The 72,089-nt window shown below is 41.2% G+C and overlaps 1 long non-coding RNA gene across 1 annotated transcript; it reads left to right on the top strand.

The window, feature by feature from the left end:
- Positions 1 to 36,557: 36,557 nt before the first annotated feature.
- LOC140120438 (uncharacterized) lies at positions 36,558 to 60,595 on the top strand. Its single transcript, XR_011853790.1, has 4 exons — positions 36,558 to 36,709; positions 54,445 to 54,473; positions 58,265 to 58,342; positions 60,252 to 60,595. It is a non-coding gene; the product is annotated as an uncharacterized lncRNA (long non-coding RNA).
- The last annotated feature ends 11,494 nt before the right edge of the window (positions 60,596 to 72,089 follow it).

Below are 72,089 nucleotides of genomic sequence, written 5' to 3'. Positions count from 1 at the left end.
CTGCTTACTTAATGTGTGGCTATACTTGTCAGTTTGCAGATCTAATAGGATGCTGTGTGTATGTCTGTGTCATTGAGACAAATATACCTGTCAGATCTGCAGTGTGTTACAAGGAGCAATGGAAAATGTGTGTCGGAGAGAGGCAGCGAGAGAAATATTCGTCCCCTTTGTTAGTGTGTAATATTTTTTTACGGGATTGTCTCTTTTCCTGCAAATGTACAAGTTTATATCATATCTTTTATCGTGTTAAATTTTAGGAAAAATACAAAGGGTAATTAAAATGAGAAAAAAAATGTTTATGGATAAATACAAGAGGTAATTAGAATCAGAAAAATGATAGATGACTTGAATGGTGTTTATTGTAGATATTTTAAAGGGAACCTGTCACTATGAATATTCTATTTGATTGCTACATTGGGGGGGGGGGGGTTTATCGAAGCTTACAATTCCTGACATACAGCCGGGAATTTTAAGTACTTCCTGCCAAGTTGTCATGGAGGGGCGTAAAGGGGTGCTCAATGGGGAGGAATTTATCAGGGCTTCTGCGCCTAGACACTGGATGAAGCCCAGAAATAATCACAAATGCTAGCTTATTGTTTGCACTTACAATTATTTTCCATTTTATGCCCCCTCCACACCAGGGGGGAGAGTGTAGGGGCACAAACTGTGAACGCGGCTGGGGGGCACTCATAAATGAAAAGTAGCCTGCTGCTCTTATTTCTATGCCAAGTTGTCATGGAGGGGCGTAAAGGGGGCTGTGTCTGGTCATGCAGTTGGTTGGTTCCAGGGTGTTCCTGGAGCATGTTATAGTACAATTCTGTCCTAGGCAGGAAGTGGTGTAATATTGTGCCATCGATCGCTGGCCCCTGGATATTTCAAGATGCCAGAGCCACTCAATAGGGAAGAATTTATCAGGCGCTTCTGCGCCTAGACACTGGCATAGAAGCCCAGAAATAATCACAAATGCTAGCTTATTGTTTGCACTTACAATTATTTTCCATTTTATGCCCCCTCCACGCCAGGGGGGAGAGTGTAGGGGCACAAAGTGGGAATGCGGCTGGGGGGGGGGGCACTCATAAATGAAAAGAAGCCTGCTGCTCTTATTTCTGAATAAAAATAAATGCTTTGCAGACCCCCACTGGATAAATCAAGTGGCCGCAGCCTTTTAATGTCTGTGGCTGTGCTTGGAGGGGCGCACACTCGCCTTTGTATGATAAATATTCCCCAATATGTAAAAGTTCATGGGAGGTGGCAGAGTTTACATCATAAATCTTCCCCATTGGGTGTTCAAGTATAAATTTAGGAGATTTCGGTATAGATGTGTTGCTAAAAGTTTTGTATTACTTTAAAATTTTAGATCTTTTAATACATTCAAATCCAGTAAAGAGGTTGACAAAAAACAAAACAAAAATATAAAATGTGCTTATTGTCCTCCAGTAACTGGACATAAATTTACCTAATTTCCCTACAGGTGATCCAGAGCAGTTCCTTCTAACATGCCAGCCCTGATCACCAAGTGGGGATTAAGACTGCCAAGGGTCTTGTGCTGTATGTATATGCTTTATACTATGTTTGTTTACTAAGTTGGCAATAAGGGGGTGGGGCACAGTTGAAGATAAAGGGTGGGCTTCTGATGTAACATAAGTCTGTTTTAAAATATGGACAAATTTTTTGTTGGTAACTTACCTACTAATTGTTGGTATAAACACAGGCTACAATAGAGATTACATTGTCAAATCTCCCCCCCCCCCCCATAAGAATAGACCCATGACAGTAGACAAAAGCTTTCCAGAGACTGAATTTCTAAAAGAAAGTGAAATAATATAATTATATATTTGGGCTCATCTCCCCAATAAAGGGGTCACCCACGAAAGAAAATTCTACATTTTCAATCCTTTGAAGTTTACACAATAAAGATCATTTTTTACCCCTTACTATACAATTTTACTCAGTGTCATTGTTGTTTTAGTTCCTATGATTCCGAGGTGTGGGCGGGGACACCCTAAGCAGACACGTTATGATCCATCTAGCTCTGTGAGCTGAAAATGTGCCTAGATCATCAGGGTACAGGTTTATATACACTTTAAATTAGCTTTTGAGCATTGTATTTGTATCTGACACATAGGAAGAGAGAGGAGACAGATCAGACATGATAAGATCCATGAGATGCATACAACACATGACTTTCTCCCATCTTTCTAACACAGCTATTACACGCTGTCAACTCTGCTATATACCTCCCTCTGCCCAGGATAAAGAACCCATTTTTATGCTTGTAGCTTTCCTCTCCTCATGCGGTGCACATGCTCGCAGGAAGTCAGTGTCTGTGTCAGTGTGTTAGAGGTTGTCCGGAATGCAGGGGGAGGGGACCCAGCAGGGAGCAGAGATAGAGACAATCTCCGTGAAACCTCTGGCAAAATTGCTGCTGACCCTAAAGTCAGAAGTTGCAGGGTCGTGTTCAGAGGCAACTGAAATTAATAGAGACAGGTTGGAATTATATCTGTGAAATGCTGTGTTTTTGTCATTAACAGTGAATTAGAGAATGTGTTATTTTGTTATCCTGAGTACATTTAAGAAACTTGTCTTTGTGGAAATAGCCCTTTAAGTTTATTAACTGGGTTTCTTTAAACTTCTATCATTGATAGAAATTTTAAAGATGTTGCAGCATTTTTATCCCCAAATCATACATTTTTTCAAGAAAACAGATTTATCATCAAGATTTATATTTCCGTAAAATGTATTCTTCCCTTTATAGAAAATTAAATTCAGGCAAAAAAAATCACACCATGCAGATGTTATGATGCCAATTAAATTATATACTTTTAACCTTGACAGAGATTACAAAAAATGATCTATGTTTTATCAGAAAAGCTACAAATTTTACTCTAATTACTATATTTCGGGAATCAATCCATCAGCTCTGAAAATTTCCCACCACAAATCCTCGAGATTTTACAGCTATTCAATTTTATTCCATTAAGGTTTTATTTTAATAGTATAACCTTTAGGCTGCCAAATGTGTTATTTGTAATAATTTCATACTTGCTTATGAGCCAAAGACGGGGATTAGACAGTGAAATCACATTACTATGGGCGATCAGCTCGGCCATTTGATTTAGTGACACGCAAAAACTTTCATGTGCTCGGAGCAATTTCTTGTTCACTTTAACCAGCAGATAATTGGTTTTGACTTGGTACTGAGTCATGCCTAAAACAAAATACACCCTGTGTATTTGTTTGTTGCACTTTATCATATTGCAAGGTATAGGGCAAAATCCAGTAGCAGACAGCATGTAAGGCAACCCTACAAATATTTGTAGAGTTTTCCAATCAAGTACTGTACATGCAACATTGCCTTTTCCCATCTCCTCCTGGTGGTAGTTTCCGATAGGTCATTGTTCTAGTCTTCCTGTCCACCGGTGTCCTGCTGACATTTGTTCTCATGGCAGGTAGTCCTCGGACACCATAACGGTTCTTGCAGATTAGTCCAGCATACCCATAACTAATGTGTCCCTGGCACCTAGTGCTACAGCAAGGCACCTAAACATTGTGATCCCAAGTATGCGAGATCTTCAATTCTGTTATTTCTGTTATTTAGTTCCCTGTATCCTAGCTTTTCTTTTGTTATATTACTCTCTCTCTGCCTAATGATTCTGTCATTCTAATTATTGGTGACAACTTGGTTTGATTTGACTATGAACCATAACTGCCCATCCTGACCTTTGATTTTCAACCTATACCCTTGCACTGTGGCTCCTTCTGAGAGAGCCAACTTTTGGCAAATCAAAAAAGTAGGTTTTCCTTACTTGTCCTTAATTTTTGTGGGCTGTCTGATTTGAATGGCTGGGGGGCTTTTTTTCCAAGTAGATGGTGGGTTAGAATACATCACATGTTTGTGAGAATTTTTAAGGCACTGGTGTCTTAGATGGATGTCTTTGATTTGAATGGCAACTCAAGGGATGAGCAGACCCAATTTTCCCGTTGAAGTTCAGGGTTAAGATTCGTCTTGCATGACCCAGACATATTCCTGGATGTGGCAAATTGACGCCCCTAGCGTTGTGATTGGGCCGGTAAAGGATTTCTGATTCACAATTCTCTAACTGAAAACCTTCCAGGAAAATCTGAAAGCTAATCTAGAATGCATCAGTAATGTAGTCTGCATTAGGCTGCAGGGTCTGGGGTGAGAAACTCAAAATTGCATTTTTTATTTAATCATTAAATTAAAATACAATTATTCTGCAAAACAGTAACTATGCTAGTGAATAAGAAAAGAATTTCTAAAAAATTAAGTCTAATATTGCCTGGTGACTGTATAACCTCCATATCGAAGGCCATATAAAGTGCAAACTATGAAACTCACCTGCAATAAATCAATCCGTTTATAGGCTGGTAATATTTACAATCTAATTAAAAAATCATAAAACTTCTGGCTTTCAGTTACTGAAAAGAAAGCTGAGGACTGCTACTGAATTGCTGTGTTAATAATTAACTCTTAATGATCTGCTTTCCAGTCCAAAAGGTTAAACAGTGCTGTATCCACCAACAGTCTGATAGATTAGAGGTGTTAGCAGTGATATAGCACAGCTAGAATCCCTGTGTCATTACTAGCTACGTAAATACATCCATACTAGCTTCCTGTTGCATTATGGGTTCAACTGGGTTTCAAAACATTGAAAAGTTAAGAGTTTAACAGTTTCACTGCTCTTCCAGTAAAAAGTCCTATTTATGGTGATGGTAAAACCACTTCTCCTGTAGGTGTAGAGCAGTGATGGCGAACCTATGGCACTGGTGCCAGAGGTGGCACTCAGAGCCCTTTCTGTGGGCACTCAGGCCATCACCAGAGATGACTCCAGGTATCTTCCTGCAGTCCCAGACAGCCCAGGACTTGCTGTGCACAGAGGTATTTTAAAGTGACAGCTCTACCTGGGACTATTTTCTGCTTTATTGGTGTCCTCAGGGGCTGGTATCAATGAAAACTGTGACAGAGAAGGGAGTATAAATCACAAATAGAATTTCTGTGTTGGCACTTTGCGATAAATAAGCGGGTCTTTGTTGTAGTTTGGGCACCCGGTCTCTAAAAGGTTCGCCATCACTGGTGTAGAGGATTCCCCCTGTCTATGGTGATGGTAGAACCACCTCTCCTTTAAGTGTAGAGGATTCCTCCTGTATACGGCGATGGTAGAACTGCCTCTCCTCTAGGTGTAAAAGATGCCTCCTGTATATGGTGATGGTAGAACCACCTCTCTTCTAGGTGTAGAGGATGCCCCCTGTCTATGGTGATGGTAGAACCATCTCTCCTCTAGGTGTAGAGAATGCCCCTTGTCTATGGGATGGTAGAACCGCCTCTCCTCTGGTGTAGAAGATGCCCCCTCTCTATGGTGATGGTAGAACTGCCTCTCCTCTAGGTGTAGAGAATGCCCCTTGTCTATGGGATGGTAGAACCGCCTCTCCTCTGGTGTAGAGGATGCCCCCTGTCTATGGTGATGGTAGAACCATCTCTCCTCTAGGTGTAGAGAATGCCCCTTGTCTATGGGATGGTAGAACCGCCTCTCCTCTGGTGTAGAGGATGCTCCCTGTCTATGGTGATGGTAGAACTGCCTCTCCTCTAGGTGTAGAGGATGCCCCCTGTCTATGGTGATGGTAGAACCATCTCTCCTCTCGGTGTAGAGGATGTCCCCTGTCTATGGTGATGGTAGAACCATCTCTCCTCTAGGTGTAGAGGATGCCACCTGTCTATGGTGATGATAGAACTGACTCTCCTATAGTTGTAAAGAATGCCCCTTGTCTATGGTGATGGTAAAACCACAACTCCTCTAAGTGTAGAGGATGTCCCAATAGAACCGACTCTCCTCTAGGGATGGAGGATGCCCCCTGTTGCCCACTGCCACCATGGACTCACATTGTGGCAGATATGCAGGGTTGGCTCCAGGTTTCAGCAGTCCCCTGGGCAACAGAGCCTCAGTAGGCCCCTTTGCAGTGAACTCACATGGTGGCATTAAATATTCTGAAACTACTGTTCCCTGAAATATTCCCTAGTTAATCATACCAATGAGCCCCTTCATGGTTATTTTATATAGTGCTGCTATTTTATATCCCATGGATTCCTTATGTACAGCCTTATTTGGGCCCCCGGCATTTGCCCTGGTATTCCCAGTGATGGCGTTGACCCTGTAGATATGCTAAGAGGAATACAAGACATGATAAATGCTCCCTGATGTGTTTACAATGGAAAATATAATCAACTATATTAGACTATATTCCCAACAGGCAAAAATTTTTGTGGCACAGAAATTAATTTATAAATGCATCAGCCATATTTTTTCTATTTTTTATATGTTCCATATGGAAAGTGTCCATAGTCATAATGAGATATTTTGGGAGGCCTCTCCTCTATAAGAAAGTTTCCCACCCCACCAACCCCAAGTTTAGGGAGAACCCATTGGTATTTGCATAGGCTTCCATTTACACATCCATCAGATGTAATACCTTCATTTTGTTGCCTGACAAGGGAGATAATATATATGGTGAGGAACCTGGTAGCTACATTCTTTATAGATCCTCCTTATAGATACAGGAATATGGCTGTTGTGTTAAACAAAATTCCTTATGATAAAAAAATGAGGATACAGGTACACACACAACAAATAGGGATAGTCCGCTGAGTTCTAGACTCAAACTCTCACCACCACCAGCCATTTAATTGCCATCAGTGTGTGCATGCCACCATTTTCCCAAGGATCGTCACTAGAGATGAGCGAACATGCTCGTCCGAGCTTGATGCTCGGTCGAGCATTAGGGTACTCGAAACTGCTCGTTGCTCGGACGAATACTTCGCCCGCTCGAGAAAATGGCAGCTCCCGCCGTTTTGCTTTTTGGCGGCCAGAAACAGAGCCAATCACAAGCCAGGAGACTCTGCACTCCACCCAGCATGACGTGGTACCCTTACACGTCGATAGCAGTGGTTGGCTGGCCAGATCAGGTGACCCTGGGATAGACTAGCCGCTGCCCGCGCTGCTCGGATCATTCTGTGTCTGGATGCCGCTAGGGAGAGAGCTGCTGCTGGTCAGGGAAAGCGTTAGGGTGTTCTATTAGCTTACTGTTAGGCAGGAGTGATTCTCAAAGAACCCAACAGCCCTTCTTAGGGCTACAATAACGTTCTACTTTTTTTATTTTAATTTGCATCTAGTACCATTTTGTGAGGAATTAGCAGGGGGACTTGCTACCGTTGTGTTTAGCTCTTAGTGGCACACATATCCATAGCAAAGACCGAAGTGGGAAAATTTAGTAGGGGTTGGATTTCAATTAGGCACTAACTCAGTGTCATCTCATCTGGCATAGTAGTGTGCTTTGATACTTGGCTAGAAAATAGCCATAGGAGAATACAAAGAGCTTACTTACGCATACAGTAGCGTTCTATATATTTGATTTCTGGTTGATCTGCTGGTGGCTGTACTTTCTGCAGTGCATGTACTAGCCAATTCTGAGCAATTTGTAGTGAGACTTGCGACCGCTGTGTTCTGCGCTTAGTGACGCACATATCCATAGCAAAGACCGAAGTGGGAAAATTTAGTAGGGGTTGGATTTCAATTAGGCACTAACTCAGTGTCATCTCATCTGGCATAGTAGTGTGCTTTGATACTTGGCTAGAAAATAGCCATAGCAATAGGATAGCATTGTTTGGTTTTAAAAACTCAAAAAAAAACAAAAAACACAAAAAAAAAAAAAAACACAAAAAAAAACAAAAAAAAGTAAAAAAAAAAATAAAGTTATAACTCTCATTTTAAAAATGTTTAACCCGAGGGCTAGGGGTAGAGGACGAGGGCGGGGACGTGGGCGTCCAACTACTGCAGGGGTCAGAGGCCGTGGTCCTGGGCGGGGTGAGACACCACCTGCTGATGAGGGAGCAGGGGAACGCCGCAGAGCTACACTCCCTAGGTTCATGTCTGAAGTTACTGGGACTCGTGGTAGAGCACTGTTGAGGCCAGAACAGTGCGAACAGGTGATGTCGTGGATTGCTGACAATGCTTCGAGCAATTTGTCCACCACCAGTCAGTCTTCCACGCAGTCCACCCATGTCACCGAAATCGCCACTCCTCCAGCTCCTGCACCTCAGCCTCCTCCCCCCCAGTCTGCCCCCTCCCAGGAAAATTTGGCATTTGAACCGGCATACTCTGAGGAACTGTTTTCTGGACCCTTCCCACAGTCACAAACCACTTGTCCGGTTGCTGCTGAGCAATTTTCCGATGCCCAGGTTTTCCAACAGTCACAGTCTGTGGGTGATGATGACCTTCTTGACGTAGTGGAAGTGTGTAAAGAGGTGTCCGACGATGAGGAGACACGGTTGTCAGACAGTGGGGAAGTTGTTGTCAGGGCAGGAAGTCCGAGGGGGGAGCAGACTGAGGGATCGGAGGATGATGAGGTGACAGACCCAAGCTGGGTTGAGAGGCCGGGTGAACACAGTGCTTCTGAGACGGAGGAGAGTCCTCGACCAGAACAGGTTGGAAGAGGCAGTGGTGGGGCCAGAAGGAGAGGCAGGGCCAGAGCTGGTGCATCAGCGCCAAATGTGTCAACTAGTGAAGCTCCCGTGGCGAGGGCTCCTGCGGCGAGGGCTAGATCTTCAGAAGTCTGGAGGTTCTTTAAGGAAACACCGGATGACCGACGGACTGTGGTGTGCAACATTTGCCAAACCAGGCTCAGCAGGGGTTCCACCACTACTAGCTTAACTACCACCAGTATGCGCAGGCATATGAATGCTAAACACCCCACTCAGTGGCAACAAGCCCGTTCACCTCCGGCCGTGCACACCACTGCTCCTTCCCCTGTGTCAGCTGCTAGTCAGCCCCCTGCCCAGGACCCTGCCACAAAAACCCCATCGTCGCCTCCACGATCCTCCACAGCATCCACCAGCGTTCAGCTCTCCATACCCCAGACGCTGGAGCGGAAACGCAAATATAGTGCAACCCACCCGCACGCCCAAGCCCTTAATGTGCACATCTCCAGATTGCTTAGCCTGGAGATGCTGCCCTATAGGCTAGTAGAGACCGAGGCCTTTCGCAACCTCATGGCGGCGGCCGCCCCTCGGTATTCGGTCCCCAGCCGCCACTACTTTTCCCGATGTGCCGTCCCAGCCCTGCACCAGCACGTGTCAGACAACATCATCCGTGCCCTGACCAACGCCGTTTCTGACAAGGTCCACCTGACCACGGACACGTGGACGAGTGCTGCCGGGCAGGGCCACTATATATCGCTGACGGCACATTGGGTTAACTTGGTGGAGGCTGGGACCGAGTCTGACACTGGGGCTGCTCATATACTGCCGACACCGAGGATTGCGGGGCCTACCTCGGTCCAGGTGTTTCAGGCCTACTATGCCTCCTCCTCCTCCCACCCCTCCTCCACCTCCTCCTCCGAACTACCATCCGTGGGCACGGCGCCATCAGTCGGTAGCTCTAGGCACAGCAGCAGTGCCGTCGCTAAGCGACAGCAGGCGGTGCTGAAACTGCTGAGCCTAGGCGACAAAAGGCACACCGCCCAAGAGCTATTACAGGGCATTCCACATCAAAGTTGTTAACTTTGTCGCCACCCTGCTGTGTAATCCACAAAATATACTTGCAAACTTTTACCATTTAGGGATATTATTTCAGCGCTTCTTGCGCATCTGTTTACATTCCCCTCACCCGCCATATCCTAAACTTATAAGAACGCTACTACACTTGATCTTATACAAAAGGTTCTTAGAAGTGCTGTTTGGGGAGTAGCCTAGAGACAGGGGCTTGGATTGGCAAAAGCTCGCCTGGCAGCGGAGCGCCAGCTCCATGCCAAGATCCAACTAACATAGTTGCAGCACCTTTAATCTACTACTAGTTCACTGCCTCCATAATAATAATAATAATAATCTTTATTTATATAGCGTCATCATATTCTGTAGCGCTTTACAAATCATAGGAAACAAATACAAATGTAATGTAACAGAGCACAACATTTGTATGGAACAACAGGAGTGAGGTCCCTGCTCGCCAGAGCTTACGGTTTATGAAGATGATGGGGTAACACGAGGTAAAAGAATATTTAATGGTCAAGCCATTCTTCTTAGGGAATAGAAAAAAATATAATAAATGGAATTGCTGTCGCTTGAACCACTCAGCCGTCATCTTATATACCAGGTCCAGGGTGAATGGGACTGCAGAGAAGTCTGGTGCCTGTTGGTTGCTGGATAACAGATGGGAGGACGACACAGGACGGGTTAGTAGAAGAGTTAAAACTTCATGCAGTTAATGAGTGTTATAGGCTTGCCTAAAGAAATGGGTTTTAAGAGCACGTTTGAAACTTTGGAGGTTAGGTATTAGTCTGATAGTCCAGGGCAGAGCATTCCATAGAATTGGTGCAGCTCTAGAGAAGTCTTGGAGACGCGAGTGGGAGGTCCGCACTAGGGTAGAGGTTAATCTAAGATCACTGGCGGATCTAAGAGCACGGGTTGGGCGATAGACTGAGATAAGAGAGGAGAGGTAGGGGGGTGCAGCATTATACAGAGCTTTATGGATGAGGGTTATTATTATTTTAAACTGTATTCGAAAGGAGACTGGCAGCCAGTGCAGCGACTGGCATGAACTGTAAGCATACATGGTCCCCTTATCAAACGAGCTGTGTCAGGCAGAATTTTGGGTTGTTTTCATGGCTTCCATGTTAACTTTGTCGCCACCCTGCTGTGTAATCCACAAAATATACTGGCAAACTTTTATCATGTACCAATATTATTTGAGCGCTTCTTGCTCACCTCCGTTGGTTCCTCTCTGACACCCATTGGTTTGAAGCCTGAGTCCAATTAGGGTATGTCGCCATGCCACTCTCTAGCCTGCTGCCGCTGCCTCTGCCTCTGCATGCCGTCCCCTATAGTGTCAGGGTCAATTATTGGATGTTTTACATGCTATCTAGCTTCATTCTGTCACTCTGTCATGGCCATGCTGTTGCCCATAATTTCGGCATAATGGTGCGATTAAGCAGCCTCAGAGGCATCCATGCATGCTGCCCCTGCTGTTTCCTGTCCATTTCCGTGGTGTTTCCATCCTTTTCTGAGGTTCCCAGGTGTTTGGCCAAGCTTCCCTGTGCAGAGCCTTGGTCCCCTTGAAAAATGCTCGAGTCTCCCATTGACTTCAATGGGGTTCGTTATTCGAGACGAGCACTCGAGCATCGGGAAAAGTTTGTCTCGAATAACGAGTACCCGAGCATTTTAGTGTTCGCTCATCTCTAATCGTCACTCATTGTGACATCAAAGGTACTGGTGAAGTTAATAGAGTTAACACTCGAGTGTAGTAACAAAACATCCCATGCTTTCCAAAATATATAATTAAACAATTCTACATATTTAAATGAGCCAGAGAGTCAGGGCAATTGAAGATGAAAAAGATCAGAGTGCATTGAATCGGTGGTTCCCACCACCAGTGATTTCAGGCACCACCACTTCTTCTAATCTAGTGTTCTCACAATGGCCTTCCAATCCCAAAAAGACAGAGATTACACTTTATTTCAACCAAGTGCTGCTAAAAAAGTACACAAAAATGTAGTTCATCTCTCTTCCAAAAGGACAAAGACTACAGTGAACCTTTACTGGAGCATTTAGACCAGGGGGTACTGCACAGATCGGGGATCAATGACCTGTCTAGCCCCTGACTCTTTCCTGGGTTGCCACCACAACATCCACTAGACATGACATCCACGAGTCATATAAATATGAAAAGTGAACACAAAAGGGAACTAAAAATAAAAAGAATTTAGGAGTCCACCAGCCATCAGAATTTGTTAAAACATTTCCGATTTAGAAAGACATATTTTCTTCTTCTAGAGGAGAGTCAATTTGCCTACATAAGCAAGATAAGAGTATTTGTCAATAATAATTACTTCAAACTTTGTATCACATCTTATCAGAATGTAACAAGAGCCACGGAGATGTATGTTGGAATAATAGACGCTTCGTTGCGTTCAACATCCCATCATTTACAATGGGTTTAACACCTAAGAACATGTCATCGGATTGTTTGCATAATCACTGGTGAGACTGATGAGAACTTTATTTGTCAGCTGGATTGTGATGTTATCACTGCTTTAAAGGTGTTATCGTCGCGTAGTTAATTCTAGGAAGTGTAACACGGAAAACACTTAGCACCTTGTAAAAGTCTTATCTGACCAACTGATATTACATGACACACCCACAGTCTAAGGATCACAAGGATCACCTGTCTGGGACAAACCTTAAGACGCAGTGTGTACCTCTACCTCCAATGTCCTCTCTAATATTCTACTACAACCAGACTTAGTGTACTTATTATAGTGCGGACAGAGATCTGATACTTCATTAACACCTTGTTTATGTTCCGTTCACATATAGAATTCACTAGTTTGCTGAATCTGGGATGTTACCTATGTATCAATAATCATAGTAAAACATATGATCATCTTAGTCATATCCGCATTAACCCACTGATTTAGTCAGAAAAGACCTCCAGGGATCCATTGGACAAACATATTGAGACTAGGGATGAGCAGACCTTATTAAATTGGGGTCAGGCAAAGCCTATACAGTAATAGCAGGACTTAAATTATTTTGAGGCTTTGGCCGTTTTGGCCATTTTGGTGAGGATCATCACTCTTCATGACATTATAAGTAGTGCTGATCCTCTCTCAATATGGCGCTGCAGGTTGACGTGCACGCCCGACATTAATTTAAATGCCACTGTGGTGGTCAGCTGGTTCCAGAAACCAACTGACTGAAGTTTATGTCCATGTTCAGGGCCTGAATTAGCAAAGTTCATTATGGACCCGTACTTTGAGGGCACGGGTGCACCAGCCATGAAGTGAGGTGAGCCTCTTGCCTCAGGCAGCACCACCTGCAGTAAGATGCGGAACAGCATCAGAGGACCAGTATCCTGCTACAAAGGAGGACCCTACACTTAAAAGTAATGTCTCTACTCATCTGATGTCTCTCACTGAAAGAGACTGCCGGTGACAGACAGTCACTGAAAGAGATTATTTTCTATCTATATAGTATATTATAGTATCTATAGTATCTATTATAGTATATGTTATAGTTTGGAAAATCTAAAGATACAAGAATATCTAGACGTTATCTTACTGCATGGCTCAAATTCTTCAAGCAAGAAAATCCCTGCAGATGTTTTATTCCAAACAACAAAGGAGACAAAAGTTTGAGCCGAACTTTATAAAAGTGAGACAACTCCGGCTGTAATGAAATTCCTTTCCATTTCTGTAGGTATGACTCCCTCTGGGCACAAAGGGCATATTTTCTCCATCAGTTAGGACAGCCTATGACAAATAATGATGAGGAATCAATAGACAGAAGGGAAATATTGGGTGAGAAGCTGAATGAATCTCCGAGATAAATTATTGACCACAGGCATTGGACTTCTTTCCATCCTCCTCTATGTTTGTATTCCATCTCACTAACAACCTGAAAGAAAATCAAATATTTTGTTTGGGGGCTTCACTAATATCAGCAACTTTTACTATCTTAATGGCATTTTCATTGATTTGTGCCTTAATGGGAGCTGTATATATTTGATGTTGGTCATTTAAAGTAGATGTGAGTAATAGACTTTCCCACCGAGGATCATAAAGAAGCTTCGGTCTGGCAAGCACAGAAAGCAAACAGAACACAACGTTTAATCTACTATTCCGGAGCAGTTATCTGGGGCTAGAAAAAAAAATGAAAATGTAAAGGTTAGCTTTTTTTTTCATGCTGACTTGCAGGGTTTGTGGTCATCAGAAAACTCGAAAGAAAAAAAGGCCATCGGCAAAATGACCTTGGTTAAGGCGTCACGTGCTCGAGAAAAAAATGAAGCCATTATACTAAAGCAGGAGTGTAGGTACTAAATCAAGACATTTCCAATAAGCTGCCATAATGGTTATCCATCATAGCCGGCTACAGCAGACCGCCGAGACATTGGTGCAGCTAAAGCCGAGACATAAACAATAATAAACCGGGCTCCAGGCTTCACACCTTCAGGAAATTTAAGAACACTTGATTTTCTTTTGTTTCTCGGATATAATATTTAAAGGAAGAAAAAAATTGAGGTGACAAGAGAGCGAACGCTCCACATCACCAAATGAGAGGACCATAGTATTTCATATGTAATGATACAAGTCTAGTTCAGGGTAGATAGAGAGACAAGGTAGATAGGGTAACCATGAAGACATGACTATGACATCTAAGGGTATTACATGCTACAAGATGGATTGATAGGAGGATAGAAAATGAAATAAATCATAATTAGTGATGAGCGACTTATTGAAATTCAAGTTTGGCTGAACCCAAATTTTACTAAATCTGTTCAGGCACCAATTTTGGTTGTTAATTTTATATATGATGGTGACAAAATAGCCAGTGGCGTTTAAATTACAGTGACTTCGCACGCCAACATTTTGGATAAGCCAATTATATGATGCAATCATAGAGCGACGATCTGCCCTACACTGCTGACAATGCTAGGTAGGGGGAAGGTTGATCAGAACCAAGTCCGGACCGTAATTTCTTGCGCATGGCCAGTCATTTTCTAAAATAGCCACCGAATGCTAAAAAATCTATTTGGAAACCAATCGTGGGTGTTAACTCTTTAAATGCTAAAAGTCATCAGCGGCATTTAAATCATTGGACCATGAGCGTCGCCAAAATGGTGCTACCCTGCACTGTCAGCATGCTAGAGTTGGGTTGAGCCGAACCCACACACGGACGCCAACTTCTAATAAAGTTCAGGAATGGGTCCAGGGGGACTGGAACCTGCAAAGTTCGCTTTCTTACCAATCGGCTACCGTTCAAGTGCACTCAATGATAATTTATTAGGTGGCTAAATTGATTAATAGGATAGATAGATAGATAGATAGATAGATAGATAGATAGATAGATAGCTGTTTTTATTGCAGTTATACTCCAGGCTGGACCTGGCATAGAATTGCTGCATGTTGGCCACCAGATATGTCAGTAGGTCGGAGCCTACGTGCATGATATATACAGTATGAAATAACATGTAAAACTCTCACTAGCTGAAGTAACTAAATCAGTAGGTAACAGGTCATTAAAGGGGTTGTTCAGCAAATATTTGATATTGTTTGTATAAGGAAAAACTATTCAATTTTTCAACCTAATTTCTGTATCAATTCCTTATGATTTTCTAGATCTCCACTTGCTGTCCTGCTATAAGAACTTCTAAAATACACCTTAATTGTATCGCTTTCAATTCTTGCAGTGCTACCTTTTGTATTGGTCAGAAGTCTCTGATTTCACTTTTCATGGACTTAACTTATATTCTTTAGTTACTGATCTATATTTGCAGGTTATTTTCCAACTATGTCTTTGGCTGCCTGTATATCAAGTTTGGTGGCTTACAGAATCACCAGCCTGATTTGATCTGAAATATGTGATTTTTTTCTTTAATATGACACCATGACAGAGGCGTCTGAAGTGACTTTACCACTGCAGCCTCTAAGCTTGACTCATCTCAGGCAAATATGACTCTTCTCTGCTCATTTGCAAAAAGCCGAGAGAAGGATTTCTAGAGAGGACATTTCATATCCTTCCTGGGGATGCCTTTAAGTATCGGCACTTGATTTCTAACTATACAAAAAAAATGCATTTATGTTCCAGGATTGTAGCTTACACTGCTGCATTCTTTATTCTCTCCTTTAAACTGATTTCTGGCCGACTCTGTATTATCTAACCAGAAGCCTGCTACATGATAATATTCATTAGTCTTTCATTTACTACATATGTGGTCTCTTGATCACCAGATGTCCCTGTGGTTGGACTTCCAGTGACCAGCAACTTATACCATATCTTATAAGGGATAACTTGTTTAATAGATTTACTATTAGAACACTGTGCAATGTAAGTAATCTAAAGCACCGCATGTATAGCTGCTACTTGCTACAACTGTATATCATTTTATAATAATTATTATTATATTATTAAATGAACTTACCATATATACTCGAGTATAAGCCTAGTTTTTCAGCACAAAAATTGTGCTGAAAACCCAAACTCGGCTTATACTCGAGTAAAAAATATATCAGTTTTACCAGGTTTTTGTGGTAAAATTAGGGGCCTCGGCTTATACTTGGGTCGGCTTATACTCGAGTATATACGGTAGTTTAACACGTTTAATCGTTGACTCTAACATTCATATTAAGTGTCAGTCTATTACACAGTTTATTTGCAGGACATAAAGGGCCAGATTATATGAAAAGTGATGATCTCTGCGTTTGTACCAGATAATTTAATAGTGGCACAAGCCGGTCAATTATCTAGCTCAATTTGCTCTGTAAAATATGGACACAGTTGCACTTATTATTTTGGTGCATTTTCAATAATAACTGTGCGCCAGAATTGTGGCACATGTCAGTAATATATGTAGCGAAAACACCGATCACGCCCCTTTTAGGTGCACAGTGTTCTAAAGTGTTGGTCAATGTGCAACCACGACACAGAAGTGGCACAAACACATCATAAATACACATTCTGTTTAGTGCTAAATTAGACAAAAATACTATCTAAATATACAAATGAAACACTCTCCCTATCCCTTTTCTAGTGATATGAATTTCAACACCCTAGCTTAAAGGAAACCTACCACTTGAAGTGGCAGGTTCCGATGGCAATACCGAGCACCAGCTCAGGGTGAGCTGGTGCCGGCGCTTATTTTTGTTATCGCGGTTTAAAACACTTTTTAAACTTCATAGCCGGCGCAGGGAGGTACGCGCTCGGCGCTTACCATGCGCGCGGCTCTCCTTCACTTCCTATGTAGCCGCGCGCACAGTAAGCGCCGAGCGCGTACCTCCCTGCGCCGGCTATAAAAACACTAACAAAAATAAGCACCGGCACCAGCTCACCCTGAGCTGGTGCTCGGTATTGCCATCGGAAACCTGCCACTTCAAGTGTAACATACCGAAATTGGGAATTGTCTCCACGGCGGTCCAGGGTATTCATGGTCCAATGCCCCTTGAAGAACATCTACCATCAATTTACCAATGGTAAAAGTGTCCTAATAAGAAGTTCCTAAAGAACATCTCGCCTCAGGACTACTTTTTTTATGACTCTATGGGGCACAGTTACTTACCTGCCCACATCGCAATCCCTGATCCGGAATGTCCGACGATCATGGATTGTGCCACGATTCACTAAGATTGTGCGCCCGATATCCTGCATGTGTCGCTCCCGGCTCAGGTCCACCAGAGTTCCCCATCCTCTTCCTGGTTGCAAGTGCTTAGGCTTGCAACACAAATTTAAATGTTAAATCCCTCACTTAGTCCGAATCAGTCGGATCGTCAAACGGCCCGCCCCCAGTTTGTGTCGCATGAAAGCCGGCGCTGGTGCTCCAAAATCCAACTGCATTGCCAAAAAACCCCTTCTAAATGCGGCGCAAATCAGAAATCGGCGGAATATCCGACGGTAGTGTGGTCCGCGGACCCTTAGTAAATGAGCCCCTATATGCCGCAGTTGAGGAAATATAGAGTTATAAAAGTTATGCTAATTACCCTGAGGTGCTCAGGCTTCATCCCCCAGGGTGCCTCAGGGAGCCTTGTATTTTAATTTATGCACTCCCCCCATATTACTGGTGGTCCCGCCCCCCAACAGTGCATAGATAGGTGAACAGCTAGTGCATACATTAAAGGGAACCTACCACCACGAATCTACCTATAAAGGTAGATCGGGTGGTAGGTAGATGGATGGATGGGTAGGTAGATGTATGCGCAGTAACTCCGGCCTCGTTCCCGAGATTGCGCATCTTGACCGGAGTTACTGCGCATGCGCAGAACTCCGGCTTCTCGGACGAGGGCGCGCAGCTGCCAGGAGCTGCGCGCCGAAGATCACAGGGTAGGCGGGGGAAAGCAGCTACTGGGGCGTGGAGTAGCCGCGCCGTGTAGCCTCGTGTCCGGCTACTCCACGCCCCAGTAGCCGCTTAATTAAATTAACATATTAGGGCAATAAAGTTTATGCTACGCTAGCGGGGACGTGAGGATTAGCTCTAAAAAGGGCTATCCTCACGTCCCATACATCCACCTACCACCCGATCTACCTTTATAGGTAGATTCGTGGTGGTAGGTGCCCTTTAAAATATGAGGCTCCCTTTAGTGCTCAGGTGATGTAACCTCAGCGCCCCAGGACAGGATAATTAGCATAAGTTTTACCGTGCTATATTTCCACAATCGTGGCGTACAGAGTTATACTAAAAGAAGTCAGAAACTTCTTAGTAGGAGACATCTACCATTGGTAAACTGATAGTAGATGTCCTTTAAAAAAAATCATACAGGGTGATTTGGGACAATAAACTGATGATCCATTAGGACCTGTGAGGGGTTACCATAGCTCCTCTGTGATCTGGTTTTACAGGTTGTTACACGTTTCAACCAGCCCCTCCCCTGGGTTGCACAGTGAGCAGGGAGTTAAGCAAGAATTGGTCATTGCACATGTGCTGAGGGAGCAGGAAAAGGGTGAGACAGTGTAACAGCCAGTAAAGCCAAATCACAGAAGGTCTCGTGAGCCCCTCAGGCTTATTAGCATAATTTTAACAGTCGATTTTAGAAGGAAGGAGGCCATGGATAGAAAATTTAAGAAGATTATCACAGTCACGGTGCCTGGATCTATGAGTAAGTGTCCCTGGTTTATCATACTTGATTTTGATGTTAAATTTCCTTTAAAAGTGTAACAAAGTTTTCAGACTCTCAACAGATTGTCTGTACAGCAATAAAGATTCTGTTCACAGGTTACTCACGTATTAGGGTATTAGCTTTTCCGACTCCTTTAATGAGGCAGATTTCCAAAGATATTTAGGCAGGAAGTTAATGATAGAAAGATTCACCTAAGAAATTCTGGTGGAACAATTAATAATACTGCATTGGTGTGAACACGAACATGAAGTCGTACAAACATATGTTTCATGCCAGACATTCAGTATGACCAGCGAAGGAACAATGTAAACATAAAATCGTACATTTAAGAATCTCCTGTGCCAGATAATGTTACAATAATTAGATTTCCAAAGTAGGATGTGATGACATGATGTATTATATGGTATGAACCTTGGCCAAGAATGAAATGCTATTTAGCAGGCTGGATTTAAACACATAGTTAAAAATATTAATTTCTGTAGGACATCTGATACATACAAATATAAAGAATATGGATTTTGGCAATACAATTCCTTTCCTACAAAAAATGTATTTCATGTTTAACAAATCATCAATGTTTTTTGCCCGGCTGCTTAAAACCCAATGGGGCACATTTACTTACCCGGCCCATTCGCGATCCAGCGGCGCGTTCTCTGCACAGGATTCGGGTCCGGCTGGGATTTAAGATGGTAGTTCCTCCGCCGTCCACCAGGTGGCGCTGCAGCGCCGAAAATAATCTTAACGCCCCGGAATGCACCATCCCATAGAAGGTGAAGGTGAGCGCTCCCCAAGCGACACATTTTCGGTTTTTAAATGCGGCGGTTTTTCCGAATACGTCGGGTTTTCGTTCGGCCACGCCCCCCCCCGATTTCTGTCGCGCGCATGCCGGCCCGGATGCGCCACAATCCGATCGCGTGCGCCAAAAACCCGGGGCAATTCATGTACAAGCGGCGCAAATCGGAAATATTCGGGTAACACGTCGGGAAAACGCGAATCGGGCCCTTAGTAAATGACCCCCAATGAGTTTGTTTGTCATATGAGTGCAAAATAGCAGAAGTGACCTAATGACCATTAAAGGGAACCTGTCATCAGAAATTGTCCTAATAAACCACTGCCAGAATATTGTAAAGCACCATAACACCATCTACTATCTGTTTCTTTCATGGTCCAGTGTGGTGGCATCATCCAAAAAATTAACGTTGAAGTGAGCTGTAAATTGGTTGTATAAAGTCAAGGAGGAGGAGAGTTCAACACTGAAGTCAAGGTGGAGCGGTCTAAATGCCTCCTCCCCTGTCATAAAAATCATAGAGATCTGGTAAGTGATGTCTCTGGATGCAGGACCATCAATTGTAGTAAAGGGGGAATTCTGAGGAAGAGAGAGCTTGACTTCAGTGTTAAAATATCCGCCTCCTCGACTTTATACAAAGTAGATTTTCTGGATGATGCCACACTAAGTCATTAAAGAAATATGATCTGGAAGGTATTCAGGTTCTTGACAACATACTGTTAGTGGTTTATTAGGTCAATTTCTGCTGACAGGTTCCCTTTAAAGAGAACCTATCAGGGGGATTTGCGGCACTAGACCACCCACAGGTCCTTATGGAATTGTGGTTTAGTGCTCCAAATCACTTTTTGTATGAGGTTCCTATGTGGGTGCAATTAAAAAAAACTTTTATACTTACCTTTCCTTCCAAGCTCCATGCCCGCCGCTCTGCTGTTAGTAAAGCTGGGGTAGAACATCCGGGCTTCACTGGACTTCTGAGGCTTCATATGATGAGGAGTGCAGTAGACACAGCTGCAGATGTGAGTCCTATGTGCCTCATCGAGATCACATCTAGGTAAGTATAAATGTTTTTTTTTACATTGGGCCCATGAAGAGACCTGATACAGGCCAATATGGGACCCCAAACCACAGGTCCATATAAACCTGTAGTTGGTCTAGGGTCCCAAATTGGCATGACAGATCCTCTTTACATAGCCTAGGATCTATACTTACAGTATACAAGAAGCAAGACTAGCACCACTTTACAATCTGAAATATTATACTTTTGGCAGACACATCAAAAATATCTATAAAGTTTCAAAAAAGAGCTGGGCCAATTAGCAGAGATGCAAAATGAAATACAGGCAGTCCTCGGGTTATGTACATGATAGGGTCCATAGGTTTGCTCTAAAGTTGAATTTGTGAAACTGTATATTTTACAACTGTAGATCCAGGCAAATTGTTTTTTTTGCCCCAGTGACAAACGGAGTTTCAAAATTTTTTTGCTACCAAGAATTTGGGACCAAGAATTATCAATAAAGCTTCATTACAGACACCTTACAGCTGATCATTACAGTCTGGGGCTATAGTAAAGCATCCAGAGAGCTTCACCAGAGGTCACAGTGTGCAGAGGGGTCCGTCTTTAGCTAGGGGTCGTCTGTAAGTCAGGTGTTCTTACGTAGTGGACCGCCTTTAATGTTAATGGTAAATCATGCAAAAAACCCTAAACAAACATTTAAACACAAAAGATACAACAACACATTATAGAGAAGGGGGAAATAAAAGGGGAAATAAAATAAATGAACCCCCCCCCCCATGTTTCTAGAGGTAGTAGCATCGAAGATAGGAGAGTCTGAAGTGACATTTCCCCTGCAGCTTCTAAATCGGACTTATCTCCGGCAAAATATGACTCTTCAATGCTTATTTTCACATGTAAGAGATTATTTATAGGTAAACTGGTGAGATTATGCATAAAATGAGGAATTCTAGAACTTTTCATAGCCTACCTGCAGGAAATCTGGTCTTCGGGTCTTGGTATCTACCTGTGTCGGAGGATGGAGGGTGTCCTAGGACTCAGGAAGATACCAAGATCTGTGACCCTGTACAGCATTTTATTACTTTTAAAAGAAGACATCGTCTGTACCCGAGATTCTTACCACATAAACGTAAACTAGAGTTGTGTCTTAAGCTGCACACAACCGCTCTAGGTGAGCATATAATGAAATAATCTTATATAATGATATCTCAACTGTGCAATGGAACCCTATGAGCGCTTTTTTGTTTTGTTCTACCTATTTCTACCAATTTCCTTTTTTCTGAAGGGCACTGGGCGGATGCGGGCAGGGACGGAATAGCCTGGCTTCCCGTATTTACTATGGTCTTCCCTGAAAAATGGGCAGGTACTATAATTGAAATCTCCACCCCTTTAGACCTGGTCTACCTGACAGAGATCACTTTCGGATATACAAGGAGAACGGTAAATTCAATATACTTTAGGAAACCTAGCCTCAAAATCCATCAGGATAAACCAGGGGGACTAACTTGTAGATCCAGGCACAGTAACTGTGGTAATCTTCTTATATTTGTTATCCATGGCCTCTTTTCTTTTAAAATCAACTTTTAAAATTATGCCGATGAGCCAGAAGGGCTCTGGGGGCTTTACCAGAGCTCCTCCATCAAGTAAAATCATAGGCTGTTTGTAACAATGTACAAAGAGCACTTCCTCCCTTGCGCTGGGTGAAATTTCTTAGCTGCTGGGAGATTACATCAGGAAGAGGGAGCTGGATGTACTGAGTGAGCAAGGAAGGGGGGGGGGGGAAGTGAGACAGCCAGTGAGGTTAGAGCTTTGAGGGGCCCATAGCACTCCCATAGCATTTCAGGCTCATTAGCATCATTTTAAAAGTTGATTTTAGACACAAGGAGGCCATTGATAACTTGTATAAGAAGATTACCACAGTCACGGTGCCTGGATCAATGAGTAAGTGTCTCTGATTTATCATGATGGATTTTGACGGTAGATTTCTTTTAACAATATCCTCCCAAAATTATTTGGTAAATTTTAATTTGAAAAAAAAATTTTTTTTAATTAAAATATTCCTTTCTCATCAACTAGTACAGAAGAAGCCGGGATCACTGTACCCCACCCCACCATGTGTGTACCAGGTGCTTTGAATATATTCTAAGAATTGTTCACGGGTGATTTACATACAGTTTTTTGATGTATATAGATAATTATTTAGACACAAAGCTAAAAAAAAATATCAGAACACTAAAACCTGGCAATTTTTTGTCATGCTGCTAGTATAGTGCCCTAAACCCCAGTGACAGGTTTCCATTAAGTATATTTATTTCTCGTTGGATGCATCACCGGTGTATATAACTTCTGCATAAATAAAACATAGCATAGCCATAAATCTGTGCCCTTCATAAAGCTTCTACTGCTAAAAAATATATAAAAGTAAACAGTTATTTTAAGAAATAACCAAACCTATCTGTAGAGTAATACCTTCTATATACTTACACATGCATTATATTCAGGTTTTTATTCTTTTTTATATTAGGCATTTCATTTTTATATTTTTCTGGCAAGCAGATTGATTTTCTAAGATGAGGAATTTTCCATCTTATCTCAGGCAAGAAAACCCCAGATTTTTTCAATGACAATAAGAGTGTTTGATTTATACATCTAGACTATCCTTTCTCTGTTGTTGCTCAGTTGCGGTTGGAAGAAACAGATGGTAAGATTTTCTTGGGAGCTTAAAACAGAAGCCAAGCTAATCAACGACTCAGTTATCAGACGGGTTAAATCCGCTCTCCAATGCTCCGTCCAAATCTCAAATCATCAGAGGTAAAGCTTTTCTTTCAAAAGGTACAAGTGTTTTTTTTTTTTTAAAGGGGTCACGTAGTCTGTTGAGCATTTCCTTTTGTTCTTATGTACAGTTAGTGTCTATAATGTCGTTTAGTTGGAGCTTAATATGCTAATTGTTTAATCGGTTAAAATGATTCTTCAGTAATAATCTATTAAGGATATAATATTATTTCGATAATTTTAAAACTGACCCCTAAAAAGGGTTGTCCAAGAGTTCATAGAATTAGGAGTCAGGCTGGGGTAGGATTTTTAATAATAATAATAACTCCTTTGTTTATATAGCGCACACAGATTACGCAGTACTTCACAGACCTTGACTTGAACTAAGGAACCCAGCGCTTCAAGACTGTAGTGCTCTCCACTGAGCCACCTTGCTTCTTTTTTTTAAAAAAAAAAAGTGTACTCACCTCCTCGTAGTTCATGATGTCTGGCGTTGTGGTCCGTCTGATCCGTGCCCCTGATACGTCCCTATTCTAAGCACTGTTTCAGGCTCTGGGATATGGTGACGAGAGGCCATGGCGTTACACCTCGGGAAGACCAGAAGCTCCTTGAGCAGGGTGCAGGCCTAAATCACACCCACAACCCCTGTCATCTACCTTTTGGTTAGGAACTTCTGGTTGAGAATACTTTCACCGACTGAATGCACAGGAAAGATGACCAAATACAACAGGACATATGAGCAAGCAGAAATAGCCATAAATTCTCTTGCTTTTCTCTTGATTTTCATGAATTGTTTGGGATGCGTGGACATTGTTATTATTACTTTACATTGGTAGTGCCTATCCCTTTTGCTGTTTTCAACAGAAATAGGGAAAGGAGACAAGTAAAACCATCTACAGTAGATCTAGAGGGACTGGGCAGATAAAGGAATTCCTGTGCACTGCCCCCAGCCGCTGAATCGACCGGCTGGTATCATGTTAACCGATGCTGGGCTGAGCTGCAGAAGAACTGGATGTGGTTCAATCGGACCCAATACAGCAGCAAACTAAGCCACAGTTCACACACACTAAACACAGAAGAAATCCAACACCTTCTAAGCCACATTCTGTGGACAGATAACTATTTTGGCATGGACATGAAACTGTAGTTCAGTGATTCTATATTATCAGGTATCCGGTAATTTATATTATATAAATTGCTCCTCCAAAATCTCAATAAAGAAAAAAAATATCTGAATTTATCCTAATACATTATTTTCATAATAAACTATGGGGAATATTATAATATTTTGATGCATTTTGAATAAATAATTCAATATTAATTTTAATTCATACAAACGTTTTATATGATAGTCTAAGTATTATTGTATCATATTGTAAATGAATTGTTAATTTCTAGGAATTATAGGAAAATCCATTGTACTTCATGTCAGGAGCTACTACCAGGAATTTGGCAGGTTCAAACCGTACTCCGAGGAAGTACATTCTGTCACATCTGCTGTCATAATCTACCGGCAAGTGTTGAAGTTTGCAGTTGATTTGCCAAGTGTCACTATTGCTTCTCCCATTAAGCGAAAGCCACTCACATTTGGTTTGAAGGCCGTCCAGTTGCTTCTCCTGGCAGAAACACTAATCCTTTATTAAGATGGAGATTGTAAGCACCACATTATTAAACTGCCATGGGAACGCAATGGAGGTACCTGTGGTCTACTGTTTCCAAAAACAGATGATATTGAGCTGCCATGAGGTAAGGTCAGATCAGAATGTGATTCATATTCATCCCACACATAACATCATCCAAATTCCTCAGTAAAACCTTAAGTATCATAAATATTTTAAGCTGGTGTCACACAGAGAATGGCATGTGCTTTATACCGAAATTATCTTCTCTAATCTCATTCCTTGGATCCCCTTATTTGGTCCAAAATGGAAGGTGGTGGGGATTTATGGAGAATTGTTGTACTTTACTTTTTCTCTACTCTGACCTGAAATAAGATGCAGCCAATTTATAAAAGGAATAATGGAGCCAAAATTAAGAACCCCTATGTGTTCCATTTTAGTTTTTCTTTTGATAAAGTCTCTCATCTCTCAAGAGGGGTACAATTTCCTAAAGAGGGGTCCAATATTAATTGGACAGGTTCATGCCACACCCATATAACAACTTGGCTTCATGTTCCTCTATAATGTTATATGTTATATATAACATAATATGTAGATTCTGTGTGTGACTCATCATGTGATCCTGTGCTGAAGCATTGTGGGATTGATAGCAAGCCAGACTTCTGTGTTTAAGCTTCTCACATGATCCTATGCTGAATGGGATTGATAGCAAACCAAAATAGAATAAAAAGAATGGAAAATGTAAGAAATCTATATAGTGTAGATTGGTACTGTGTTAGCCATGGAGAGCAGAAGAAAACTGAAGAAATCAGGCGATACCTTTTTGAAGCTGATTATATTTGATATTTGATGGGTGCATGTCTGTCCCTCAAATCTACTCATACCAGCTAGGACTTGGCATAGATTTATGACTATGAGTTAATCAAATTATTTTATTCAACAGTATGTGAATTTAATAAAGAACATATAAACTATGGGGAATATTTATCATACGCTGTCGCTTGTGCGCCAGCGTATGATCACGCCGCCGCTGCGGATTTGCAGCCAGATACATCAGAGAGGCTTCTGCCTCTTGATGTATCGGGCCGCCAGCAGCGCAGCGTTTATCCTACGCCAGGCAGGGCAGCAGCGAGTGCGCAGGCACTGGGACAGTAACGCCCCGCGCCAGCCCACTCCTGTCCGGCCGCGCCCCCCCCCCCTTCACGCCCCACTGGCGTGAAGGTGGCGGATTGGGGAAAATAATCGCGGACCTCTGGCGGTGCGCAGAGGTCCTGATAAATATGCCCCTATGACCCTAAATTGAAAGTCAAGGCCTTGCCTTGTCTTCTGATGGACCTTTGTAGACTTTCAGAACTTCTGTAGTTGTCTATTTTAGCATCTGTTGGAAGGATCCATAACCTTCATTGTACGGATATCCAGGGACAGTCACTACTGAAAGTTCAGAGCTGTTTATGAATAATCAGACTCCGACACAAATAATATGGATGGTTTATCCTGATAGAAGTCCATGAATTTTGAAGATTTAGAAACCCTTTTTAATATGATAACATGCCTCTACAAATATCAGGCTAAGCATCTGGACTATTTGTTATCTTATCTATTACAATAACATACCATGCTTTAATTTGCAATTATTTTTTATCTAATTAGTATAAAGATTCAACTTTGATATTTTTACACATTTCACCTTCTTCATTGTAATGAACCAGGTTACCGGGACCTACAACCTTCATTCCTTATCTGCTCATCTCACTTCCAGTAGTCACACCAGCTTTCTTACCACTCTCCATCTGCACCTTTGTAGGCCTGAGGGTGGTTGAGCGCGAGCAATATTCCAGCTGTGACTTTTTCAGTGAACTGAAAAGTGTAAGAATTATGATGATCATATCCAAAACAAAAATCTTGCCAGGGTCACACTCGGCATTTAAAAATAGCAAAGCCCTTGTCAAATGGTGATGATGGCAAATCAACACGACAAATAGGCCAAGTACGTATATACATTATTTTTAACTGCAAGTCTTCATGCACAAAAAAATTATCTAGACCTTATTCAGTATCATGTGGAGTCTCTATGGTGCAGCAGAACATAACCAAATTCCATCACTGGAAGAAAAATATCTAAAAAGCAATTCCTCCAATATCTATGATCTTTTCCAGCATGACTTGTTTTATTTTTGTAGATTCCCCATTATATGAGAGTTATAGAAAGGTAAAGAATAACCCTACACAGTGCTATAGATGTCCTATACTGCTCAATACAACTTGGAGGTTGTGCTGACCTTTGATCTACCCATGTCCATAAGCCCTAACGCCCTAATGAATCCATGAGGCCTAAGCCCTAATGAGTCCATGAGGCCTAACGTCGGGGGTGCAGAATGATTTAGGACACAATAGAAATTATTCTACAATAATAGAAATATGTATTGCAGTACAAACCGGAAAAGTGCTGCAATTCCAAAATGATTGTTGTGGAACATAAACGTTTTTCTGTTAAAACTCCCAAAAATTGTTGAGAAACCAAGCTACTAATTACGCAAGACAATCGTTAAAACCTCTGGAGTTGAAAAAAGTTAAAATTATGAAATATAATAATCTTATTGTCTTAGCCAGACCTATGCCTTAACCATAGATTCAAAATATTTTTCTAAATTCCACCTTAAAACGTTTTTTCATACAGAATCACAGCAGGTTATCATTGGCAGATAACGTGATGAAATTTTAAGTAGCACATGGTTAGGGTTTAAACAAATCTCATTTATCAAATCAGATCTCATATTTAATTCTTCAATTTTCTTAAATTACCTATGTGAAGATAATTTCCCTTAAATGTAGCCATGTTGTCCTTTAGAAACAAGATTGTTGTCCTTGGATTCAATCACTGCTGTTGGAGTGATTGCACAAAGAAACAAATTTGCATATGAAACATACAGGAGTTATTTCATTTCTCACCACCATCCTGTGGCAATGAATGCTGAATCTAGGTATGTGTGACCACTGCTGCCAGTGTGCAAAGGTGGTCATATCCAAGGACAACTAACTTGTTTCTAGGGGACAACATTATTATTTTTTTAATAACATCAATAACATTACTCATGTATGTCCACATGATAATACCCTTTTAAGGTTTCATCATTGTACTAACCTTTGTGAGATTGTGTTTTTGAAGGTGGTGATTTTGGGCAGTGGAGATGGTTGGACAGGTTTCAATATTGCATGTGTATACAAGGACAACTAACTTGTTTCTAAAGGGACAACATGGCCACATTTATGATAAATTATCTTTGCAAAGGTATTTTTTTTTAATAACATAAATTACATCATCTGTGTATGTACACATGAGAATACCCCTTAAAGGTTCCACCACTGTATTAACCTTTACGAGGTTGGGTATTTGCAAGTGTTGTTTTTGTGCAGTCAAGATGCGGTTCAGGATGGTTTATCATCAGGTCAAACTGGGTTTGGTCACCAAAAATCTGTATATTGTAATTGGATTACAGGTCAGATTCTGAGTTCTGCAACGAGACCTGGGCTCAGGAACAGTGATCATAATGCCAGACTCCTTTCCATATAGACACCTCCTGTGAGGCAAGGGCTTTTTGTCCACTGGCTACACTGAGATTGGCAGGGGACATATAGGGGCTCATAAACTAAGGGTCCGCGGACCGCGATTCTGTCGGGTTTCCCGAATATTTCCTTTTTGCGGCGAATTGTCCCAGGTTTTTGGCGTATGCGATCGGATTGTGGCGCATCGGCGCCGGCTTGCATGCAACAGAAATGGGGGGGGGGGAGCGTGCCGTCAGACAACCCAATGGATTCAGACAAACCGCGGAATTTAAAAACGAAATTGTGTCACAAGATCAAGCACTTACATGCACCAAGAAGAAGAAGGTGAACTCCGGCGGATCTCAGCGGGGAAGCACCACATGCAGGAAATTGGACGCACGACCTTAGTGAATCGCGGCAGACCCAAATCCTCGTCAGACAACGCACTGCGGGATCGCAAGAGGACCAGGTAAGTAAATCTGCCCCATTAAGTCTGCATGCACACTGGCCTTTCAAATATCACCTGCTGTGTGTGAATCAATCCTAAAATAAAGCAAAAATGAATGAAGGAAGATGTGGTTTCTTCATTCTTCAAAGCCTCAGTGTAATCTGTCCATCTTGCTAGAAGATAGAATTCAGATGAGTTTCAAAGTGAAAAAAGAGTTTAGGAAAGAAGGGAGAATGATAAGAGCCTAAGTTGCCAGAGAAAGGAGCTCTTTGCTCTGATAGGAATAGGGAGGAAGCTGGATAGGATAGATAGGAAGCTAGAGCAGGGGCAGCAAAAAAAACCTCCAAAGTGTATGGAACCTGCTCCTGATTCTTGCATCATAACAGTACTTCTAGGTGGAAGAGCTAGGGGTCAAGGGACTCGCTTAGGCCAATTCATTCCTCTGACCAGAAGTGGTCACTTCCTCTAATGCCACAAATTGTGTCCTTTGTCCAAGGAGGCGATGGATTGGCCTAAGTGGATCCCATGATCCCAACTATGATACTATGAAGTGGGTCCCATGATCCCAACTATGATGCTATGAAGTGGGTCCCATGATCCCCAGATACTTTGGGCCTGGTATTGCAGCTAATGTCTGTAAGTACCAGCACAGTGTGGAAACTTTGACCAGGAACAGGTTGGGTACATTTTTGGGGTTTTTTTCCTACCCCTACTTGTCTCCCAAGAGTTTTTTAGGAAGACCCCTTTAACATTGAAGAAAACGATCACCTAATTGTATTATTTTTTGTATTGTAAAATATTGCGTGATCAATTTCCTAATTTAGTTTTTAATCAATTTTCTAATTTGCTTATATACAGCCACTTATAAGATAAAACCGCCCTTGTGTACATCAGCCATGCACTGATTATGTAGCGCGTTGCTTTTTGCCCCTAACTCCATAAACTATTCTATAACTGACTTTCTATGGGCAAGTGATTTCCATTTATTTCCATGGCTCGCGGCTTCGACAGGCAGAACATTTAACATGGCAATTTAAATAGTATCTGATAAAATGGACAGATGGATTTGGGTGTTTAATAATTAGAATAATTATACTTATAAAACATTTTAATGCATTAACTTATTACATGCAGACATAAATCCCCTAAAGTTCTGAAAAAACATTAGCATAAGATGCTTGTAACTCAAGCTGTGTCTAATGAGAGTTGCTGTTTCACTGCCGATGGGGCTGGAGTCCAATGAGTGATAGCTATGAAAGAGGTCACATACATATTCATCAAATTCGACATGCACATGTAAACCGGTTTTAATAGGCCATGACAGCAGAAGTTGTGTCAGGCAAATGCCTGCACATGTGCTCCTTCTCTCAACTGGCAAATTTAGCCATTACTACTCTGGTATCCATGGATGAATTATTAGCTTCTAACATAAGACTATCGGTTGCTGCTGAATCCTATTGGCAACAAAAGCATTGAGTGAATTCTTGCAGCTCCCTGATAGCATGCCAAGAACTGGGCTATCAGAAGTGTAACGCAGTTAGGTGAGAATTTTGGCGCAAACCTCAACATTTTTGTATTTCTAGAATGTCTTCTTTGTCATCAAATTCGGGAATATTAGTTAATTATTACTTCCAGTTATATTATATTGGCTAGGGATGAGCGGATCCAGTTGAGTTCAATGACTTGGCTGAACCTTAATCAAAAGTTCAGTTGGGATACCTGAACACAACGCTAAAACCGGTAAATACTGCTGGCACTGACTGCAGGCATGCGTGCCTGCCATATTACCTAAAATTGTCGCTCCAACTGACATCATCGGAGAGCAATAATCCTACGGAAAAAGACATGCACCAACACCATTCAAATGCTGTCGGTGGCTTTGCTGGCGGCATTTAAAAGGTAAACACCTGTGATCTTTGCCATCACTGATCGGGAATGTTGATGGTGGGGTGAAGCCCTGGTTTGGAGACACAAGCACGCGATGTTTGGCACAAACCCAAACAATGTTATTCTGGTCCATTCATAAGTAAACTTAATATACTTTAGGAACACATAACAAGATAGGGTTGAAGGAAACCACAAGTCCACCAAGTTTAACAGGTAAAGATAAAAATGGAACCTGGTGAACATAGGTGTGCACTGAGCCAAATTCTTACAAAAATTAGCTATGAAGAAGCCAAGCTTTGAGATGCAAAGCCTTGACACAAGATCTATTTTCTGAAAATAGCTTTACAGTACTTATACAGTACTACACATTAGATAACAACAGTTGGTCTGAAATATTCTATGGGACCAATGCTGGTTATCACTTCTGGCACTTAAGGGGAACTTATAATTCAAAACTTCAGAGGAAGGCTCACATATTGCATGTTGGTATCTGTAATACACGTTTTTTAAATTTATACATAAAATATTTGAAGGTTAAAAAAGCTGCTGGAAGTTTTGTAAGTCTTGTGCAAGGTTACCTTCTCCTGCTGTGTCCTCTCTTGTGAATGTGTCCTTTTCAAATGCCATTGCTGCCAAAAACAGCAGGTATCCATTTCAATCACCATTAGCAACACTTCATTACCGTCATATATGAACGTGGATGACAAACTCCTTTAACAGAAGTGTCTACCCAATGTAAATGTATTATACATATATATTCCTATTTGCATGAGAGAGGGCACAGCTTGACACTCTGTACTCAAAAGTCACAGTATGAACCTGAACCTGTGACCTCCAAATGTCAATCAGTTCTTTTTATCAGGAAGGGAGTCCTTAATTCTTCTAGAACATGTGAGGCGCCTGCCATATGTACCGGTAGGATGAACACTTTAATATTTCATATTTTTATCTTACTTTCATAATTTACAAGATTGCTTAGATTAATTTCTTAAAATTATTAAAAATTGTCTCCAGACCCGGCTGTAATTTTCTATTCTCCCTTATTTTTAAGTGATGTAGGCAGCGGGTAATATTCATATACATTTATCGAAAGAAGCTGTGTGTTAAGAGGTAATGTAATGGTTATGCATCTCTTGATGTTTACTTTATGAAATTTTCGTTCAGATTATGACATGGGAAATGGTATTTAAAAACAATGTACCTTACCTTTGGTCTCATATAGTAGAGACTCTACTAAAAAAGATGCCAATTGTGGTAGAACTTGCTTACTATCTCAGTTTGAGGGGCTTCTGACTCTCTTTGAAGACAATGGGGCACATTTACTTAGGCTTTGCGACAGACTTTTATCTGACTGTGCCCTATCTTTAATGGGAAAATGGCTTGCACTGGTATTTAAGTAGCGGGTGCATTGCAATTGTGTCGCACGCCACCCTTTTTTGGCGCAGCTGCCCTGGTTTCCATGTGACACAATTTAAGGTGTGTGCCGTGGGATGATGCGACTAATTCAGACTGAGTGTGGGATTACATTTTCAAATTTTGTCACAAGCCCTAACATGCACCACTAAAAAGATGGTGAACTCTGTCGGACCTGAGCGGGGAAGCGACACATTCATGATATTGGGCGCATGATTGAATTGCGGCACAGTGCATTATCGTCAGACAGTTCTGTGAACTCTGTTGACGGGGTGACTAAATTTGCCCCAATGTCTAGGGAAGGAAGAATTGGACATGTTGAATTTCGACACCCAGTATTGCTCAGGGTGGATAACCCACTGCCAGGTTTGTCTGGAACCATCTTACTACTCTCTTCCCAATGGCCATCAGTCAAATCAAATATTCATGCATATAAGGAATCGAAAGCAAAAAGTATTAAATAAGCTATTGGGGCTGTACAGTTGTATTTATAAAAACACACACTCTTACTGATGGTAAGAATAAAAAATACACCACTTTAATAGTACAATACAAAATTTATTTTAATTAGAAAGTTAAAAACAAATCAGGGGAAATAATTGCACAATACCCCAAAGTCCCATTTAACAGTATCAAACAAATGCCATATTATACACAATCCCACTTAAGTATATAAAGTTTATAACCTCCTACAATCCCTATACAATACATAGGGAGAACATCATAAGAGGACAGAAGGAAGATACAATACCAAATAACAGTGGATAATTGAACACTAGGGGGGAAAAACGAGGCCCCAACACTTAATTCACTCTTAGGCTTTTTCTGGGGGGGACTTTTTAACTTTCTGATAATAAAGCTTGTATTTTACTATTAATGTGGTGTATTTTTAATGCATACCATTGGTAAGACTGTGTTTTTTTGTAGTAGGGGACCTTTCTGTTCCCAATTTTGAGCCTAGGTACACACTATATTGCCCAATAGGTTTTACAGTTGTATTTTTAGCAACCTAACTCCTCAATTATTAGGATATACACAGGCAATCCCCTACTTACAGATGTCTCCTAGTTACAGACAAACCTCTCTGCCCACTGTGATCTCTGGTGAAGCTCTCTGAATGCTTTACTATAGTCCCTGGCTGCAATGATCAGCTGTAAGGTGTCTGTAATGAAGCTTTATTGTTAATACTTGGTCCCGTTACAGCAAAAAATTATGAAAATCCAATTGTCACCCGGGCAAAAAAATATTTTGTGTGGAGCTACAATTGTTAAATATACAGTTCTGACTTACGTACAAATTCAACTTAATAACAATCGTAAAACCTATGTTGTATGTAACAAGGGGGGTGCCTGTCTATATTATATAGATAGATTGATAGATAGATATGAAGGATAACCAACAAAAATGGGTTGCCTTACACTACTCCCACTTGACAGGCCACCAATTATGTTTTGAGGATTGAAATCACACAATAATAAAAAGCTTGAAAATCTAAAAAATTAATGGGTTGGGGGTGCATTTATTACGGCTTGTACGCCAGTCCCAATTCCTGGAAGTGCACCCCTACTCCATCCCCACACTAAGTGGTCAGGAAGTGGTCGTGGAAGGGGCTGGTACAAATAATACAGTAGATGAGATAAGATTTTAATTTATTACCATTAGACCTGAGAACATTATCACTTAAAGACCTTGATGATGACCCTGACCACAACCAATGTAACCAATACTATTCACTTTTATCTTTGATATCTGCTGATATAATTACTAAATCTCTAGGTGCTGCCTCCCGTGGGAGTTCTGGATCTTTGTTTTATCCATTTCTTTATAGAATATGCTTGAATGTGTATAAGAGATACATCTATTCAATATTATTAATTTCACCCTGTATTGTTTTCCTATTGAAGTTGCCATTTGAGTAAATTATTCCACTTATAATAAGTAATTTATCTGTCATCCTAATCTTAAAAATGCATCAATATAATACTTTAAATAGATATAAAACCAATATAATAAGAATTCACTCTCAATTAACCGATCCCGGGTTTCTAAGTGGCTGTTAAAGCAGATGTGTTACTTAGACTAATCCCAATGTCTAAACAATGGTTCTTTCCGAGTGGAACATTTCAATCCAGTATCACAAGGAAAATGCCACAATTACTTTCCTACAGCTCGGATCTCTAAAGAAAAGCCACTTCTCTTTGTTTAATGCCTTGTAGTGTCAGGAGGGGTTATTATGCACTGGAGATATCAGAAGAAAATAGCTAAAGGTCACACATAATTAAGCTATGGTCCATGTAACAGAAGAGGCTTTCATACTATCTCCCTTGGCTTGGATACATTGGCACTGTTTACAAGCCCTGCAGTGATCACTTGTATATACATTTATGTTATTTGAGTGGCATTCCCTGCTGCTCATGGGAACTCTTGTTATATTGCTCTTATGATTTGTATATATTTAGAGCTCCAATTACCCTGACAACATTAAAACTTTTCATCTCAAATAAACCATGTTTGACAAAAAGAAATCAGCCCTCCATCATGCAACAAATATTTTACTATTTTAACCAGCATATTTTTATCATAATTTAAAAAAATAATAATGTGTTCTTGAAAATATTTGAAGCTTATATAACCTTTTACATCTGCAACAAGTAAAAATAAATGTTTACATGTTTTGATATGCAAATAGAAAAATAACTAAAACATTAAACATTTAAAAACATTTGTTTTTATGCATTGTGAACCAAACATACCTTGAGAATGCTGTAGCTACACTGATGCAGAAACATATCTTGTTTAAACCCTGAACTGAGTGGTTTTGCTCGAAAACAATTATAAAATACAGGGCCTTAGAAAAGCTGGATCCACATCACATGGAGCTTTCTGAACAGCAAAGACAGGACTAATCAACCTGAGCTGGATGACTCATACACAGCAGCTGGGAGATGGTGCAGGGATTGATTACTTCTGCCTGTCAGGAACAACACAGTGAATACAGCGTTCTCTAGAGCAGTGCATAATTAGGGTAAGAGGAGAAGTGACGTGGCAGCCACAGGAGCGACTGAGCCTCATTATCATAATGTTACAATTGTTTTTTCACCAAAACCACTCAGTGAAGGGATTAAACAAGATATGTTTCTGGATCATTGTCGCTACAGCATTCTCAAAGTATGTTTGGTTCACAATGCATGAAAATAAATGGTAGATTTTCTTTAAAGTCTCCTGAGCATGGCGTCTAAAAGGAGTCGTGGGCATGACATGGCCATAGGCTCCCTAGTACCGAGCTATCCAGCCTCCATCTGCTGCCATGTAGGCTGCACCCAGGGGTACAATACAATAAACTTTATTGATGGGTAAATTTTTTGTCTGTCATATGTTGAAGACTTACAAGTTTATTGTATCAAAGTAAAAGAGGTTAGAAAAAGACATTAGTCCATCAAGTCCAACCTATACATCAAGTCCAACCTATACATTACATGTTACGTACATTTGGGAGTCACATTTATGTTACAAGTTACTTGCATTTCAGGGTCAGACAAGAAGGGAACATGGGGGAAAAGTGTGCTGCCATGTACTGGCACTTCAATGCACGTGACTGTGTACCATCCGGTGCGCGTATTATGGTAATTTGGGTGCTGATTAATTGAGGAAATATCTTTACAGAAAAAAAACCTCCATAGATATGGCATTCCTAAAGGTGTTTCTGCCACAATAAAAAACTTCTTTATATGTGAACAGAGGAGGTATATGGAGGTACTGTGAACCTTCATGGCACATCTATAGTGATTGTATCTCAAGTAGAGTCATAATATGAGTGGTGTGTTTTGTTAGATGAAGCATTCATATCATCAGCTGAAATGATTCCAAGATAATCTGATCAACAGTTTGATAACCCACACTTTTTTTCTTCTATTCAACAATGTAGTAGACATTAGGTTGTTAACCCACTCTGCCAGCAGAAACAGTTTGGATTAGGGCTAACCTGAAGGGAGTTATCTACCTGTTGTTTATCAAACTTTACTCTCTGCATGGGGACCTGGAGTTCATGGCCAAAGGTACAAAAATTCACTATGTTTTGGAGAAGTCCCAGTACTGGTGACAGATATAGGGTTACTGGTGACAGCTTTATAATTATAGATGGGCTGAGGTCAAGGTAGACAAAATCAATAATCAAGATAAAGGGCATAAACATATGGCAGGGTAAGGCTCGTGGAAAGGAGAGAGTGTTTAAAAACTGGTAAAAGAGAGAATCGTATAACAGAGATGGTGTTGGAATACAAAAAGCCGTCTTTTCATGGAGCAGTTGACTAATACTTGAATACTCAGGCACCTTCCTTTGTGGGAAGATAAGGTTTATTACCCAGAGTGCGCTGGCATTGCCTTGGGACATTTTTCGAATGGGTATGAATATATTAAAATCTCTAAAACCTGTGATTACAATCCTAGGCTAGTCGAAAGAAGGCTGAGAAGAGCGGCTACGGTTTGAGATGCAACAAGAAAGGAAAAGCAGATGGACTGCAAGTTCTACAAATACTAAGACATTATTTTGGGATAAGGTAAGTTCCATCTCCTCATATGACATCCACCACTAGTAAGAATTTAAGAAAAAACTTCTTCATTCCTTTACATCTCCTCTTCTGGTCTTGAGCTTCGGAATGGACCAGACAGATGTACCGCGGTGAGGACATCATGAGTTTTACCCACCTGCTCTTATAGACATGAAAGTCACAATCATACAGTCAACACAATTATTAATGATTGTTTTACAGCAGTAGCTAAAATCTTAAAGAAAATGGATGTCAGGGCTAAATATAGACCTAAATTCCAAGTTTCATATGGAAAGTGATTGGCACACCAGGTAGTTGATTCAATTTTTCAGTTCTGTCATCTCCGTAAAGTTTTCAAGTTTTATTGACAGATCACTTGTGATTTTGGCACCACCCAATGTCAGAAGTATTGTAGTTCTGAGGGGTTAATTTTCCCATGAGCAGTATCTGCAGTTCTCAAATTCGCATGCAATTTAATTATAAGCAGGGGGTGACATTTCTGGGACACTGTTTACAGATCTTCCACATTAATAATGAATACATTGTCAAATTTTTGGAACTATTTCGGTAAAGGCAATGTCATATTTCTAGTAGCTTCTCTGCGGAGATGAATGATCTGACAGTTTGAGTACAAAACTTGACAATATGAGGAGACAATCAGACAAGTGGTATCTGCTAGCTTTTTTCTTACAACATACATATATTGGATACTCTAAACTTTTTATCTCTTTTATCTAACAATCCCAGTTAGCCAATCAACCACAATTATTAAATGACACAGAAACAAGAAGATATTTTAAACGTTTCAAACTTTTATGTTAAATATTTTTTTTTTCATTTTGAATATTTTTATTTTATTATTTTTTCCATGTTGTGATCTTTATTTAATAAAAAAGTTCTATTTTAGCAGTGGCCACAGTGTAGAAAAATAATAAAACTTGACAAATCTTTAGGGAGTTTGTTTGGAGAAATTGGCTCATTTTATCGCTAACAAGACACACAGGATTATGATAGAAGAGAAACAAAGAAAAAATTTATAAATTTTTATGAAAAAAATCGGGAACATTTCCTCCTGCCCAGCATGTAGTTCCCTAAATACTAAGAGGCTCCTCCTGGACCTAGAGTTGCTGTATAACCTGTGCCAGGAACTGGTGCAAGCCTTAGTTTATGTGCCTTGTCTATTCCACAACCCTCCCCACCCACTTAGCATAGAGGGGTCGTAAGGGGTGGAATGATGCTATTCCATATTCCAGGTGCTCTCCCGGTAGGAGGCATAATAAATCCACCAACCAACATGTCCATGAGTCAAGCATGTCCATTTTAGCACAAAACATTCTCTCACAGACCTCAAAAAATCTTCTCAAGTCTATTGCTATCTGAAGCTGCAGTAAAGCATATCACTAAATGATGTAAGGCAAGATGGCAGTCCTAAAATAATGGCCTGGAAAACAAATCTGTAATCAGAATATAAAAACAGATTAGAAAAAAACTGATTTACTTCATCAAATGGTTTTATTAAACAAAAAATGAGATTTTACATTTCCTTAATTCGTAGAAGATACTCTTTGATATTTGCCTTTTAGACAGCTTTGTGTGCAATCCAGTGCATGTCCTGTGGATTTCTACCTGTGCTACAATTCATACATCAGTTTGTTGTTTTTTTCGTCATCACTTTAGATCTCTGTGACTTAAACCTCTGTGCAGGCGGCCATATTGGGGGCCGTGATACAGACGCACAATTTGCAGCCGTATCATGGTCCACATAGAGCTCTATGGCACCTGGTCCACATTTATCAAAAACAGTGCAAACTCTGAACAAGATTCATGAATTTTGGAGCCTGTTCTTCATGAATTTGGCGCACTGCTCTGACAGAGTGCACCAACATTTTTTTGGCGCACCTTTAACACAATTCTGTCGGACGCTGCATGATAAATGTGGCACATGGTCGGGCTTCCAGGGCAGATTTTAGTGTCGAGTATAGTGCAGCCAAAACACAAATGTGTCATGGACACTTTAAAGATACAAATGCTAGCAGTTTGCATATTCTTTTTAGTGCCTAAAACTGGTGCAAACACTTATGTGGGCCATAATCTCACTGTGTGTCCGGCCTTCTATGGAAAGGGGAGGGGGGAGGAGCACTCACCTGTCATCCCTCCTTTTCCCAGTCATGTGCTTCCTGGGTTATGGGTCACGGGGTCTTAGCAGGTCTTTATTTTGACAGTAGCATCCTACATAGTCTCATCGCTGTCCGATCCTTCACAATACTAATAAACATACAGTATAGGGAAAAATTCTCCTAAAACACCAAAGTCTACTACATAAAGAAGACATTTCATAGGATAAGGAGACAATCCTGTTATAAGGTTCAGATCATATGTCTATATATAAATAAGTAATAAAATAGTTTCTGTGACTTGTCATTAGCATCAGGTAACGGCATGAGATCCTTAATAGGGAATTAATTTATCAATGTTAATTAGTCAAGATAATGTTACCAGGAAAGCCATGATGAGCAGCCTGGACAATAGTGAGATCTCTAAGAAGCAGACAGTGGAACTATCTCACCATCCGATCTGTAATAAGATCATTACTGTCCTTGGAAAACCAACACTACAACTATCTCCTTTTTGACATGGTTTATTTTTTTGTAATCTAACAGGTATCTTACAAGCTTGTATCAAAGACATTTACCGTCAAAAAATACTTTGCACATAAGTGGATGCGTTGGTACAAAAATTAGTTTATTTTAATTTAATTAATTATTTTCTTTTTTTTTTAATTATTATTATTATTATTATATATATGCACTATATAAATAAAGAAATAATAATAATTATTATTATTATTACTATTATTGTTATTATTATTATCTTTATAGCCAGATAGTGTGTTGGGCAGAAATTTTACTAAAGAATATAATATATATATATATTTTTTTTTTTTTTTGTTTTTTTTTTTTTTAATTAAATTCATGATTTTATTGAAACATGTTGCATACGTAGAAAGTAATATGTATTTTAAAGAATTCTGAAATTTAAAATCTAGAATGAACATGACCATGTATGTAATACTAGATAATATTTAAGTCTTAACAACCACTGAAAACAAGATTGAATGGACAATACAGAATAACTTAAGTAACAAAATAACCTTATTTTGTATAAATGTTCAATAAATAAACTTAGTACATTACTTTATGAGTGATGATAACGTAGTAAAGGGTTATGGGTAATGGGTATGGGTTTCTTTTTAAATTCATCAGACTGCAGCAACTTTCAGGAAAGAATTCTTCAAATTTTTAGTGTTCATTTTTTTGTTTAGGAAATCATTTAAAAAAAATCTACCATCAAAATCCATCGTGATAAACCAGGAATGCTTACTCATAAATCCAGGCACCGTGACTGTGGTAACCTTCTTATATTTGTTATCCCTTACCTCTTTCCTTCTAAAATCAACTTTTAAAATGATACTTATGAGCCAGAAGGGCTCTGGGGGCTCTCTGTACTGTAGCTTCACAAGCTGTTACACTGTCATCCCTCTCCCCCTTCTCCCTCGCCCTAATGTCATCTCACACAGTGGGATGGGGAAAGTGCTCCTACACAGGGTTGCAGACTGTGATGCTACAGTATGGAGGGGCTTTGGTACTTGGTACTGCCCATTCTGGTTTATTAGCATCATTTTAAAAGTTGATTTTAGAAGGAAGGAGGCCATGGATAACAAATATAAGAAGATTACCACAGTCATGGTGCCTGGTTCTATGAGTAAGTGCCCTTTACTATGCTGGATTTTGATGGTAGATTTATTTTAAACATATTCATCATCTTTTACTGGTGACAAGTGAAAGACCTTTTGTCCAAATATGCAAAACTTTATGTCATCACTTTTATTTTCATACCACTTCTTCCATTTTTGTGGGACACTACAGAGCATACATTAATGACGATGCAACACAGCATGTAATAACTTAAAGAGGTTGTCCAGACTATATATTTTTTTTAAGGAGGGCATGGGGGACTGTGAAAACAAAAAAGAACTTATACTTTCCATAGCATGCACCAACTTCAGGTCCTGGCTGCCATATGTTCAAGGCTTGAATAGGATGCAGGCTGAGGTTGAAGTGGGGGTGGGGGCGCACTATGGTAATGATGTCACCTCCGCGCCTCTGTATACAGACAGAAACTGATGGGAGACACAGTTATAATAAGAGGTAATAATAATTTCTTTCGTGTTTTCACAGCCCCCCCCCAACATCATTGTATAAAAGATTCAATTCCGGACAACCCCTTTAAGAATAAAAGTAAACCACACGTTAGGTTCATAATATACTTATAATAATAATTCCTTTACTTATATAGCGCACACAGATTAAGCAGAGCTGCACTGAACTTGCCAGATCAGTCTTTGTCCCCATGGGGCTCACAATCTAATCAACCTACCTGTATGTTTCGTAGTGTGGGATGAAACCGGAGGACCCGGAGGAAGCCCATGTAAACATGGAGAGAACATACAAACTCTTTGCACGTATAGACCTGAATAGGACTGGAACCAACCAGCACTGCAAGGCTATAATGCTATCCCCTGATCCACCATGATGTAGCTCTGATACCAACCACAAGTTATTTAAGCATCTACTGTCTTACCATGGTCACTTATGGGAAATTTTAAGCAAAATATTTCACCCTGGTCATACCCATAGATATTTGAGTAGTATTTGAGAAAGGCTACAGGCAGTCCCTGGGTTACGTACAAGATAACTTCCACAGGTTTATTCTTGAGTTGAATTTGTATGTCGAAACTGTATATTTTAGAATTGTAGTTCAGACATTTTTTTTTACCTTAGTGGCAATTGGAGTTTAAAAATGATCATTATTAGAGATGAGCGAACATGCTCGTCCGAGCTTGATGCTCGGTCGAGCATTAGGGTACTCGAAACTGCTCGTTGCTCGGACGAATACTTTGCCCGCTCGAGAAAATGGCAGCTCCCGCCGTTTTGCTTTTTGGCGGCCAGAAACAGAGCCAATCACAAGCCAGGAGACTCTGCACTCCACCCAGCATGACGTGGTACCCTTACACGTCGATAGCAGTGGTTGGCTGGCCAGATCAGGTGACCCTGGGATAGACTAGCCGCTGGCCGCGCTGCTCGGATCATTCTGTCTCTGGATGCCGCTAGGGAGAGAGCTGCTGCTGGTCAGGGAAAGCGTTAGGGTGTTCTATTAGCTTACTGTTAGGCAGGAGTGATTCTCAAAGAACCCAACAGCCCTTCTTAGGGCTACAATAACGTTCTACTTTTTTTATTTTAATTTGCATCTTTTACCATTTTGTGAGGAATTAGCAGGGGGACTTGCTACCGTTGTGTTTAGCTCTTAGTGGCACACATATCCATAGCAAAGACCGAAGTGGGAAAATTCAGTAGGGGTTGGATTTCTATTAGGCAATAACTCAGTGTCATCTCATCTGGCATAGTAGTGTGCTTCCTTTGATACTTGGCTAGAAAATAGCCATAGGAGAATACAAATAGCTTCTTGAAGCCTACAGTAGCGTTCTATATATTTGATTTCTGGTTGATCTGCTGGTGGCTGTAGTTTCTGCAGTGCATGTACTTGCCAATTCTGAGCAATTTGTAGTGAGACTTGCGACCGCTGTGTTCTGCGCTTAGTGGCGCACATATCCATAGCAAAGGCTGAAGTGGGAAAATTCAGTAGGGGTTGGATTTCTATTAGGCAATAACTCAGTGTCATCTCATCTGGCATAGTAGTGTGCTTCCTTTGATACTTGGCTAGAAAATAGCCATAGGAGAATACAAATAGCTTCTTGAAGCCTACAGTAGCGTTCTATATATTTGATTTCTGGTTGATCTGCTGGTGGCTGTAGTTTCTGCAGTGCATGTACTTGCCAATTCTGAGCAATTTGTAGTGAGACTTGCGACCGCTGTGTTCTGCGCTTAGTGGCGCACATATCCATAGCAAAGACCGAAGTGGGAAAATTCAGTAGGGGTTGGATTTCTATTAGGCAATAACTCAGTGTCATCTCATCTGGCATAGTAGTGTGCTTCCTTTGATACTTGGCTAGAAAATAGCCATAGGAGAATACAAATAGCTTCTTGAAGCCTACAGTAGCGTTCTATATATTTGATTTCTGGTTGATCTGCTGGTGGCTGTAGTTTCTGCAGTGCATGTACTTGCCAATTCTGAGCAATTTGTAGTGAGACTTGCGACCGCTGTGTTCTGCGCTTAGTGGCGCACATATCCATAGCAAAGGCTGAAGTGGGAAAATTCAGTAGGGGTTGGATTTCTATTAGGCAATAACTCAGTGTCATCTCATCTGGCATAGTAGTGTGCTTCCTTTGATACTTGGCTAGAAAATAGCCATAGGAGAATACAAATAGCTTCTTGAAGCCTACAGTAGCGTTCTATATATTTGATTTCTGGTTGATCTGCTGGTGGCTGTAGTTTCTGCAGTGCATGTACTTGCCAATTCTGAGCAATTTGTAGTGAGACTTGCGACCGCTGTGTTCTGCGCTTAGTGGCGCACATATCCATAGCAAAGGCTGAAGTGGGAAAATTCAGTAGGGGTTGGATTTCTATTAGGCAATAACTCAGTGTCATCTCATCTGGCATAGTAGTGTGCTTCCTTTGATACTTGGCTAGAAAATAGCCATAGGAGAATACAAATAGCTTCTTGAAGCCTACAGTAGCGTTCTATATATTTGATTTCTGGTTGATCTGCTGGTGGCTGTAGTTTCTGCAGTGCATGTACTTGCCAATTCTGAGCAATTTGTATTGAGACTTGCGACCGCTGTGTTCTGCGCTTAGTGGCGCACATATCCATAGCAAAGGCTGAAGTGGCAAAATTCAGTAGGGGTTGGATTTCTATTAGGCAATAACTCAGTGTCATCTCATCTGGCATAGTAGTGTGCTTCCTTTGATACTTGGCTAGAAAATAGCCATAGGAGAATACAAATAGCTTCTTGAAGCCTACAGTAGCGTTCTATATATTTGATTTCTGGTTGATCTGCTGGTGGCTGTAGTTTCTGCAGTGCATGTACTTGCCAATTCTGAGCAATTTGTAGTGAGACTTGCGACCGCTGTGTTCTGCGCTTAGTGGCGCACATATCCATAGCAAAGGCTGAAGTGGCAAAATTCAGTAGGGGTTGGATTTCTATTAGGCAATAACTCAGTGTCATCTCATCTGGCATAGTAGTGTGCTTCCTTTGATACTTGGCTAGAAAATAGCCATAGGAGAATACAAATAGCTTCTTGAAGCCTACAGTAGCGTTCTATATATTTGATTTCTGGTTGATCTGCTGGTGGCTGTAGTTTCTGCAGTGCATGTACTTGCCAATTCTGAGCAATTTGTAGTGAGACTTGCGACCGCTGTGTTCTGCGCTTAGTGGCGCACATATCCATAGCAAAGGCTGAAGTGGCAAAATTCAGTAGGGGTTGGATTTCTATTAGGCAATAACTCAGTGTCATCTCATCTGGCATAGTACTGTGCTTCCTTTGATACTTGGCTAGAAAATAGCCATAGGAGAATACAAATAGCTTCTTGAAGCCTACAGTAGCGTTCTATATATTTGATTTCTGGTTGATCTGCTGGTGGCTGTAGTTTCTGCAGTGCATGTACTTGCCAATTCTGAGCAATTTGTAGTGAGACTTGCGACCGCTGTGTTCTGCGCTTAGTGGCGCACATATCCATAGCAAAGGCTGAAGTGGCAAAATTCAGTAGGGGTTGGATTTCTATTAGGCAATAACTCAGTGTCATCTCATCTGGCATAGTAGTGTGCTTCCTTTGATACTTGGCTAGAAAATAGCCATAGGAGAATACAAATAGCTTCTTGAAGCCTACAGTAGCGTTCTATATATTTGATTTCTGGTTGATCTGCTGGTGGCTGTAGTTTCTGCAGTGCATGTACTTGCCAATTCTGAGCAATTTGTAGTGAGACTTGCGACCGCTGTGTTCTGCGCTTAGTGGCGCACATATCCATAGCAAAGGCTGAAGTGGCAAAATTCAGTAGGGGTTGGATTTCTATTAGGCAATAACTCAGTGTCATCTCATCTGGCATAGTAGTGTGCTTCCTTTGATACTTGGCTAGAAAATAGCCATAGGAGAATACAAATAGCTTCTTGAAGCCTACAGTAGCGTTCTATATATTTGATTTCTGGTTGATCTGCTGGTGGCTGTAGTTTCTGCAGTGCATGTACTTGCCAATTCTGAGCAATTTGTATTGAGACTTGCGACCGCTGTGTTCTGCGCTTAGTGGCGCACATATCCATAGCAAAGGCTGAAGTGGCAAAATTCAGTAGGGGTTGGATTTCTATTAGGCAATAACTCAGTGTCATCTCATCTGGCATAGTAGTGTGCTTCCTTTGATACTTGGCTAGAAAATAGCCATAGGAGAATACAAATAGCTTCTTGAAGCCTACAGTAGCGTTCTATATATTTGATTTCTGGTTGATCTGCTGGTGGCTGTAGTTTCTGCAGTGCATGTACTTGCCAATTCTGAGCAATTTGTATTGAGACTTGCGACCGCTGTGTTCTGCGCTTAGTGGCGCACATATCCATAGCAAAGGCTGAAGTGGCAAAATTCAGTAGGGGTTGGATTTCTATTAGGCAATAACTCAGTGTCATCTCATCTGGCATAGTAGTGTGCTTCCTTTGATACTTGGCTAGAAAATAGCCATAGGAGAATACAAATAGCTTCTTGAAGCCTACAGTAGCGTTCTATATATTTGATTTCTGGTTGATCTGCTGGTGGCTGTAGTTTCTGCAGTGCATGCACTTGCCAATTCTGAGCAATTTGTAGTGAGACTTGCGACCGCTGTGTTCTGCGCTTAGTGGCGCACATATCCATAGCAAAGGCTGAAGTGGCAAAATTCAGTAGGGGTTGGATTTCTATTAGGCAATAACTCAGTGTCATCTCATCTGGCATAGTAGTGTGCTTCCTTTGATACTTGGCTAGAAAATAGCCATAGGAGAATACAAATAGCTTCTTGAAGCCTACAGTAGCGTTCTATATATTTGATTTCTGGTTGATCTGCTGGTGGCTGTAGTTTCTGCAGTGCATGTACTTGCCAATTCTGAGCAATTTGTATTGAGACTTGCGACCGCTGTGTTCTGCGCTTAGTGGCGCACATATCCATAGCAAAGGCTGAAGTGGCAAAATTCAGTAGGGGTTGGATTTCTATTAGGCAATAACTCAGTGTCATCTCATCTGGCATAGTAGTGTGCTTCCTTTGATACTTGGCTAGAAAATAGCCATAGCAATAGGATAGGATTGTTTGGTTCTAAAAACTCAAAAAAAAACAAAAAACACAAAAAAAAACAAAAAACACAAAAAAACACACAAAAAAAAAAAAAAAAGTAAAAAAAAAAAAAAAGTTATAACTCTCATTTTAAAAATGTTTAACCCCAGGGCTAGGGGTAGAGGACGAGGGCGGGGACGTGGGCGTCCAACTACTGCAGGGGTCAGAGGCCGTGGTCCTGGGCGGGGTGAGACACCACCTGCTGATGAGGGAGCAGGGGAACGCCGCAGAGCTACACTCCCTAGGTTCATGTCTGAAGTTACTGGGACTCGTGGTAGAGCACTGTTGAGGCCAGAACAGTGCGAACAGGTGATGTCGTGGATTGCTGACAATGCTTCGAGCAATTTGTCCACCACCAGTCAGTCTTCCACGCAGTCCACCCATGTCACCGAAATCCCCACTCCTCCAGCTCCTGCACCTCAGCCTCCTCCCCCCCAGTCTGCCCCCTCCCAGGAAAATTTGCCATTTGAACCGGCATACTCTGAGGAACTGTTTTCTGGACCCTTCCCACAGTCACAAACCACTTGTCCGGTTGCTGCTGAGCAATTTTCCGATGCCCAGGTTTTCCACCAGTCACAGTCTGTGGGTGATGATGACCTTCTTGACGTAGTGGAAGTGTGTAAAGAGGTGTCCGACGATGAGGAGACACGGTTGTCAGACAGTGGGGAAGTTGTTGTCAGGGCAGGAAGTCCGAGGGGGGAGCAGACTGAGGGATCGGAGGATGATGAGGTGACAGACCCAAGCTGGGTTGAGAGGCCGGGTGAACACAGTGCTTCTGAGACGGAGGAGAGTCCTCGACCTGAACAGGTTGGAAGAGGCAGTGGTGGGGCCAGACGGAGAGGCAGGGCCAGAGCTGGTGCATCAGCGCCACTGTCAACTAGTGAAGCTCCCGTGGTGAGGGCTCTTGCGGCGAGGGCTAGATCTTCAGAAGTGTGGAGGTTCTTTAAGGAAACACCGGATGACCGACGGACTGTGGTGTGCAACATTTGCCAAACCAGGCTCAGCAGGGGTTCCACCACTACTAGCTTAACTACCACCAGTATGCGCAGGCATATGAATGCTAAACACCCCACTCAGTGGCAACAAGCCCGTTCACCTCCGGCCGTGCACACCACTGCTCCTTCCCCTGTGTCAGCTGCTAGTCAGCCCCCTGCCCAGGACCCTGGCCCAAAAACCCCATCGTCGCCTCCACGATCCTCCACAGCATCCACCAGCGTTCAGCTCTCCATACCCCAGACGCTGGAGCGGAAACGCAAATATAGTGCAACCCACCCGCACGCCCAAGCCCTTAATGTGCACATCTCCAGATTGCTTAGCCTGGAGATGCTGCCCTATAGGCTAGTAGAGACCGAGGCCTTTCGCAACCTCATGGCGGCGGCCGCCCCTCGGTATTCGGTCCCCAGCCGCCACTACTTTTCCCGATGTGCCGTCCCAGCCCTGCACCAGCACGTGTCAGACAACATCATCCGTGCCCTGACCAACGCCGTTTCTGACAAGGTCCACCTGACCACGGACACGTGGACGAGTGCTGCCGGGCAGGGCCACTATATATCGCTGACGGCACATTGGGTTAACTTGGTGGAGGCTGGGACCGAGACTGACCCTGGGGCTGCTCATATACTGCCGACGCCGAGGATTGCGGGGCCTACCTCGGTCCAGGTGTTTCAGGCCTACTATGCCTCCTCCTCCTCCCACCCCTCCTCCACCTCCTCCTCCGAACTACCATCCGTGGGCACGGCGCCATCAGTCGGTAGCTCTAGGCACAGCAGCAGTGCCGTCGCTAAGCGACAGCAGGCGGTGCTCAAACTGCTGAGCCTAGGCGACAAAAGGCACACCGCCCAAGAGCTATTACAGGGCATCACGGCGCAGACTGATCTGTGGCTGGCACCGCTGAACCTCAAGCCGGGAATGGTTGTGTGTGACAACGGCCGTAACCTGGTGGCGGCTCTGCAACTCGGCAGACTGACACATGTGCCATGCCTGGCCCATGTGTTAAATCTGATAGTGCAGCGTTTCCTCAAGACATACCCCAATCTGTCTGATTTGCTCACGAAGGTGCGCCGCATCTGTGCGCATTTCAGGAAGTCCAGCCCAGATGCTGCCACTCTCAGGGCAGCGCAGCGCCGCCTCCAACTGCCCGCTCACCGACTGTTGTGCGACGTGCCCACGAGGTGGAATTCAACACTGACCATGTTATCCAGAGTTTACCAGCAGCGCCGAGCGATTGTAGACTGCCAGATGTCAACTTCCACCAGAACTGGTAGTCAGGTCAGTCAGCTTCCTCAAGTCTACAATGAGGAGTGGACGTGGATGTCTGATATCTGTCAGGTGCTGAGTAACTTTGAGGAGTCAACACAGATGGTCAGTGGCGATGCCGCCATCATCAGCCTCACCATCCCGCTGCTTGGCCTGTTGAAAAACTCTCTGGTCAGCATGAAGTCGGAAGCTTTGCGCTCGTCACAAGAGACGGGGGAAGAATATTCCCTTGTTGATAGCCAAAGCACCCTGAGGTCTGTTTCTCAGCGCATATCGGAGGAGGTGGAGGTGGAGGAGGATGAGGAGGAAGAGGAGGAGAATGTTGGCGAGACACAAGAGGGGACCATTGTTGAGTCCTTCACTGTTCAGCGTGTATGGGCAGAAGAAGAGGAGTTGGAGGAGTTGGAGGAGGAGGAAATGGACAGTCAGGCCAGTGAGGGGAGTGAATTCTTACGCGTTGGTACTCTGGCGCATATGGCAGATTTCATGCTAGGCTGCCTATCCCGTGACCCTCGCGTTCAAAGAATTTATTCCAGCACCGATTACTGGGTGTTCACTCTCCTGGACCCACGGTACAAGCAAAATCTTGCCACTCTCATCCCTGCAGAGGAAAGGAGTGTGAGAATGCATGAATACCAGCAGGCCCTGGTGCACAAGCTGAAACAGTATTTCCCTTCTGACAGCGCTAGCGGCAGAGTGCGTAGTTCTGCGGGACAAGTAGCGAGGGAGAGTAGGCGAGCAGGCAGCTTGTCCAGCACTGGCAAGGGTACGCTTTACAAGGCTTTTGCCAGCTTTATGTCACCCCAGCAAGACACTGTCACCTGTCCCCAGTCTCGGCAGAGTAGGGCTGATCTTTACAGAAAGATGGTGAGGGAGTACGTAGCTGACCATACCATCGTCCTAAATGATCACACAGCTCCCTACAACTACTGGGTTTCAAAGCTGGACATGTGGCACGAACTGGCGCTGTACGCCTTGGAGGTTCTTGCCTGCCCTGCCGCTAGCGTCTTGTCCGAGCGGGTTTTCAGTGCAGCTGGTGGCATCATCACCGATAAGCGTACACGCCTGTCGACTGACAGCGCTGACAGGCTGACGCTTATTAAAATGAATAAAGGCTGGATTTCTCAGAATTTCCAATCTCCACCAGGTGAAGGAAGCTCAACCTGAATAATTGATCCACTCCTCCTCCTCCTCCTCATTTTCCTCCTTCTCCTCCTCTTTGTACAGTAAAGCAGAGGAAAATGGCTATTTTTTGACAGGGCCCACTGGCTCTTGCTATACTTCATGCATTTAATTTTTCTGGAGGGCCACCTACCCGGTCCTCTGTTTGAAACAATTTTTGTGAGTGCCACATACAGGCACTCAATCTATTCCATTTTTCTGGAGGGCCACCTACCCGGTCCTCTGGTTTGAACAATTTTTGGGACTGCCACATACAGGCACTCAATCTATTCCATTTTACTGGAGGGCCACCTACCTGCTCCTCTGGTTTGAACAATTTTTGGGACTGCCACATACAGGCACTCAATCTATTCCATTTTACTGGAGGGCCACCTACCTGCTCCTCTGGTTTGAAACATTTTTGGGACTGCCACATACAGGCACTCAATCTATCCCATTTTACTGGAGGGCCACCTACCTGCTCCTCTGGTTTGAACAATTTTTGGGACTGCCACATACAGGCACTCAATCTATTCCATTTTACTGGAGGGCCACCTACCTGCTCCTCTGGTTTGAAACATTTTTGGGACTGCCACATACAGGCACTCAATCTATCCCATTTTACTGGAGGGCCACCTACCTGCTCCTCTGGTTTGAAACATTTTTGGGACTGCCACATACAGGCACTCAATCTATCCCATTTTACTGGAGGGCCACCTACCTGCTCCTCTGGTTTGAAACATTTTTGGGACTGCCACATACAGGCACTCAATCTATTCCATTTTACTGCAGGGCCACCTACCTGCTCCTCTGGTTTGAACAATTTTTGGGACTGCCACATACAGGCACTCAATCTATTCCATTTTACTGGAGGGCCACCTACCTGCTCCTCTGGTTTGAACAATTTTTGGGACTGCCACATACAGGCACTCAATCTATCCCATTTTACTGGAGGGCCACCTACCTGCTCCTCTGGTTTGAAAAATGTTTGGGACTGCCACATACAGGCACTATCCAAATTAAATTGTCTCCATAGCAGCCTCCACACGTTGTCTCCATTCCTACCTCCAAAAGTCGTCCATATAGCTGCCTCCATACATCGTCCCTTTATCAAACGAGGTGTGTCAGGCAGAAATTTGGGTTGTTTTCATGGATTCCACATCAAAGTTGTTAACTTTGTCGCCACCCTGCTGTGTAATCCACAAAATATACTTGCAAACTTTTACCATTTAGGGATATTATTTCAGCGCTTCTTGCGCATCTGTTTACATTCCCCTCACCCGCCATATCCTAAACTTATAAGAACGCTACTACACTTGATCTTATACAAAAGTGCTGTTTGGGGAGTAGCCTAGAGACAGGGGCTTGGATTTGCGAAAGCTCGCCTGGCAGCGGAGCGCCAGCTCCATGCGCATCATGCGCTTCTTGCGCATCTGTTTACATTCCCCTCACCCGGCATATCCTAAACTTATAAGAACGCTACTACACTTGATCTTATACAAAAGGTTCTTAGAAGTGCTGTTTGGGGAGTAGCCTAGAGACAGGGGCTTGGATTGGCGAAAGCTCGCCTGGCAGCGGAGCGCCAGCTCCATGCCAAGATCCAACTAACATAGTTTTAACTGCAGCACCTTTAATCTACTACTAGTTCACTGCCTCCATACATGGTCCCCTTATCAAACGAGCTGTGTCAGGCAGAATTTTGGGTTGTTTTCATGGCTTCCATGTTAACTTTGTCGCCACCCTGCTGTGTAATCCACAAAATATACTGGCAAACTTTTATCATGTACCGATATTATTTGAGCACTTCTTGCTCACCTCCTTTGGTTCCTCTCTGCCACCCATTGGTTTGAAGCCCGAGTCCATTTAGGGTATGTCGCCATGACACTCTCTAGCCTGCTGCCGCTGCCTCTGCATGCCGTCCCCTATAGTGTCAGGGTCAATTATTGCATGTTTTAGATGCTATCTAGCTTCATTCTGTCACTCTGTCATGGCCATGCTGTTGCCCATAATTTTGGCATAATGGTGCGTTTAAGCAGCCTCAGAGGCATCCATGCATGCTGCCCCTGCTGTTTCCTGTCCATTTCCGTGGTGTTTCCATCCTTTTCTGAGGTTCCCAGGTGTTTGGCCAAGCTTCCCTGTGCAGAGCCTTGGTCCCCTTGAAAAATGCTCGAGTCTCCCATTGACTTCAATGGGGTTCGTTATTCGAGACGAGCACTCGAGCATCGGGAAAAGTTCGTCTCGAATAACGAGTACCCGAGCATTTTAGTGTTCGCTCATCTCTAATCATTATCAATAAAGCTTCATGACAGACACCTTACACCTGATCATTGGGACTATAGTAAAGTATTCAGAGAGCTTCACCAGACGTCACAATGGGCAGAGGGGTCCGTCTTTAACTAGGGGTCATCTGTAAGTCGGGTGTCCTTAAGTAGGGGACTGCCTGTATTCCACTACTTCTGTTACTCGAGAGGACGAGTCTGTAGGTATCTCTTTTGTCAAAAAAAAAAAGATTTCGCTCATTATTTGTTCATTCTAAAGTTTATCTAAGTAAAAGTAATTTTTAGAACCATGAAGAAATGATCTATAAGTTAAGAAGGAAAATAAATAAGAAACTTTATAAATAATTTCCAATTTCTAACTTAAAGTGCAGCAAATAAATGTAATGAAACTATTAAATATTCCATTTAAATATTCCTGAAAATTTCCTGCTGTTTCCAAACTCATCCTCCTTCTAATCTAGATTAATCCATCCATTCATAAAAATGACCTACATTTTTCCAAAAAAAAAACCCTTTCTTATTATCTAACCAGACTAATAAGACATCTCTGCAATTATCTTTCCTAAGGATAACTGCTTGCAAATTAGTATCAGCTGGGAATGCGTGTTCTTAGAAGACAAGCCTCCACTAATCATCTTATTTCACCATGGAGAGGAAATAAACTTCTCGTAGCACCGATAATAAATCCTTGATATAAAAATATTCAGACAATAATTCCAGGGGGAATCGGCACATAATAATATAAACATCATAACATTTGCTAAACATTGGGAACGGGATACGCTTAAACACCTTGAAGGACATCTACCACCGGGATGAAGGACTGTATGCAAATGAGCCTGAGGGGCTCCTGGCTCCATTAACACCTATGGAGCCTTGAGCCCTTCAGGTTCATTTGCATACAATCCTTCATCCTGGTGGTAGATGCCCTCTAGGGCCAGGACCCAAAAAGGCCTTCAGCACAGAGCACTTTGTTTTAATTTTTTACTTGCTCAATTTTAACCCAAAAGACATAACTTTTTCTATTTTTTATCTGACATAGGAATGTCAGGAGTCATTTTATACGGTAAAAGTTGTTTTCCAAAAGGTTAATTTTTTAGGGTAAAAATAGCATAATGATAACAATTTTGGGAACAAATTGTACTAGAACAAAAAAAAAATTACAAAATCTGGAAAGTAGAAAAGGTCTTTTCCAATTTTTTGAAAACTGATATGCAAATTATCTTTAATTATTATTATTAACGGCTTGGAGAAGGAGGGTGAACTTTTTGTAAATCATGTTTGCGTGTGATACATCTAGGTCATGAAGTCACAGATAAGACTTATTAGATGCAAGAAGGGATTACACAAGCAAATGCTAATCTTCTCACCCTCTTTTCTTCATAACCCCCCCCCCCCCCTCCTAAAATGCAGATCTCAATGCTTGGTAATTAACAGGTATACTGCATAAAGAATTATCCATAGTAACGTCTCCAAAATGACATATGTCTTTCAAGGTCAACCAATGAAGGCAACGAACAGGGGCAAGAAATAAGGGAACACTATTGTGTGCAATAACAAGTTCTAATTACAGAGGAAAAAGAGATATAAATTACACTATCAGTGGCAGGGTATACTAAAAATCTTCTTCTAAACTTCTCCTGCTCTATAATATCCTGTCTGCAAATAGGATAATGGATAGAAACTCCTTCTACTCTGTAACATAGGACACTATGTGCTATCAGATCAGCTGTTTCTTCTCTTAAAGGGAGCCTACCAGAAGTTTTGACCATATGAGACCTTCAGAGAGTGTAAGGTAAGAGCCCTGGAGAGTTGTGAACCCATATATTTGTGTGTTGTTAGTTGCAGCTGGACTGTGTTAAGTACATTTAAATTCCAGGATTGATGATCAACTTGGAGCTCGAGGTGTGAGATCTTTTAAACTAAATGCAGCCCTACCAATCTGCTCTTAGTGCAGTGGCAGGCTTCTGGTTAGATATTACAGCAGATGGTGGAATGGTAGCAGTTTGATTGCAAATATCAAAGGAGGGTGAGGATGCTCCTTCAGTGCTCCAAGTCCAGCTACTATACTGGGAGCTCGGGGTGTGAGATCTCTTAAACTAAACACAATGCAGCCCTACCACTCTGCTTTTAGTAAGTGCAGTAGCAGGCTTCTGGTTCGATATTACAGCAGATGGTGGAATGGTAGCAGTTTGATTGCAGATATCAAAGAAGGGTGCTGATGCTCCTTCAGTGCTCCAAGTCCAGCTTCTATACTGGGAGCTTGTGGTGTGAGATCTCTTAAACTAAACACAATGCAGCCCTACCATTCTGCTCTTAGTAAGCACAGTAGCAAGCTTCTGGTTAGATATTACAGCAGACGGTAGAATGGTAGCAGTTTGATTCCAGATATCAAAGGAGTGTGAGGATGCTCCTTCAGTGCTCCAAGTTCAGCCACTATACTGGAACATAAATGGATTTTCCACAATACTGCTACAACTAACAACACACACAGCACTCTATGGCCAATAACAAACACTGTCTGCAGCTGTATGGCCAGAATTGCTGGCATGTACAATCTGTCCGGTGCTACTGTCTGCAGATAGGACATTATGTACAATCTGTGCAGCTCCTCCTGCTCTATAACATGCTGCCTACCAATTACACTGCATTCTCACGGTGAAAGGTTTTTAAAAAAAAAAAAAAAAAAAATGAAAAAACAAAGGAATTCATAAATGTAATTATTGATCTGGCTTTGATTTGCAGATAATCAAAAACACCGCTGCCACCCAAAGGTGAGAACTCATTGTATGCAGTTGCAAACTAATTATCTCTACTAATTAACTGCTGCTTTTTATGGGGGAATAAGGGGAAACCAACATGTCACAACTTGTCATATCTCATTAGTATCTGACAATTGGTTCATCGGGGATGATATTATTTGTGTTTAGGTCACACTTTGTGGTCTTTGTTTTTTGAAAAATGTTCACATGGAAGTAAATACTATTTTTAGAAACTCGTCTAAGATTCTATAATTACAAATAGATAAACATAAATACACAGGTTTCTTTGCGTCACTTGTGAAGTTCGATATCTTATTTATCTCTCAGATTTCATATTTTTCATATATTTTTAGTTTGTTTGCTTTACAGTATCAGTGTTTTTCTTTCCGGTAAGAACAGTAACACATTTAGTTACATGTGTTTCTATGTATTTTAACATTCATTTCCTACATATTTGCTAATATATGTATATGTCATGCAAATATACTAATGTTTAATTCATAGCTTTACACTTTTCTCTATACTTGCAAAGATAAAAATAGCCATAAATCTCAGAATCAATTTAAAAACTGCAATTTTTGTTTTTTTGATTTAACAAATAAAGATGGTCTTAAATTGTATATCACGAAAGCAAAAAAACAATAAAGGATTGTCAACAATAAAGGGAAAGGATATCAAACTTTTTACTTGCCTTTTTCTTTATTTTTTGTGACTTTTCATAATGCTTGAGCTTATTTGCGACTTTTTTTGCGCCTAAGACAGTCTTCCTTCAAAAATCACCATTGTCTAGTTTTCTGCAGTTCTGCCCGAGTTGTCATCAGAATTCCGATGTGAAAGTTGTGACTTTTTTAAAAAAGTCACATATTTTGGTGCAAATCTAAGTCAACCCCTGGCCAGGTGTAAATATTAGCTTACATCTGATTGCGACTTTCAGAGAGAAGAGGACGGCATAACTGCAGTAAATCGGGCATATATCATATCACATCTACAAAATAGTGAAAAAGAAAAAGAGATGCAATAAATGGCCAATTTAGTAGTTACAAAAATAAAAAGCTTTATAAGACACCAAAAATAGGACAAGGCACACATAAAAAAATTGTAAGAATTGAGAAAGGTGCAAGGAAACACCTTTGCACCTACATCTGGGGACAAAGTAGTGAACAACGCAATTTCCCAGGAGACACCCCTAGACCCTGCCACATGTCATGTATTCAACAAAGGTAACAAATAATCAGCCCACTATCTGTTTAGTATATAAAAACAACTAGCAACCAAATAAGATATACAAATATGGCTGAAGGTAACCCTTTTAACCAGTAATATGGCACCAATGTCGGTCAATGACGTCACCAAGCTCTCGGCATCTATCGCCGGCCGGCTGTGCGAGAGTTAGTATCTGCGCATGCGCAATAGGTGCCGAGAGCTTGGTGACGTCACGGCTCTAGGCACCTGAAGGAGGACGGCTACAATGAAGGAGGCGGGAATATTTAAAGATCGGAAGCCATCTCCCTTCCGAAGATGACGTAGGGTAGCACCGGAGGGCTATTTACATATGTAAGTAAAACGTTTTTTTTTTTTTGGCTAAACTAACGATCGCCGTGCCTAACTAAAGTAAGTGACGGCATTAGTATTAAATAGCCTACCAGTTGGTCTGCTCGCATGATTTTATCAGGCGAGCAGTGGTAGGTTTCCTTTAAGCCACCACCCCCACCATCAAACGGTACTCGTTTCACCTGTGTGAGACTTTTTGTAACTTTTGTTTTAAAAAGTAACTTAAGTCCAAACTCCGCATGTATCAATAAGAAAAAAAACCAAAGATGCATCTGACCAGCAGGAAAAGCAAAGAAAAAGAAAAAACCGACAGACAAAGCCAGACTCATGATGGCACACGAGCATGTGATAGTCTAAATAAATGCTTATTTTATACCTAGATGTATTTTATGTTAAAGAACTATTTCTTTTACCTTTAAATCTCTGTTGCTACTCAAAGGGAATTTATCATCAGGAATCTACTTACTTGTGCTGCACCGTACCGCTCCCGTAGCGCGCAATACTCCCATTGCCGTCTATGGGGGACATAAATAGGCTGTATATACGTTGGCCATATATACGTCCCCCATACGGCAGTGGGAATGCAGCCTTACTATTTTCCTATACATAGCCTATATATTTTAAAACTTTATTGAGGTAATTACCTTCAGAGGTTACTCAGGCATGAAGTATCCCTGAGTAGCCTTTGCAGAGTCAACACCCTGCGCATATCTCATGTGAACGCTGCAGTATATCCCATGCGGGCGCAGTGGCTCTGGATGTTCAGTGAAGCCAGTAGAGGACCAGGAGTTTTGCGCATATATAAAGCTCCCCTCTAGCTGGCAACATGCTGAAAGCCACTGCATCTGCGCAGATTGTGCCTCTGTGTTCACAGGTGGCTTGGACCCACAGGGAGCGGCTCTGCAGAGACTACTCAGGGTATTAGAAGCAACTTCACACCCCAAGTAGCCTCTGAAGGTAATTAGCATGTACACTAAAGAAAGTTTTAAAAACACATAGGTTTTAGGAACATAGTAAAAGCAAAGTAGAGATTAGGCATGTCTGGGGAATCTACTAAGTAGGTAGTTTCCTAATGGTAGATTTCCTTTAGAGTTACATTTTTGTAAATTTACATAGTCATTGATTCCTATTTACAGTAAACTGGGATTATGACTTTTGCATTTCTGTGAACAGTAACACATAAACATTTTTCCCCCACTTTTTCCTTCCCATTTTTACACACGGGTTAGGGTGGCGCATTGAAAGTATATTGAATATTGGCGTTTTTTATGAAAATATATGTACATAAGTTATTGAATTTAAAATAAACTGATATAAAATTAAAAAATGTACTCAGAAGGACAAACATATCAAAATAATAAAATAATATTAAAAATAATTTTTTAAAAAGAATACGTAAATACAATAGAACAATTTTCTAATTATTCATAACTAAAATCCAATTTGTAGTTTCAATAAAACCATGGCATACAATTTACGAGACTTAAAACAAATTGTTACTAGTACAAGCCAGGTCTTCTACATTTATGTGACATGAAGGAGATGATGTCATAATTAATGATCCTAGGAAAGTTACGGAGATTACACCATTACACAAATGTTTTCTTAATTGATGATGTTACACTGGATCCAAAGAAAGTGTCAAGTGTCATAGCAGCAATATAAACTGGCAGTTATGATAATAGAATATCCATTATCCGTACAGCGACTGTCTTACATCAGTTAGATTCACACCACTGTGGTTTTAAAGGGTTCATATTTTTTGCAAACTGTGAACCTATACTAATTAACAAGACAAAAATCTCTTTGGGTGCAATTTAAGTAACACTATGTCCTAGTCTCAAAATGCAATATTCATCTGGCCTTTCAACTACAATTATTTGAAGCTCTTGGCTTCTTGTTCCATTTAAAACCTTGGTAGATGTCTTCAGTTAAAAAAATTCCTTCACTTAGATACTAATAATAAAAGCAATTGTGATTCGTATAATTGGGTCAAATAACCTGTAATTTGGAAATTTATACACGCAAAAACAAAAACCCACACACAATTTCTATCTATCCCAGAATAAAGTAACCCCACTTTTTTAAAAAGATTTTTTGGAGTGCTGCCGTTTTTCTTTGTTTATATCTATTTATCTATGCATCCAACTTTATTTTTGTACTTCATTTTTATAAGTATATTATTATTAAAAGTTAAAATAGTAGGCTGATATTCTTTAACCCATACCCATACTGCTATGCTTCTATTACAGTGTGGATAATTACCCATGAAGCATCCGTCGCTTCTGCGCCAAGGTCCGCCGGAGTTCACCTGCTTCTTCCCGGTGCATGTGAGTGCTTGATCTTGCGACACAATCATTCACATCCAACTTTATATTTGTACTTCATTTTTATAAGTATATTATTATTTAAAGTTAAAATAGTAGGCTGATATTCTTTAACCTATATCCATACTGCTATGCTTCTATTACAGTGTGGATAATTCAGATCCAACTACATAGATATTTGAAGCTTGGCAGGTTGTGCCACTTAAATTGCATGACTTTGAGCCCAAGAAAGTTGTCTAAGTGACCCCATTGGATTTACAGAGGTGGGAGGTGGCTCAATCTTCAACCTCTGATGTCAATGCTGGCAATTGTCGAATGAAAATCGGTAGCCATGAAAAGTGGGAGCTCCAAGATATCACATTTATTATGTAAGGCTGATATCTATTAGTATATCTTACAGAATAGACGAGAATATTTAAAACATTTCAAAAGTTATGCAAAAATGTAATAAAAAATTATTTCAAGTGATAAGAAAGTCATAGTTGAGTTTTTTTAATTCAGATGCTTGTCTTATTTGGGGGTATGGGACCTGGTTGTTAGTAAGTTACCCTTGTAGCTTAAGTGGTGTTTCAGTTTCTACTTGTGCTGTACAAATATAATGTAGAAATTATCATTGAAGTCTTAACAAAATTAGTTTTAAACCAAAGGCTTAAAGGGGTTCTCCAATAACTAACATTGGGCCTCACTCCCTAAATAACACTAAATATAGAAATTAGCTAATGTAAACTATAATTTAGCTATATTTAGTCATATATTTAGTTAGGGAGTTCTAAAAAGAATTTTCTGTAACTTCGGCAACTTACCTAATCCTCCTTGATCCCCTTAGAAATGACCTGCAGTTTTTTCTTTCTTCGTATCGCATGCGCTGTGAGTCTCTTTGCTGGATGGGCTGCTCTTCACCTGTATTAAAGGTGGATGGGGCAGATTTACTTACCCGGTCCTGCCGCAATCCTGGGGTGCGTTGTCCGATGAGGATTCGGGTCCGGCACGATTCATGAAAATCGTGCGCCCGAGTTCCTGCATCTGTCGCTTCTGCGCCAAGGTCTGCCGGAGTTCACCTGCTTCTTCCCAGTGCATGTGAGTGCTTGATCTTACGACACAATTCCGCGGTTTGTCCAAATCCGTCGGGTTGTCCGACGGCCCGCCCCCCAATTTCTGTTGAGTGCAAGCCGGCAGCGATGCGCCAAAATCCGATAGTGTGTGCCAAAATCCTGGGGCAATTCAGCGCAAAAGTTGAATTTGTATGTAAGTCGGAACTGTATATTTTATCATTGTAATCCCAGACAGAACTTTTTTGGTCTCCGTGACAATTGGATTTTAAAAATGTTGGGTTGTCATAAGAATCGATATTAACACTAAAGCTTCATTACAGACACCTGTGATAACTGTTATAGATGTTTATTGTAGCCTAGGGCTAAAGTACAATAAATTACCAATATCCAGAGGTCCATTTGTAACTAGGGGTCGTATGTAAGTCGGGTGTTCTTAAGTAGGGGACCGCCTGTATAAGATACCGAGGGCCAAATATATGATGAAATGGGGAGGATTAGCCACAAATATGTAGTGTATTTCAAATGAAACATTAAGAAAAGGAATATTAAAAATAAAAAGACATAGACCCATGGGAGTACCCTTTTAAGTATTTTTGTGCTATTTCAAGCTCCTGTTTCTTGTTTGATACCTAGAGAGGTAATGACTGGATGTTTGTACTTATTTTAAAGTCTTATTAAATCAATGTTGTTTCACTTTGTTTTGTCCCTTGTCCATGGTGCTGAAGGTAGAATTAAAATATTAGTAAAAGTCATTCATTTTAATAAAATACCCATAACTCATGAAAATGATTCTTTGAACGTTATTGTTTGATAACTGTTTGATAACTATGCCCCATACATGTATTCTTATTATGTTACAGATTCGATTTGTGCACCACAGAAATCAACGTATGCACATCATCAAAATATCAGTACGAGATGGACCATCAAAAATGATTCGGCGAGCCGGCAGGGGATCTAATTTTTGATCATTTGCTTATCTTTTCATGGTGGTGGGATCTGCGGTTCTCCTTTCAGTGGGGAAACAATACACTTAAAAGAATGGTTAAAATGAAAGAGGCCATTTAAATAATCCTACAAAGGTTTCTGAGCTAATCATATGTTATTCATTACAAGAAGGAACTGAAGGGCAATACAGGTTATGCTGCAATAAATCTCTAAAAAGAGTGCGGTTGTAGTTGCCCTTTAAAGATGCACTAAATTGTTCTGAAATTGAATAAAACGGAAGAAAATCCGAAAAGACTGAAACATCTTTCATTGCCCTGATTGTGTTGATGCCCTGCACATTTCTTTGTGTTTACCAGATCCATTCACAGCACAGCAGGCTGCATTCACGCTGCAATATTCAGCCTAACACAGATAATTAGATTTTCAACATGGTTATCATGCACCCCGGCACAGCAACACATGAAACTAGGTGCTTTAACGGTGTATATTAAGCAAGGTTGCACACTTCAAGTCAGAATATATTAGAGATGAGTGCTGGAGTTGGTAATCACTTGAGTTCTAGAAACTCCTATGTTTTACATCTGTCTTCCTCTTAGAGAGTAAGTGAAGCAATTGAATTTATAGAGGTTGAGTAACATTTCATTATTTTACTCTCAGCTACTGTTATGGCTACAAAAGACAATAAATAAACCAAAGTCAGGTCTAATCAGCTGATTTTAATATGCAGATATTGTATGACTTAAAGGGGTGTTCCCATTTTGTTAATGTTAATGTTTGTATTATGAAAAATAATACAGTTTTTCCAATACTGTCGTTTATGTGTGTTTTTGCGCATGCAGAGTGTACCAGATTAATGAAGACCATGCATTAATCTGGAGCACTGTGCACATCAGTGAGGCAAAATACACTATGTTCAGGGATCATCGGAAGGTGAGTATGTAAGTTTATTTCTTTTATACACCGAATGGCATTTCCTTCCAAGGGAGGCTGCATTAGTCATTTTTATTATAAAGGGGGGGGTGCATCAGGCATTGCATTATTAGGAGGGCTGCATCGAGCATTGCTTTATTAGGGGGGGGGGCTGCATCGGGCTTGGCTTTATTAGGGGGGTTGCATCAGGCATTTCATAATTAGGGGGCTGTATTAGGCATTTCATTCATAGGGAGGCTGCATTTGGCAGTTAATTACTAGGGGGCTGTTGCGAGGCATTTCATTATGGGGGGCTGCATGAGGCATTTCGTTACTGGGAGAGGCTGTGACCAATGCATTTTCCACCCTAGGCTTATACTCGAGTCAATAGGATTTCCCAGTTTTTTATGGTAAATCAGGATATGTTCTGGACCTGCTGGTCCATCAATTAGGAGTAATGGGATCCCTGTTCTCGTAATAGGTGGTAGTCCCATTGGTTTGACTCCCTCCAATCAGATTGATATATTCTATCCTGTGGGTAGTATTTAACAATGCAATTTGGGCCAACTCCTTTAAAACAAAGTGGAATCATCAGCTTAGAAATATTTGGCCTTAACAGTTGCTCATTCTAAGAATTATGGAGAATGTGACTCTGTTTCAGCCAACAGAAAGTAATGGAAACTTGGACGCTGGATCAGACATTTACTTCAGTATGAAGAATCTTATACTTTGTTATACTCACATCTTATAACTGAAAGAGATTAAACACTTGTGTTCTCCTGTACAGAACCTTTATTATCACCCTATACACCTCGGAGGTAGTACAGAACCATAAAACAACCCAGAACTTGAGCGCAAAGAAAGGAATTTCTTTTACAACAATAGATCAGACCAAATCATGAGATAAAATGGACATATTGGGGCAAATTTACTTACCCGGCCCATTCGCGATCCAGCGGCGCGTTCTCTGCTCTGGATTCGGGTCCGGCCGGGATTTAAGAAGGTAGTTCCTCCGCCGTCCACCAGGTGGCGCTGCTGCGCTGAAAATCATCTCCACGCGCCGGAATGCACCACCTCGGACCAGGTGAAGGTAAGCGGTCCCCAAGCGACACTTTTTCGGTTTTTAAATGCGGCGGTTTTTCCGAATACGTCGGGTTTTCGTTCGGCCACGCCCCCCGATTTCCGTCGCGCGCATGCCGGCGCCGATGCGCCACAATCCGATCGCGTGCGACACAATCCCGGGGCAATTCAGGTACAATCGGCGCAAATCGGAAATATTCGGGTAACACGTCGGGAAAACGCGATTCGGGCCCTTAGTAAATGACCCCCATTATGTAAGGTAGACAATACACACAGGAAAGATACATAAAAACCTATATTGTTCTCCATGTCCTGTTATCCCATTGATGATCCCTAGGATACAGGGGCGTCATCTCCATGGCCTTTCTCACAGGCTGCCTCATTCCCATGCTTTTAACTGCTTCATCATTTTGGCATCCATCATTCTTTTATCTAAACTTTCACAGAACATCAGTTTGTTCTTTGTTTCAGCAGAGCAATCTTGTTAAGTGTGGATAAACTCGCACATGACCTTACTTCTGTCACATCACAGAAAATAACTTCTGAGCCTTCTCACACTTTTCACAAATTTTACTTCTGTTGAACCTGGTTTTTCGTGTACTGTGCTTTGTAATGACACGTCTACCCTTTCCCTTGGTTGAAGAGTCTATACAAGTTTTGAAAGGTTGTAATTTACAATGTGACCACAATGTAGACAAATAAAGGATTATTTATCATACGCTGGCACTCATAGGGCGGGGTATGAAAGACTCGCCACTGCTCTGACACAGCCGGATACATTAAGAGGTTTCGGCCTCTTGATGTATCCGGTGGAGTCTGGCGGGGTCCTGGCTTTGAAATAAACACAGCCATTGAATTCTCACATGTGAAAATTTGCCGGCTGCAGTAAGTACACAGGCACTGGGACAGGAAAGCCACAGTCCGGCCCACTCGTTGCCGGTCATGCCCACCCCCTCGGCCGGCCGGGCCCTCCCTCCACGCCCCTCCAGACCCTACCAAGTGTGAAGGTGGCTAGCTATAAGACGTGGGGAAGAAGCCCTGATAAATATCCCCCACATAGTTTATCATTTTGTGGCACAGTATCATAAAACAATGTTGACTTGAAAGGCTTATTGTCTTATGATTTACATATCTAGAAAGATAAGGAAGGACAAATTTATGATATGGACAAATATCACTTACAACTAAGTTGCTTCCATTGTCAATGAATTTGGAATTATTTCACATGAATAAGAAATTCAGGTCAAATGGAGAAACTTCAGTTCAGATCAAATACTTTCGGACTTGAACCAAATCTTTTGAAACTTTTACAATTCACTGAATATTTGATATTTCTCTCTCTTATCGATCAAGCTAAAGTTTTTCTGATGGGAGGGGTTAATATAGCATATTGTAGCATTGTTTTATATTAGAAATTGCCAAATCTCAGATTTCTAATATCTATTTTGCTTCAGAAGTTGTCAACACGGAAAGCTGCAAAAGTTCAATTGTTATAACCCCCCCCCCATGAAAATCTTTGGAGAATCTCTGTGTTGATAATATTTGAACAACAACAGAGATTGCAAATCTAATTGCAACTTTTGATTTCTAAAACAATTCTGTTTAAAACAATTAAAACAATAATTATTTTGTATACAGCGCCCTGTAGAAGAAAAATATTGAATACCTTGTTACAGACACTGTGGGGAGTGTTCATTACCTTCCCCCCCCCCCCCCCCCACTTTCTAACCAATAACAGAGGCATGCAGAGCCCCTCGCCTCCTAATTGCTGGTAACTGATACCTTGTTTTCGGGAAAAATTGCTTATAAAATTTATGTAGATCAGAAAACTGGTGCATCCCTTAATGCCCCATTACTCCGATCCCTATGTACCAGAATGCCATCCTACATCCCGCCAAACCCCCCCAAAGCCCTTGCTGAAAATCTTGCTAGTATATGCACATTTTATGCATACGGATTCACATATAGTATATACACATTAAATACAAAAACATACAGTACATATACATCCTATTATTACACATACAGTATACACATGTATACAGTATAAACATACCTTATATACACATACAGCATAAACACATATACATACAATATATATATATATATATATATATATATATATATATGTATATATATATATACATACATAGAGTACCATACACAGACATATGGCAAGTGGGGTTTTGGCGCACGCGATCGGATTTTTGCTCAATCCCGCTGACTTGCATGTGACACAAGTCGGGGGCATGGCCGACGGACAACCCCACTGATTCAGACTAAGCGCGGGATTTACAATTCAAATTGTGTCGCAAGACAATGCACTCACATACACCGGGAAGAAGAAGGTGCACTCCGGCGGACCTCAGCGGGGAAGCGACAGATGCAGGAAAATGGACGCACGATCTCGCCAAACTTCATCCTCTTCGGAGAAGGGATCGCGACAGGAACGGGGAAGTAAATCTGCCCCATAGAGTATATACACACTGTAATCCATGTACACACATCACATATAAACATTCATACATGTATACACTCCTACAAACATTTAGATAATCCCTATCAGCCAGTCTTCTTATCCCAGGGTCCAGTAGCTGCTGACTACATGTGGAAAGATGTAGTCATAAGTTGTAGTGTATATAATGGTACACAGTTTCCGTTGTTCAGTGTAGCAGGTCAGTTGTCTAGGCCCCTGACACTGCAGACCTCATAGCAGCTTCTATGACTGCTACACTTGTAGTTAAACCACTGCTTAGATCATTGCATTCCTAGTATAGCATCTTGAAAGAAGTGGTAAACATTAAAGTCTATTGCTATGGTTATCACCATGGACAATGTATGAGCTGTAACTCACTTACAAGAATCCCATGAAAAAAAGGATTTTAAAGCAGAGTGTAAAAAGTCAGTGGAGGTATCAAATCTAGAGAAGTTGTTGTTTTAATGATGCATCCTTGTTAACCTGTATAAGGCTACATTCACACGAACGTGCCGGCCTATGGGGGACGTATATACTGCCACAATATATACATCCCCCAGCGGTCGTGTGAATGTAGCCTAAGTGTGCCATATCTACAGCTGGTTGACCCACTAAGTTAATATAGAGCAAATATATTATTATATTAAAAAAAGGACTGAGGTAAGATAATGGGGGAGATTTATTAATTCACTTGCACTACAATTCTGGCATCATTCAAAACAAAAAACTGACTAAAATGCATCACATTCATCAAGGCTTTTCAACAGTTTTGACACTTTCTCAGTTTGTAAGAAGATGGGGTGTGGCCTAGGTAAAGGGGCCGTGGTCTCTTGACAGTGGGTCAAAAAAAAAATTAAGGTGGTCCAACCAGTAGACCAAATAATTGAAGGTGCAAAGCAGAACTCAAAAGTCTTACGCTTTGCCAGATTTACCAACATAGTGATAAATCTGGCGCAGTGGAAGATTAGTCTTCTGTGACTTTGCACTGGTCTGCACATTGATACATCTCACCCAATGTTTGGAAGTTTCAGTAAGATGCTTTATAAAACAGAATAATTCTGCAGCAGAACACTGAACCCTAACATCCAACTAAAATCCATCTTCAATGTTAAGGAGTCCTGAAAGTAATGAAATGGCCCCAAACAGAGGACTAATCTCATCATCATCCACTACATATGGAATCACAGATAGAGAGACAGAAAGAAATGACATTCTAGAACCAAATTGATCTGTTGTAAGTTCTTCAAGATGTTTGGGATAACCTTCAAAAACTGTGCAACTGGAAGACTTGATGCACTTTTTGTTGTCGTACCAAATATTGACATATTGGGGCTCATTTACTAAGGGTCCGAATGACGCACTTTCATCGGGTTTCCCGACGATTTCCGATTTGAGTCGAATTGCCCAAGGATTTTGGCGCAGGCGATCGGATTTTGGCACATTGGCGCTGGCTTTCACGCAACAGAAAATCGGGCCGTGGCCGACGGATTCGGGAAAAAAAACTGAATTTAAAAAAGAATTTGTGCTGGATTTTTGTGAACCTTAGTGAATCTCGGCAGACCCGAATCCTCGTCAGAGAACGCGCCGCTGGATCACAACTGGACCGGGTAAGTAAATGTGCCCCATTGATTTAAGATTGATTTTAGATTTTTTTTTCAGTCAAATTTGCTAACAAGAAAATTAAGCATTTAAAATTCACATAAGGTAGAGGCTGTGGAATATGTCACGATATACACATCTGATAAAAAAACTAAAAATATAAGTGTCAAATATTTTTAAAAAATTAATCCAAAGATATGAAATTTGGTATCTTATGGGCCCCATCTGTCTGATCTCGATCAAATGAATGTAATTTTTCCCGGGGAATCTAACTCTACAATAAAGAATGGGCGTTCCCATTTAAGACTTTAAAGTTGTCCCCCTGCCCCGTAGTGGTGCAAGTTTTTAAAAAATATTTAACACATAGGGGCACATCTACTTACCTGTCCAGAGGAGTTCAAAGAAAGTACATTGTCTAATGATCATTCACTCTGCCGCGTTTCACAACGATCGTGCGCCCGATATCCTGCATGTGTGGCTTCCCCGCTCAGGTCCGACGGCGATCACCTTTTACTTCCTGGTGCATGTAAGTGCTTGGACTTGCGACACAATTTGAAAGTTAAATCCTGCGCTCAGTCCGAATCAGTCGGACTGTCTGATGGCCAGCCCCCAGTTTGTGTCGCATGGAAGCAGCTGCGCAACGATCCCATCACGTGCGACACAATCCCCTGTTAAATACCTGTCACAGCCGTGTAAAACCCCAAAATGTCGGAAAGTCTGCCGAAAGTGCTGCCACGGGCCCTTGGTAAATAAGCCTTAGATACATTTGGTTTTTTGTTCTGATGTGTATTTCATGAGCTAATCCCCCATCCTGACCTTTTTGCTATACTTTTTATATTTATATTCAGCAGGTGCTTATTACGTACAGTTACATATATTTTATATCTGGATAATATAATGCTACAGTTTCTATGTCTGGTGTGAAGGTTAAAAAAAAAAACCCTGTTGTACAAGCACACGTGATTGAAGTTAGATCCTTATATTGCTAACAACGTTCCTGTTTAACTTATGCAATTGCAAAGCTTCCATTAATAACCTGGACTTTTACTGGCGTATAAATCTCCGGCTCTGCTTACATATCTCAGTCTCGTATGAAGAACTGGCTAGTACCGAAAATCATTGTTGGAAGACTACTAGGAAACAAATGAACTCGCAATGCATGGTATCTTAAAGGAAACTATAAATGGGATAGGTCAAGGACGAAGCTTGAAAGCAGCAGGAAAAATCTTCCTTTTAGTTTATGTTACTTCGGCTTTCATGTCTGCGCAGATTCCAAATAAGGAGTCGTAGCTTTAAAGGCACCAGGCTGCACAGATTTCCTGACCTTATGATTCTCACAGTTCTAGACATTCCAAGGTAGAGGGTCATTTAGACCAAGTTGTAATTTCTTATGCATATTTATTTCTAAAGTATCTTTTACATACTTTCCCAGTGAAGTCATTTACTTGGGCCCTGGAATACGAAATAGATTATTTTTTCAAGTTTACATGAAAGAGGACTGTCAAACAGGGCTCTTTGCCATTCATCAGTTTGAAGTGTTAGAATTAAGTTAAAATCCTATGAGATATGGCGGAGATAAATATACTATCTACTGGGGGGGGGGTGCAACAGAGAATAACATGGAAAACTGGTGAAAAATTATTTTTCTGATGTCCGAATGAAATTTTTAATACATTTTTACTGTTCATACAGATTGAGCTATAAACAGAAGATAGGGGCCAGCATGTACTATTTACATTGTGGCGTACTACTGTATAGCCATACGGCATACACACATAAGTATAAGAAGAAGAGATTGAGCATAGAAGTTTGATAGATGGGTAAAGTTCAGATAGTTTGATATTAGACAGAAATACAGCAGCACAGTCCAAGTAAACAGAGTAATGGGTGCTATTCTGTACTCTCACCAACAAGAGTCCAATAAATATCCAAAGGAAAAACGGCAGCACTCAATATTAGATAGATAGATAGATAGATAGATAGATAGATAGATAGATAGATAGATAGATAGTTAGATAGATAGATATGAGATAGATAGATAGATAGATAGATAGATAGATAGATAGATAGTCACAGGAAAACAGCAGCACTCCAAATAGTGATCAAAGCGGGGTGATCTTTATTTCAAAGGTGCGACGTTTCGGTGAGCATTTCACCTTTTGCTTGAAAAAGGTGAAATGCTCACCGAAACGTCGCACCTTTGAAATAAAGATCACCCCGCTTTGATCACTATTTGGAGTGCTGCTGTTTTCCTGTGACTACTATTGGATCCCCTGCCGAGGAGTTCACAGATTTTTGCACCCGACAAAAACTATACAGGTTGTGCTGCCTTGCTTCTCTTTGGTTATTAGATAGATAGATAGATAGATAGATAGATAGATAGATAGATAGATAGATAGATAGAAAATAAAGAGACATGAAATGCAAAGATGGGTATTATGTGGATTAATAGAAAGAAATAGATGTAACACGGACAAACAGATAAATAGAAAGATTAGAACATAGATAGAAAATTTTAGGATAGACAAAGATACGCTAAATAGAACAGATAAATAGATTAATTAAAAGGGATGGGCGGACCTAAACCGCAATGAAGTTCGAGTTTGGCATTGGACTCACCCACGCCACCACCAATCACCGGTCTTAACCCGGTGGTGCGTGCGTTACTCCATTTTCCTTAGGATCGTCACTGTCTGTGATGCCATTAGGGAGCCAGGGACGGTGCCAACACTGGGCATAGCTGGGCAAGTGCCAGGGCCCAGAACTGCTGTGGGGGCCCACAGAAGACTGTACATAATGAACTCATGGGGGAGAGGTAGATATATCGAATGAATCTATAGGGTGTAAGTGGGGCTTATATAAAATATCCACTTGGGAGCTGTTTGCTATGTTAAACTAGGACAGGAGACTCTTTTAGTTTCTGAATTTTTAATGCCGCCGTGTGCGTTCACTACAACGGGGTCCACTAAAGCTTTGTTGCCTAGGAGCCTACTGAAACCTGGAGCCAACCCTGTAGGAAGCAACAAAGGTTACATGTAAATTCCACCTGCATTTATATGCCTTTGCACACACACCCCAGGTTTGCCAGCACCAATCGTGGGTGTTACTGAGGGAGTTCCAAACATATACCCGAACCAAACTTTTGTTTGTAGTTCAGACAATTTTGGTGAACCTGAGCATGAATGGGTCCACTCACTCATAATAGATAGAAGATAGGTAGATAGTTAGACATATATGAGATAGCAAGATAGATAGATAGATAATCAATAGATATCATATAGATATCAAGATATAAATAGGTATGATGTACCTAATAAGATAGATTATGAATTAGCAGATATTAGAAGATAAAACAGCACATAGGACATGAAGTGTCACGGTTGCACTTTGCCGACAAGACAGGAAAAATTTGCACCTAAAGGGGCGTGTTAGGGCTCAGTTGGAGTTTGCAAAACATTTAATACAGCGACTCCACAGAATTATGTTGCATGCTTTATGTTAAAGGTGCACCTAAAAAATGATGGTGCACACTTCCCGAGTAGTGCAGTGGGTTCCAGATAACTCAAGACCATGTGCCATTATTCAATAATCTCGCACATTTATGAGGCAAACTGAAAATAGTGAAGTCTGAACTACTTTTGGTAAGGTAAATAAGAGTTCTCCTTACAGAGACTTCCAATAAAGGCCATCGTGTACGGGTGTGGAGACCTATAGCCATGGATGCTCCACTAGGGGATTCTGGGAAAATGTGCAAATACGTTTTCCAGGATGGGATACGGAAAACCACACCTTGTAAGGCAGCTCCCTTGACATCATGCATGACCTTTAGGAAGCCTAATGACTTGATGTGGGATTCAATCCAAACCAGTATATCTACTCCAGAAGGAACAGACTCCCAGACAGTGAGGTAGACAGCACTGTTTCTACCTGGTTGGGTCTCTTCAGTACAGCATAGGGAACTGGTTTGGGTGAGAGGCTTGTGACTAGGGTTGGAAAATTCAAGTTCTCCTTAAGGTGACTGTCAATTCAGGCAGCCATGTAGGCAAGGGAGTTGCCTTACAATGTAGCTTAAAGAGGTGTGGTTTTATTTATCCCATCCTGGAAAACTTGTTTGCAACTTTTGGTAAATCAGGCCAATAATTTGCAAAAGTTCACATACATTTTACAAGCTAACATCATTTTGCACAAATTTCCACTATTAGTTTAATAGTATTATAATAGTAAACAGATTCGAGTGATTGTGCCCAGAAGGGATTCCTTTATCTTCTATGTTTTGTAACCTCAGAAAGAAATGGTTGTCTAAATATAAAACCACAGAGCCATTAGACACTTCTCGTGGAAATGTAACATTTCCCACTTAATATCTGAAGAAGTCCTTGTGTACGCTTGTTACTGGTATATTACAAAGCTTCTTTCTTTGTTATTACTGATTGGTCATAATCAATTAGGAATGTATTTCAGGCTGTGGCAGTCTTGTATAAATATACTGGCAAAGTTCAGCTTCTATGATTTCTGACAATTAAATTGTTCTGTCACTCTGGGACACTCATTAATCTCAACTTGTCATCCTTGTTTATGCCTGTTATAATGGGCTGTGTGTGAGTGAAATGAGATGCTAAAAGCCTTGGCTCCTTAACTCCTTGCCGAAAGTAAAACTAAAGTATTTTCTTGAAGGGGTGTTGTTGATGTGTGAGGAATTGGTAGCTCACATGTAATTTGGAAGATTATTCTTTCATAATTACTCTAGTTTTGATGCATAAAAATATTTTGAAAAAGGGTAAAAAATATATATATATGTGTATGTGTATATATATATATATATATATATATATATATATATATATATATATATATATATTAATATCTGTGTATATTTCTAAAATGAATAAACAAAATAAGATTGCAGTAGTAGAAATAATAAGAACTATGTGTCTCTATATATCTTTTTACTACAGGCAGTAGGGTTTGTACTCACAAGGTTTCACCAGAGGGCAGAGAGGCAGAGAGGTCCGTCTGTAACTAGGGGTCATCTGTTAGTCGGGTGTCCTTAAGTAGGGGACCACCTGTAATAGAAAATAATACAATATGAAATTTTACACATTTTTGGGGTTTTGCAAATAACAGCTCCACAAACATAACAGCTTACAATGTTTATAAAATATAAGCATCCACATACCTTATGCCAAATTAATAGATTACATGAATCACCACGATAACTACAAATAGACCCCTGATTATGTACACGATGGGTTCTGCAGGTTTTTTCTTAAGCAGAATTTGTATGTAAATCAGAACAAGTATAATTTAAGTGTAAACTACATTTATACAGTGTATGTTAAAGTGTAAGTTCATCAAGTGATTAAGTATTCCTGCTACTTACATTTGTGGTGTGTGCAGACTCTGTGATTCTTTGTTTATATGCGATAGCGCTAATGAATAGGAGGAGCTGTAGCAGGAGAGTTATGATTCATCCTGCTCCTCCCCTTTCCTAACTTGACTTTCCTAACAATCAAAAGATGTGTGTTTTACCCTTAATGGTATCAACTTATTGTATGTATAGGAAAACATTCAAGATTCAATTTACTGAAACTTTGCCATTTTTTTTTTAATTAGATGTGGATCGAATTGAATCAGTTCTAACCAATAATGCTCTAATTCCCCAGGAAAATGTTTATAACCCCCTCTA

The sequence above is a fragment of the Engystomops pustulosus genome, chromosome 3 (genome assembly GCF_040894005.1).
Source record: "Engystomops pustulosus chromosome 3, aEngPut4.maternal, whole genome shotgun sequence".
Classification (NCBI taxonomy): Eukaryota; Metazoa; Chordata; class Amphibia; order Anura; family Leptodactylidae; genus Engystomops; species Engystomops pustulosus.
This window is presented reverse-complemented; position numbering and strand designations above follow the sequence as displayed.